This window comes from Nyctereutes procyonoides, unplaced genomic scaffold (genome assembly GCF_905146905.1).
Source record: "Nyctereutes procyonoides isolate TBG_1078 unplaced genomic scaffold, NYPRO_anot_genome, whole genome shotgun sequence".
NCBI classification, from domain to species: Eukaryota; Metazoa; Chordata; class Mammalia; order Carnivora; family Canidae; genus Nyctereutes; species Nyctereutes procyonoides.
The window spans coordinates 11,308,587-11,380,675 of record NW_026575120.1 but is presented as its reverse complement, the minus strand read 5'-3'; positions in this window follow the sequence as shown (position 1 = coordinate 11,380,675).

Below are 72,089 nucleotides of genomic sequence, written 5' to 3'. Positions count from 1 at the left end.
AATATACATTTTATTCTAGTTTAACAATCAAGAAATCCATATCAAAAAAATATCAGCAGTTTGCAGCTGGTGACACACTAGAAGGAGGCTCAACTCTGATTTTGCTGAGATGGCTGCTAATGATAGCATTGTAGGTGGATGAAGCACCTTTCACCCTGTAATGCTTTATAGAAATCACTCCTGCCAGCTGTGACTGCTGCTGCTTAGGCCTTTAGGGACTTAGAAGCAGTGACAGAAATGCCACATGGAGAGGGAATGCAGAGATGAAAAGCACAAGGCTATAGGACAGATATAACCTTATGGCAAGAGACCCATTCAGGAGCAAGGAGAAATTCTTTAGTTACACGGTACTTCTGAAGTTTGAACATGGGGGGATGAAGGTTTACAACCTTGTGATCTGCTATGTTAACCTATCTATAGAAATTTACACTGGCTTCTGATCCCAGCGCCTCAGTGTCCCTGGGTTATAAAGGAGAAAACCAGTAGGTACATATGTAATATTAATATATCTTATATTCTATTTAATTTTTATTGGATTTTCACCACAATTGATGCTGTGAAAACAAAATTTAAGTATTACTTTGAGTTTGGGTACTCAGTCCCTAGCAAATCTGCATAGCATCACTGCGTAAAATGCAACACTTACTTTTAATAATGTATTGCAACTTACAATATTAGATCATCTAGTTTTTTGAGCCCCAAACTATTGTGTGAGATGGGAAGGCCATTGCTATTATTATTATTTTGTCTCTGTGTTACAAAAGTGAAAATTAAGGCTTGTGAGTTTTAATCAACTTGCATGAAACTGTGCAGGCAGCGATGATTGTTTAATACCAGATCTAGAGATGACTTCCTTTAGAAAATGTCACTCAGTGATTGAGGTTCATTCCATTTTTGCTGACATGTGTCACCAAAGTATTTCCCATAGAAAACCTTTCACTCCTATGCCAATGAATCTTAAACTCCTAAGCCACTAAATATCTTCTTTCAAATACACTGACTCTTATTTCAAATACCAGTTTTCTTGGTAATTGGTATCTATGACTATTAGAATGTAACTTGTTTTAGAGTTCACCTTGCATGAGTCGAATGATTCATATTGGCTTTAATAAAGAACCCTATACCAACATTAGTCAGGTAGACTTTTAGAAAAATATACTCCTTAATATATCTATTTTATAGATTACTCAATGAATTTCAGCTTTCTGGTTCCCAGGCCAAAAGTACTGACCATCTTCATTACAGAATTTGATTACTGCTAATTTATTATAAGACAATAATTAGTGTAATTATATTATCCTACTGAATAAATCAGCCACTATCCCCCACCATGACTTTCTGCAGATAAAATACTTGCCACAGTTCTAATATGAGAGTGATCAAGGCTTTTGCTAAGGCAATACATCATATAATCTTGAGCACTGGGAGAAATTGGTTCAGGTAAAAACATCTTACTGACTCCAATAGCTCTATAACTCTCTTATGAAGATTAAATCATAGTCATAAAACAGGGCTGTGTTTTTTTGTGCTTTACCCCTCAGTGGATGCCTCCTGTGTATGGTTGAGCAGGTTGGGCACTGTAAAACCGTTCTTAGAGACCTTGTACCCACAGTGATGACAATCACAGTTAATTTCATTCAAACATTGAGTGCCCACTATGTGATTTTTTTCTAGAACGTAAGGATGTAGTTAAACAAGATGATCTAGGTATTTGTTTTAATAGAGCCAGTATTTGTGTGTGTGTGTGTGTGTGTTTATATGTTGGTGGGGGAGTGGAAAGAAGCAAATAAAATAATCAAGAAAATATATCAGTAGTTATGTGGTATGATTAAAGTAAAATGGGATGATGTGAGAGTGACCTCAGGGCTCTTTTAGATGAAGTATTCATGGAGGGCATCTCTGAAGATGTGCCATTTAAGGTAATATCTGAATGACAAGGAACTATCCAGCCATGCAATGACCTGGAAAAAGCATTTCAATCGAGGGAAAAGGAAATCCAAAGGCTACATGAAGAAAACATGTGCATCTGGAGTGTAATAAGCAAGAGGAAAATGATACTAGATAAACTCAGGAAGTAGAAGGGAAGAGCAGACTATAGATGCTAACTGATGAAAGTAAAGAGTTCACATTTCATTTTATTTTTATTTATTTTTTTAAATTTTTATTTATTTATGATAGTCACACACACACAGAGAGAGAGAGAGGCAGAGACATAGGCAGAGGGAGAAGCAGGCTCCATGCACTGGGAGCCCGACGTGGGATTCGATCCCGGGTCTCCAGGATCGCGCCCTGGGCCAAAGGCAGGCGCCAAACCACTGCGCCACCCAGGGATCCCCACATTTCATTTTAAATTCATGCAGGGACCAGAGTGTTTTGTACCATCACATGGAGATGGATGGCAGCCTAGCTTAGTAAAGGGGTGCAAATTCACCATTCAATTTGAACAAGGTGATGTATTTGGTGAGGCCTTGGATGTTATGCTAAATTCAAATTTTCTTCTAAAGTTGCTGGGAAGCAAGGAAGAATGACCGTATGATTTCCCTTTTAGAAAGATTCCTCAGAGAATAGATTAGAATAGGATAATACTGGAGACTGGTTAACCCTATCAATTTTCTATTAACACATAATAATCACAAATATGGTGGCTTAAACAAAACTCATTTTTTAACTCTCAGGTGAGTAAGTGAGAAGTCTAAGTGGGCTTGTCTTTTTTTTTTATTTTTTTATTTTTTTTTACCGTATCATTATTTTTAATGTCCAACGTTTATAATATGAGGGCCGGGGCTTTCTCCTCAACTCAAGTTTATAAATTTTCAATTGGCTTGTGAGGCCAATATGGATACTTCTTGTCTAATTTGGTTTCTGGGAAGACTTCATTCAGGTCCTCAATGGTCATCTGATCAAATGGAATTATGTTCTTCATCTTCTCCAGCTCTTTTTCATATTCTTCAATCCTGATCTTTGAGAGGGACAAAAACTCAGCACAGCTTTTCACATCTTCTTTTTCCTCAGCATCCACCTGGACAGTGGATTTATCCTCTGGCACAGGAACCTTCAGGGCATTAAACTTCTTCTCGGAGTCATCTACCAAGCCAGCCTTTGCCACATTGGCCTTGTAGTAAGCCCATCGATAGCAGGTGGTTTCTTAGTAAGAGTAGCCAACCTGGAGGTAAGCATCTCATTCCAGGATTTCAGGGAGTTGGCAATGGCCTTCTGGTTTCGGGGTATGATCTCCCTAAAAGCTACCCAGTCAATGGTTTTTAGAGCAAGTTTTCGCCCAGCCATCTTGAGATCCTTCACCGACCCCGGCGACCCACAGTCCACAGCAGCCTTGTCTGGGTTTTTGGCTTAGGCTCTCAAAAGGCTAAAAACAAGGATTGTCCAGGATATGCTTCTATCTGGAAGCTCTGGGACATATCCAAAGCAATGCCTCCTTGAGGAACAGTATCAGAAGTTTAACACTAAGAAAGAAATGTATGTAACTAAAGTAACTAGTACTAGAGATATGAACAAGCAAGTAACAATAACAAGCCTCAGAAGGGGGAGCAGCACTCAGAGTTGCTACAATATCTTATCTAAAGTGTCCAGTTGAGAGACAGACAGAGAGAGAGAGAGAGAGAGAGAGAGAGAGAGAATATGCACAGAAACAGGAAAGTATGATCCATATGCCAGAAAAACAGACAAACAACAAACAAAAATCACGCAACATAAACTGCTTGGAAAAGTGACTAGATGCTATATTTAAGAAAAAAGACTTGAAAGTAGCTGTAATAAACATGTTTAAGGAACAAAAGGAAATAATAATTAAAAGTAAAGAAAGGTATGGTGGGTGAGAGCAAAGTTGAGATAGCAACTGGAATCTGTAAGAAATGTTATAAAAGAAAATGTATCAAAAGTCATAAACATATACTTGCTCTTTTCTCAGCTGGCTTAAAAGACAAAATTGTGTAAAGTTATAATTATCACAGTGTATTATTCAGTTTGTAACATTACTAGATGTAATGCACACAATAATCATCTCATAGAGGGAGGACAAGAAATAGAACTATATGTCAGTAAAGTTTATGTGTCTTACTAAAATTAAGATACTAGAAAACTGAAACTGATTCTGATTAGTTAAGATGTGTAAGGCAAACTGTAGAGTAACCAGTAAAAACCTAAATTTTATAAAAAGTGAAAAAATCATGAAAGAAATTTAATATTAGAAAATCTTTCCTTAATGTAAAAGAAAACAATAGGCAGTAAGAGAGGAACGAATGATGCACAAGACATACACAAAAGAAAAACTGAAACAACAGACATAAATCCAACAATATAAAAAATAATATTAAGTGTGAATGGATTAAACAAAATCCAGTCAAAAATCTGAGTTTGTCTGACTGGATTAAAACAACAACAAAAATCAAAATCCAATTATATGCTGTCTAGAAGAGTCACACTTTAGATTCGAAGATAAAAGTAGATTAAGTGTAAAAGGCTAGAAAAATTATATCATGCAGACAGTAGCCACAGAGAAATAGAGTAGCTATACTAACATGACACAAAGGCTTCAAAACAAAGAATGTAACTAGAATTGGAGGAAAACTTAGTGATAAAAGGATTCATCCACCAGAAAGATAGAACAATTACAATTAGGTAGGCACCTTATAACAAAGCATCAATATATATGACTCCAAAGCCTTATAGAAATGAGAGGAGAAATTGACAATTTACCATTCTAACAGGTGTCAGGTATGATCTCATTGTGCTTTTGATTTGCATTTACCTGATGAGTAGTGATGTTGAACACTTTTCCATATGCCTGTTGGCCACTTATATGTCTTCTTTGAAGAAAGATCTATTCAGATCCTTTGCACATTTTTTATTGGATTTTTTTTAACCTTTGAGTTGTGTGACTTCTTTATATTTTAGATATTAACCCCTTATCAGACATGATTTGCAAATATTTTCTCCCATTATTTATATGGGTGAATTACATGGTATACAAATTACATGTGCATAAAGGTGTTAAAAACAGAAAAAAAACATTTAAAAAAGGGAAGGAATAGTTAATGCTTATTCCATAAATATTTAGCTCTAATATTTAAGATTATATAGAAATGTGTTTTAAAAAATAACAATAAAATAACAATCCTTAGAAACTGCACATAATTTTGGTATAATTTTGTCCAACTATTCCTTCTCATAAGTGTTTCTTTGAACCTCCCTGTTATTCCGATCTATTTTAATTGGCCTCCAAATTATCACTCTAAAAAAGTGGTGCCTAAAGTGAACATAATCATCAGAGTAAACCAAGTCTCTCCCTTCCCTTGTCCTAATTTTCTTTTAAAGATACTATCTATTCTCTCATTAGATCCCTACTTCCTTTCCTAAATGCCCACAAAATACTCTTTTACTAGCTAGTTCTGAACTGTGGACCAGAATGGATATCAAACTCATTTTTAGCAATTTAAATAAATTCACCTCTTCCACTTCTTGAAAATTGCATTACACATCTTTATGCATTCTCAGAGTTCTTTGCTTATATATCAGTGATCTCAGTACTTTGAGCTCATTTAGAACAAAAGGTGTTCTCATTAAAACATTTTATATCTCTCTAAGACTCTAATTCCCTTTTATCAATATGTATTCTATTCTATCTATCCATTCATTCACGTATTCATTTAACTTAAAGTTCATTTTCTTTGTAACTTAAGGATGAGTTGATAATTTGTCTTTATAACTTTTATCCACTGTCATTGTGTAATCAATACCAAGCTAAAGGTCTTTCTTTTATATTTTCCTTTATAAAATGACTTTTTAAGGACTCCTTTGTGTTGAATTTAGCTAAAACTATGAATTCATGTGGTGCTTTGTCTTTTCCATGCCATTTTAGTATATAACCTTATTTCCATCATATTTTTAAAAAATCATGTTTATCAAAAAACTTTCCATATAATTTCCTTATTTGATTATTGCTTGAGTTGTGACCTTTTTAAGGCTAGCTGGCCCCACCACAAGTTATTCTCCCAATCATCTCTTCCTGTATAATGAGTAATGCCAATACTAGGTAACACTTATTTAAGGTATAATATATACTAGCCTCTTTCCTTTACATTTGGTATAGATAATCACATTTAATTATTGCAATAACCATTTGAGGTGGGGGAAATGGGGAGTCATTGTTCAATTGGTATATAGTTTGCTGTACCAGATGAATTCGTTCTAGAGATATGTCATATTCCATAAAACCTATTGTCAACAATACTGTATCATGCACTTATGTTTGTCAAAAGGGCAAATGTCAGGTTAAATATTTCACTATAAAGAAATAAACAAACAAATGACCACAAGAAAGCTTTTGGAGGTGATTGATATGTCCATTATCTTGATTATGGCGATGGTCTTATGGGTGTATGCATATGTTCAACCTTGTCAAATTGTATACATTACATATATACAGTTTGGTGCAGATCAATAAACTTAAAAATAAAGAGGGGGGGAGGAAGGAAGGAAGGAAGGAAGGAAGGAAGGAAGGAAAGATGGAAGGCAGAAAAAGGAAAAGGAGAAGTGGTAGGAGAATGATTGGATGTGGCCATAAGCAGGAGAGAAGAATCAGAAATGACTCCAAGGCTTCTGATGGGGAGGCTGGGCAGATCATGCCCCATTCACAAAACTGAAGATACACAGATACATACAGTCAGACAGAAGAAAGCAATAATTTCAAATGTATTCATACTGAGACTGAGTTACCGGAGAGAGATGCCCAATATTCAGTCCCCACTGAATTGGGTTAAGGGTAAAGGTTGGCATGTATCTTATGTAGCATTTAAATTTTAGATGGTAGCTGAGGATGTAGGAGTGGATGATATGGCCAAGGATGATAGTGTAGAATAAGAAGACGTAAGTGAGCACACATACTTTTGAACTATGACATTTAAGAGGTGGGGAAGAGATAGTTGATTATTTTACAGTAATTGATGAGAAGGTAACTTTTTTTTTTCAATGACTGCGTTGTTCATCTAATGGTGGGATCGGAGACCTTATATTCCCACTCAAACCATCGGGCCTCTGGGGAGGGATCCAGAATCTATTCCCTCGCTTCTTCATTACATGCTGTCTACTCTCTCAGGTAAAGTGTAATACAAATCATGTCCAAAAGTGTCTTTGACTTAGTTGATTGTTTTCTGTACCTTACTTATGGCTGACTTTTGAGATGCGATATTCCTCCTAAATCTGGCTGGCATAAATTCTGATTCTGATTCCAGGATTTCTCTTTTATCCACCTTTCTCTCATTATTTGTCTATTTTCTCTAGTTAAAAACAAAACAAAACAAAATAAATACCTGCCCTCATTTTAATTGTGTTAAACTCCGAATATACTTCTAGTGAATCACAGAAAAAGATTCATCTATTTGAGTCTACTTGCAGTTAGAATCTCTTGATTGCCATATGAAGAGTAGTATGTAACCACCAACTCTGCTACCAGTTGACTATTAACAACAATAACAAAACTGTAACTGAAAATGGGTGTTCTTAATATTTTCAGTCCTTCCAGTTATTCCAGATACAAATTAGATAAGTGGACTTGGATTGTCCTTGAGATTCTCAACCAGTGACCTTCCCACTGAGTGTAAAGCTTCTTGGATGACTGCAGCCACATCAATCTCTCTCTGGCTTAACTCACTTTGTATTTATTGTCAGCCCTGCACAGCTGCCAGTTATTATATGTTGATCCATTCTTTAATTGTTCCAGTAACACAATTGTCTGCTATTGTCTCCTATAATAATTTGTTAATTGTTTTATGTGTATGTACCTTCTTTCACAACAGTGAGTATAAAATCTTCTTTAGGGGAGGAAGCATGTTTCATACTTCTCTTGAATCCTGCGTTTTTGGGAATAATGGTGATGATATAGGGTAGGTATGCAATAAAGCCTTCTGATTTATCAATTTTTGCATTGATTACTTACTACCTTTATTATAAAGTCACAGTAGGTCAAATAGAAGTACTGATGATGCCTTTGCCCACCTCATATGGTGTTGTGAGGATCAAAGCAGGTATTAGAAGGGAAATTACTGTGATGCTATACTACTATTATGAAGATAGATTAGATTATTAGGAGGAATTTAGATGAAGTTGTTCTTCATATTTTATAGAATATGCTTTCTTGCCTCCTGTTTTGGAAATTCATCAAAGCAATGAAAACAAATTTTGAATATGCATTCAATGGTTTGGATCTAATTAGATGACTTTAGAGTTTTGGTCCAGATCTAGATTGACTCCAGACCTGAAGATAACCCTGCAGGCTGGTTAGGAAACTGTTAACTGAAAATATAGAGACAAGAAAATTTCTGTTCATCATACAGTATAATAGAGAAGGTAGCTGGTTTGATTTCATTTTCAGGGTTTAAACTCTTTCCCTTTGTCATCATTAATAAAAATAAATAATCCTGTAATATCAAGGCAAGGACCTTGAACTGTGGATCCCAAACCCAGTGCAAAAGTGGCACAAAGACACCACAGTGAGCTGACAGTGGCATAATGGGATATTTTAGATGTTCAAAGTAAAAATAATAATAGTTGACACTTACTAGACACTGTTTATTAGCTAGAGTTGGTTCATAGTTTCAACCCAAAATCATGCTACTTTCCATTCAAAGGCATATATCATATATCCTTTGTTTTGGCAGGTATGATAAAAATCAAATATGGTGTGAAAACTGGCATGAAAAAGAATGAGGATGGCAATATGCAATCTGATTCCAAGTCTGAGAATTTGTGCAGTGGCCAACATGGGCACACATCCCATTAGTACTGGAGTTAAGAATGAAATAAGTATATCTTTTTGTCATTCATTTCATGTGCATTACTTTTTCAGACAGCTAATAGGTTGTTAAGGAATAAGTACTAGGTTGTTTGAACCTGTCTTTTTTCCTTCTAAATAAACTGAACATCTAGGTGTTTTTGTTTGTTTCGTTTTTGTTTTTAATTTTTTTGTTACTTTTTAGGATTTTTTTTTTTTTGCCCAAGAGTGCCATAAAAAATTAGTGAGACATTAAGGGCACTGAGAATCAAGAAAGACTGGAAGCCCCTGGACCTAATGCAATAAAATATGTTTGACCTTTCCATGTACCTAAGTACTTCACAGCACTTAATTTTTGATGTTAATTTCTTTACTTTCCTATGAAGGTTTAGAGAGATTATTTTTTACACAATCCATCTAAATATAATAACATGTTTTCAATGTGTTCCTTATAAACCACCTGTAGAAAGGGTTCTGATATATTAGAGACACCTTTGGATTAAGATAGTCATATCATCACTATTGACCTTGACTTCTCCATCTGTGAAATAAGAGTATGGCTTCTTTGATACTTCCAGTCTCCTTCTATTCTAACATTCTTTGAGGCTTCAAATCTGGATGATTCTTGAAATATAATGTTGGGCTTATCCAAGGAATGGAATGAGGAGAGCCCCCCCATACATGGTTTAGGTGAGAGAGAGAAGTCTTCTGTCTCAAAGCAACAGCCTGCAGTTTTGATACATATGAAGGCTGCACTGATATAGGTATGTCCAAAATAATGGATGCCAGAAGGAAGAGTAGCTGACACTTAGCAACTTGAGACAGGGACACCTGGACATTGTGGCAGAGGCAATTCTTTTCCTACTTTAGAATGTTGCGTGGGTCTTGAAGTCGGAGGAAGTGTACAGTGCAAGAAAATCACCATGCTATTGACAGCCTTATACTTAGAAGCCAGTCCTGTTCTTCCAAGTGTCCTGAAAGTCATGTCAGATGAATGAAGAAAAAAATGAAAACCATTTCCCCTTGATATTTGAATATAAAATCCCAGGGTACTTCCTTCAGGGAGGTAGATAATGGTTAAATTGTGCATGTAGACAGAGTTGGCTTTCTAGATATTTACAAAGATAAAAAGGTCCCTGACTTTACTTTTCTAATATTGCAATAGCTGCTTTTATGCATGAATAAACTCTTAATTACAAATTTGAAAATACCTTTATCATCCTGTCAATGCTATCTAAGCAATATTGAATGCTTTCTCAGATTTTTTTTTTTTTTGAAAAAAGAAGCTTTGCCTATGTGCAGCATGCATTTCCTGTCATGCCTGTGCCTGTCACCTACCCTGGTTCTTTCCTGCTTTGAATGGTTCTCTCATGCCTTCTGTGTATTGTATTAATATCTGTCACTTACTCGCCTCCTTTATCCTTTATCTCCATCTTCTTGGTTCCTCTGTGGGCTGAACTTTAAATTATTGTTCCTCTCTTATTTTCTTCACTCTGAGGTTTCTCTGCGATGTTTTCCCCTCACAGTACTGTAATGTATTTATTGTTCCATGCAGAACCCTTCTTATTGCATGTTCATTTATTTTCCAGTAATCTTTATTAGATCTTTTAATTTTTAATGTTTCTCAATTCTTTTTAATCCCTTTTTATGCAAATGCTTTTTATTTTATGCTCCTCACTTGCCTCCTCTCTGATCTTCCTTTGATGATTTTATTGCAGTTTCTTCTCATCATTTTTACTTTTTTCTCCCTTGATGTCTCTAAAATATGATCTCCCTACTTTCCCTGATTCTAACTCCCTGTCCCATCCTCCATTCCTGGACTTGTGGTTTTAAATAATTTATTCTCTCAGCTAATTGCTTTGCCTCTCCAACCTTCCTTTGTTTGGAAATGGTCCTTCCAGGACAATTGGTTTCCCTTTCTTAGGTAAAGAAGATCAAACTGATGTCCCTCAGGACCTATAGTAACAAGTAGGGGCAATCCAGGGTCCAAACTGGAGGTCAAGCTGAGTGAGCTGAACAGATTCAAGTTTGGTTAAGCTGCACAATTTTATAGGTCACCTTGTAGTGTGTATATTCAATGATTTTCTCTAGTGGCCCAAGAAAATTCATTTTCCTGGGGGGTGCTTGGCAGTTTTAACATTCCTTCTATCTATCAGAAACTAAAGTCCAAGTTTCTGACTCAGACATAAGGCATATACCTGAAGTGAAAATCTTCGTTTCCCTGACCTTTGTATAGCTAGTTTGGGGTGGAGAAAAACAAGATAGAGGAATGGCCAACTTTTATATTCTATTTTTCTCATTTATGTTTTTAAGGCTTGGCTATTGCTTCTGTGTGGTATAGAGTGAATAGAATGCCAATCCATCCCTTCATGTAACAGAAAATTTCCTGAATAATGCATCACTGTCTAACAGCAGTCAATTAGTGAGTACTCTCTAAGTAAGACATTGACCATTTTCCTCACCACTCTAGGTGCAAAGTATTAATGTTCTTTAGGGTGAGATGCCCAGAAAAGAGTACTACTCCTGGTGTCTGGGGGCCAGGAAGCTGATCCAGCTATTGTTGAATATGAGTGGTGGGTAGGAAGGGCAGGACATGTTTACTGTAGTGGTAAGGTAGTTGCTGCTCAGCAGCACATGGCACTTGAGGCAGAGCAGCTTATGATGAGCCTCATAGCCTGAGTTTCTGCCCGAGTTATGGGCTGGGGGCTGTCAGGTGACACCTGTCATTTCCCTCTCTCTCAGTTTTCTCATCCATAAGATGAATTGGTTGCACTCAGTGAAATCTAAAATCCCTTTCAGCTCCTTCTCCCCTGTCATAATGCTTCAAATTCCACCATTAAACATTGATTTCTTTTGGTTTTTAAGGCTTTTAAGTTTTCAAGGATTGCCATTAAAATGCATACCTTAAGGGAGGAATAACACTTTAGAGTCTTTTTAGTCCATATGTTTGAAGAGTTTGACTGATATCCTAAGAGGCAGGTTATTTGGGAATAAGCCATGGGTTGCGATCAACCAGGAAAAGCAGAGATAGGGGGTGGAGGGGACGGTGGCTACTAGGATCAAGAAGAAGCACAAATGAGGTGATGAAGGAACCAAAGATACACAAAGGGATAATTAAGTGCTGGTTTCTTCTATGTATATTTCTCAATTCTTGCAGAGAAATTGGGTGTAGTCATTATCATACCTACACTTTTTTTCATGAAAGATGAAAGTTCAAAGATCTGAAAGCATGCCCCTACAGCCATATAGGAAAGAAGAATGGGCATAGGCACTGAGATTGTAGGGTACCAGAGTCCTTGCTCAATCTTCCCTCTGGGGTGTTACTTACTGCTTTATTCTTTTTCTTTTTTCTTTTTTCTTTTCTTTTTTAATTTAATTTCAGATATAATATATTCTTTTTAATTTTTAAAAATATTTTTAACTTTATTTACTCAAAGAGTGAGAAAGAAGGGGGGGAGGAGCAGAGGGAGAGGGACAAGGAGACTCTGTGCTGACCCCAGAGCCCAATGCAGAGTTCGATTTCAGAACCCTGACATCATGACCTGAGCTGAAACCAAGAGTCAGATGCTTAAGAGACTGAGCCATTCAGATGTCCTGCTTGTTGCTTATTCTTTACAATGTTAGCTACCTAGAGTGAGTGCTCAGGACATAAGGTGCATCACATGGGTTATCTCATTCATTCCTAACTAATAATCATTATATCCTCCAGTTTTCAGAGAAAGACTCTAAGGTTTAGATATTTAATAATCTGACTAACCACACATAGCCCATATGTATATATAAGGGAGAGATAAAATAGGTATATAATATATGAAGTATGTCTTGGAAGTTATAACAAAGTCTGTATAGCTCAGTAGCATGCCCAGTCACAACTGCCCCAAACTATTCCTTTCCATATCTACTGATTGTCTAAACTCATTTCTAATAATCTACAATTTAATAAATTAAATGTGTTACTTGCTCTTCTTGTGCAGAATAGTATAAAATAATTTCTCTCCTTCCCCATCCTTATTTTTCATCAGCAGAGTCATTCCTTGTGAGCCTCCTTCAATTCAAACTCCCTAGACTTTGATCTGGTAAATCAGGTTAAACATTCTGATTTGTTCATTTTGAATTTTATCAACTCAAAATTAAAGGAGGTGCTTTTTTGAGTGTCACTTATTAACTCTAAGTTCCTCAAATACTTGTTGATGAGTACCTAATCCATCTTTGGAGCCAAATTTTATAGTTTGTTTGCTTTTAATATCGTTGGATGGTATTGGTAAATCATGTAGCCTCTGTGAGACCAATTTTCTATAACTGTACAAGCAGTTGCATGAGACAGTCTTTAAGATGCCTCCAGTTCCAAAGTGGCATACTTTGTACCAAGGAAAAACCTCCATTAGTTATTTAAAAGATATTAATGGAGAACCTAAAGTATGCCAAATATTGTGTAAGGCATTTTAAATACAATAATTAATTAGCTCTTGTGTTACGGAGCTGAGAATCTGCTGGAGAGCCCATTGCAATAGAATTACAAAATAATCTTCTATTTATGTTGGTATGCTGCTTTATATATTTTTAATATACATTACCATGTTCCTACCCTTGCCTCTCACATGGTTCACCCGGAAACAGCATACATTTCTGCAGTTCTTCCTTCCCATCATCAACAGGCCCATCCTAAATCTGTGTAACTTGCAGGATTTACAAGTGCCCCCATTCCATACATGAAATCATACATAGAAGTATACAATCACAAAATGAATAGATGCCTGAGGACTTGGATATAGTTTGAGGGGCTTTCTGCTTGAATTTTATTTTTTATTATTTTTACAATGTTTAAAGAAATATAGAGATAACAGCATTTTTGGTTTTGGGAGTAGATGAGCTAGGGGGAAAGTAATAAGCAATTGCTGCAGTGAGGAATGGAGTGTTCTGGTATGATGGATATACTCATTCATGGTCTTTGGTTTCTTTGCCCAGCACACTTTTTGCACCATTTTAGTCTGATAGTCGTACATTGGGATATAGTTGTCAGCTCACTTAGAAATCTATAAATGCCTTGAGGGATGCCTGGGTGGCTCAGTCAGTTGAGCCTCTGACTCTTGATTTTGGTTCAGGTCATGATCTCAGAGTTGTGGGATAAGGCAATGCTTTGGGCTCTGTGCTGAGCATAGAGCCTGTGTAATTCTCTCTCTCTCTCTCTCTCCCTCTCTCTCTTCCTCTGCTTCCTCCCCCCTGCTCACACCCACTCATGTACACACGCTCTTTAAAAAAAATCTATAAATGCCTTGATATTTGCACCATTTCCATTTCTTCATGAGCCACTTTTTCACTTCACTGTCTTGATGCCCACTCTCCTGGGTCCTCTGCTCACTCTATGCTCCTTACCCCATCATTATTTATTCTAGCAGGAGACAATATAGTATATTTATATTTAAAAAAAAAAACATGAATAAGATTTGGGATTAGAATCCTGAGATTCAAATCCCAGTTCTGCCCCGTGTTGGCAGAATTGATTAACTTTCTTCCTACCCCTCACGCATTTGATAAAGCTAGGAAGAATACCTTTCTCACAGGATAATTGTCAAAATCTAAAAATGGAACACTGGGCAGCCCCAGTGGCTCAGCGGTTTAGCACCTGCCTTCAGCCCGGGGTGGGATCCTGGAGACCCGGGATTGAGTCCCATGTCGGGCTCCCTGCATGGAACCTGCTTCTCCCTCTCCCTATGTCTCTGCTTCTCTCTCTCTCTCTGTCTCTCAAGCATAAATAAATAAAATCATAAAAAAATAAAAATGGTGCACTAACTAGTGAAATACAAAACTCTAGTTACAAGCATTATAGTAACCATCATCTTATAAACACACAAGGTATTGACATCCAATAATCGCCTTATTGCAACTGAAGCTGTTGCTGCCAGAAGGATGTTTAATAGTTTCACACAGAGTGTTTCCCAGCACTCTGAAAATGGAGAATCCAAGCAGGAAGTGATAATACCTGAAAAAAGAGGTTTAAAATGCCACTTATCACCACGGAAGGTGCTGAGAAAGTTGACTCTACAGAAAGAATGGGACTGCCACGGGGAATGCAGAGAGACCTTGACCATTCTGGTATGGATTAGAGAACTACAACATTCCATGCCACTACTAGTATGTCAGTGGTTATGTTGGAAGAAAGTAAGTCCTTACTTACAAATCAAATGAAAAAGAGTTAGATTGTGAGGAATGTATCTTGAACAAGTGCATAGAGCTCATTTGCAGAGGCCTGATACAAGAAATTCACCCCTGGTACAAGCAGTAAGAAATGAACAAAAGGAGAGACCCACAGTAGAGATTCGGACTGTTCAGACTGTCAGGCCCATTCCTGTGGCAAGCCTGGTGCAGTGGCTCTTGGTTTCCTGGTGAGAAGGATCTGGAAAGTGAATGCATACACATAAACACACACATATACACAGGATTACATTCACATTATGTTATTCCTTTCTATATTACCATTGCAGAATGTGGGGTTATTCACTTCTCAAAATATTTAACCAACTTCATAAAATCAACTGGTAAAGAATCCCCTTCAAGAGGAAAAATTAGAGGAACAAGGACCATGTAATGGGAGGGTATAGTTTTACAAGGGTGGTATGGGTACAGGTGTGTATGCATGTAAAAATTAACCATGTTGTACATTTAAACTTTGGATGTTTAATATAACTGGAGAATAACTTTAAAGCAAGATCTCTCTAGATATTAAATGATAGCTAGTTCCTTTGACTTGTCAGAGCCTACTTATAGAGTCCAGACTCTGGTAGTCAAATGTGCTAAACCAAGTGAAACACTTCTCCACTGCAACACTCACTTTGGTGTTACAGGGTTCTTGCTATAGAAGCATCTTCTCTGTATGTGCATGCAACATATTACTCCATGCACATGAAAAAAGCTGTGATACAGCCTTTGAAAGTTTCCTTTCAGTTTGCTTTCACCATTTGTCAAGGGCCACAAGTAGTCTTTTTCAGCATTTCTTTAGGCCTCCTCCTTTTACCAATGGTTGGCTTTCTACTTTTCTGTTGATCTTGGCCGTTACAAGCAGATGCGCACTGGTGCTTGTGGTTTAGTTGCTGCTACTCTCACTTTCAAGTACCAGAAAGCACAGGCAGCCTCTAGGGCCCTTGAGTCCTGGTGCAAAGCCCTTCACATTCCACAATAGGTCTCCCTCTTTCCCAGAAAATCTTTTTCTCTTTCTTTAGCAATGCCGAGGCCACCTCAAGGCCAGTGCATGTGTGTGCTAATGACAGATTGGATGGAGAGAGAGGATGAGAAGGAAGAGTGGTGAGGAAGATGAACAAAGTTCCAAAACAGTGACTTTAATTGCTTTTGCCTGTCAAAATATAGTCTTTTGGCAGGAGAGCCAGGGTAAAAATGAACAAAGCACAGTGTGTTCCTGAAATCAGCCTAGCTGCTTCTTGTAATAGAATCTTTCATGATTTGAATTATTTCAGATTCCTCCATAAACTCCCCAAATTATAACTTTGCATTGCTTAAATGTTTATTGAGGTTTTATCATGATAATGACTAACATTTATCTTGCACCTATAACACCAATGAGTCTCCAGGCAGTTCCAGAATGAAACATAAACTCTAATATATAAACTAATTAGAGAAAACTCTCTGTCCCAACCAGATCTAGAGAAGGAATAAAAATGTACAGTAAATGTGTCAAGTTTAATATAGTTGGGAAAGAAAGGCATAAATACAAAATAATACCAATACTCATAATGGGAGGGAAATTTAAAAAATATATAGTGTCCTTGCTTGGTGGCTCTTAATGGACCATTTAGGAATTATCTGGTGGCAAATGTAGAAGTCACTGCAGAGGAAATGCTTGAGGTGAGGGAGAGCTGGATAGCAAGGTTCTTTCTGGTCCTTTTCCTGGAAGCAGTTACTAAGTGGTGTAAGCACAGTGGGTAAAGCATGGGCTTTGTATTTAGAATGGCCTGGTTGGCTGCTTTTCCCCAGCCTCACTCTTGTCTCGACCACTGCATTTAGAAATGTCTTTGACTTTCAGTTTTCCCATCTCTGAAATGGATTCAACAACCCCCGTTGTTAAAGGTTGTATGGAAGTTATGTTAGTTTCAATAATTAGTTTTATTCTCACTCTGCCCCCTAATGTTTGTGCCAAGTCCCTAGCACCTTGAACACTCTTCCTTATTTTTTTTAAAGATTTTATTTATTTATTCATGAGAGACACACAGAGAGCGAGAAGAAGAGGAAGAAGCAGAGGGAGAAGCAGGCTCCGTGCAAGGAGCCCGATGTGGGATTTGATCCTGGGGCTCCAGGATCACACCCTGGACCAAAGGCAGGCGCTAAACCACTGAGTCACCCAGGGATCCCACACTCTTCCCTTATTTTACTAATCACATGTTTATCTAACTGACTATTTTATGCCTGTCTCTTGTATTATATTGTGAGCTCTTTGAGAAAAGGGCTTTGTTCAATGCATGTTTTCATCCTCTGTGGTGAATGCAGCACCTGCCATGTGCTAAGCAATTTGAAAATGTTGAACCAAGAAAATTATTTAATGCCTAAATTGTTTTAAATAAGTTACTCATTCAGTTAATTAGTCATTTTTCAGAGTCAAAGGAATTAAGATAATAGAATCTTTAAGTTATTAGGTTTTATTATAAGAATTGATGAGAATATAAGTCTGATTAGAAAGCTGTCCCCTTGGATGATGAAATGGTAGAGCCTGAGGGAGAACCAGAATGCTGTTAAGAAGACTGCAAAGCTCTGATGACCAGCCATTATGTCATTCTTTCAGGGTATTCTATTCCCCCTGACTCTGGACAAGGCAGGAACTTTCAGAACCACATCTAGAAATGCTGGCCTTGTGATGTCAAGACCCAGTTATTTTCTAACAACTGGAAAGTGAATAGATCACATCTCAGGTATAGGGCTAAAGACTTCCATTTGTCTCATTTCATGATATCCTCCAGCAAATTCCACGATATGGGTATTATTGCCCACATTTTATACATAGAAAATAGTCAAGGGAATATTTAACAAATTTCATAAGCTCACATGCACAGTAAATTATAAAGCTACAACTCAAATCCAGGTCTGACAGATGCCAAAGCCCATGCATGCTCTTTTCTCAATATCTTATTGCTGCCTCAGGATAAATCTGGGCAGATATAATTTATGAAGGGCAATGCTTTCTATAGAATATAATACTTGTACAATGGGTATAAAATCTCATTCACCAAATAAAGAAATGCAACTTTATTTTTACATAACCTAATTTACATTTACAGAGCTCTGTTACCAAGGTTAGAAAGTAAATCTCAATTATTTCAAAGCCCTACTCATCTCATTACCTCCAACCCCATCTCTGAGGCTACATCTTATAGGTGTAGGGTGGTGTCAAAGAGATTATAGATAAGGCTTGATTTGTGAATGAAGCATATGGTCCTGTGTTACTATATCTCTGTGGTACACACACCATGATGGAGCTCTTCATATTGGTTTCTCAACATCAGTCCATAGAAAGTAATCCTGGGGACTTCCTCATGCCCAACACAAGACTATCTGAATCTCTCTCTCTCTCATTTCCTTTTATGTCTTGAGCTTATGGGACACTTTTGATTCTTGGGTTTTTCTGATGACCAGCCCCCTCCTGAATATATATATGGGGACCCTGACAAGAGTCACCTCATTATATGCATAAACTCTGGTATGATTGAACGGTGCTTGTTGTAAATAGTAAAAGAAGCTTCTATCACTCCTTATTTAACACTCAGGAAATTCCAAAGGTTCTAGGATTAGATACTGTTTGCCAGATACTATTTTCAGATCTTTCAGAATCTGAAACAGATTTCTGGCAAATATATATTTCCCCTTACACCACAGTGGTGAAGGTGGGAACTGAAGCCAAATACTTCTTTCATACTCTTTTTAGGAAATGCCCTGTGGATGTCTGGAAAAAGCATCTTTCACACATAACTATTGTATCATGCCTACTTCAACTACTAAAAACAGATATACAAAATAATTGAAAGAAGCTCATTAATCACTTAAAGCAAGGTCCACACAAGGAGCAAATTACCCCAAAACCTAGTGGCTTAAAACAACATTTATTTTCTCCTAGTTTCTGTGGGTTGGGACTCCAACACAGCTTAGATGGGGTCTATGTTCAGGGACTCCCACAGGCTGTGATCAAGGTTACACGGGGCAGTAGTCATCTCAAGGATCAAGTGGGGAGGAGGATCCTTCATGCTAATTCACATGGCTATTACAGTTGAATTAAAGCTTGGCTTTTGCCTGGAGGTCCACTCTCAGGTCCTGGCCATGTGGGCTTTCCCACAGGGCAGCTCACAACATGGTGGCTTTCTTCATCAGAGCAAGTGAGAAGAACCAGAGAGAATATACACAAATGGAGGTCACAGTCTTTTACATCCAAATCTCAGAAATCACTTTTGGCACTTTTGTTGTACTGTATTTGTTACGAGAAAGTTACCAGGTCTAGCCTACACTCACTATGAGGAAGCAGAGTTCACTGGGGGTCATCCTAGAAGTCTGCCTAAAGCATCATCCAACTTATTACCAATAATTCTGTAAAGCTTGGTCTGCCATTCTAATTTCTGGATAAAAGACAAAGGGTCACTGAGGGTTGTAGGGGAGGATAAGCATCAGCAAGACAGACCTCAGGGTGCATGCTTCCCTACAGACTGCCTACTTAGAGCTGATAATCAGGCAAAAGGTGGCCAGAAATGCTGACCTGACAGACTCCATTTGCATTTTTTTTTTCTCTTCAGCAGAATTCAAGCAAACATCTCCAATAAAACCTTCAGGTAAAAAACAAAATCAAAAACAAAACAAAACAACAACAACAAAACCTTCAGGTATCTTCCAGACCACTTGAATTTCCCTCACAAATCATAGCTTCAACACGCATTCTTTAAGATCATATGTTCTGTATTATATCTAACGTGTACTCACACTATACTGAATTCTGATGTTTTAACAAGAAATTCATCTCAAGTCTTTGTCATTCCACTACTCTTTTCAAGGAGTCTACTGAATTCTCTCCACCACTGCTTGAAGAACAGAAGTATTTTTCAGTATTCGATGGATACCCTCCCACCTTCCCCAGGTTAGAAAAGAAAATATGTTAGAGTTTTCCATTCTATCCACATAATCAAAAATGAATGGTCTTTTAGGAATTACTTTCTTTTTAGATTGTCTTATAAATCTGGTTAGGGACACAAGTTTTTCAAAAATCTTAAGAGACATTTGAGAAACATGTAACAATTAATTAGTAACCCCTCTAGGATTTTGTCCCCCCATCACTTCCTTTTTCTTTATCTCTCAATAGATTTCTAGGTGTAATTACTATACTACATTGCTAAAGGAGAAATGAGCTAGGCTTAGAACTGTGTAGAACTATTTCACAACATACTAGAGCAATGTCTATGTCAGTTTTGTTTTGCTTTCAGATCTTAGGATGGGAATGATAGAGGCAAAGGTCAAAGCCAAGTAGAAATGATATAATTGCATCAGCAGGAAGACATTTGATTATGTGAAGGATCTGTTCTGCTACATGATCTCTCCTCTTTGGTCAGTCGTTGGTCGGCAGATCTGAATATGGCAACAATACAAAAGTCTAAGTAATGTCTCCTGGTGACTGAATCTCATAGCAGCTAGATGCAGGACAGATAGGCAGATGAGTTTCAAAATTACTCTCTGAGTGATGCTGGTAAGGGGATGGGGAATTGAGGGGTGTATCACCTTCTAGTAGTAGTTAAGATGGTTTGAGCAGAATTTGACTTTAGACAAGCAAAACATGCAAAAACTTCCTTTGATACTGCTGTTTCTATAAGAAGTTAGGCCTGAAAGTCAAATAGTAGTCCGGGAGTTCATGGAATCAAATTTATATATCAACTTATTGAATAACAGTATTTGAGAGGTAGAGGAGTTCCTGGTGATCATCTGATCTAATGGTCTTTATTTTTTTAAGTCAGGAAAGAAGCACCATTTTATTTTATTTATTTAAAAAATTTTAGGGGTGCCTGGGTGGCTCAGTCTGTTGAGCTTCTGACTCTTGCTTTGGCTCAGATCATGATCTCATTGATCATGAGATTGAGCCCTGCATTGGACTCCAGACTCAGCAAGGAGTCTACTTAAAGATTCTCCCCCTCTGCCCCTTGCCCCCCTCTCACTCATGTTCTCACTCTCTCTCTCTCTCTCTCAAATAAATAAACACATTTTTTTAAATGCTGCATATGTGTTTATTTGTTTTTTGGTTTCAGGCCTCACATTTAGATCTATACTACAGTTTGAATTTCTTTTTGCATATGGTGTTAAGAAAATGGTCCAGCTTCATCCTTTTATATGTAGTTCTCCAGTTTTCCCAGGACAATTTGATGAAGAGACTCTCTTTTTTTTTGAAAGATTTTATTTATTTATTCATGAGAGACAGACAGAGAGGCAGAGACACAGGCAGAGGGAGAAACAGGCTCCATGCAGGGAGCCTGACATGGGACTTGATCCGGGTCTCCAGGATCAGGCCCTGGGCTGAAGGTGGTGCTAAACCACTGAGCCACCCAGGCTGCCCAAGAGACTGTCTTTTGACCATTGTATATTCTAGGCTCCTTTGTCATAGGTTAATTAACTGTATAAATGTGGGTTTATTTCTGGGCTATCATGTTCCTATCTATGTATCTATGTATCCGTTTTTGTGCCAGTGTTGTACTGCTTTGATTACTACAGCTTTGTAGTACATCTTAATTTTTTTTTTCAAGATTGCTTTGGCTATTTGGGGTCGTTTATGCTTTCATACAAATTTGGGCATAATTTGTTCTAGTTCTGTGAAAAATGTCGATGGTATTCTGATAGGAATTGCATTAAATGTTTAGAATCCTTTGGATAGTGTAAATATTTTAGCAATATTGGTTCTTCCTATCCATTAGCATGAAATATCTTTTTATTTATATCTGTCATCTTCAATGTCTTTCATCATGTTTTATAGTTTTTAATGGATATTTTACCTCCTTGGTTAAGTTTATTTCTAGGAATTTTATTATTTTTGGTGCAACTGTAAGTGGGGTTGTTTTCTTAATTTCTCTTTCTGCTTCTTCATTGTTAGTGTAAAGAAATGCAACAGATTTCTGTACACTAATTTTGTATCCTGCAACTTTACTGAATTCATTTATCCGTTCTATTGTTCTTTTGGTGGAGTCTTTAGGGTTTTCTATATATAGTATCATGTCATCTGCAAATAGTGAAAACTTACTTTTTCCTTACCAATTTGGATATCTTTTATTTCTTTTCCTTGGCTGGTGGCTGTGGCAAGGATTTCTAGTACAATGTTAAATAGAGGTGGTGACAGTGGACATTTATATATAGAGGTGGTGACAGTGGACATCTTTATCTTATTCCTGATCTTAGAGAAAAAGCTCTCAGTTTTTCACCAGAGTATAATGTTACCTGCAAGTTTTTCATAAATGGCCTTTATTATGTTAAAGTATGTTCCCTCTTAACCTGTTTTGCTGAAAGGTTTTTTATTGTGAATGGATGTTGTACTTTGTCAAATCCTTTTTTTACATCTATTGAGATGATCATAGGGTTTTTATTTTTTCTCTTGTTAACATGAGGTATCATGTTGTTAATTAGTGAATACTGAACTACCCTTGCATCCCTAGGATAAATTCTACTCGATTGTGTTGAATGTTTTTTTTTTTTAATGTGTTGTTGGATTTGATTTGCTAATATTCTGTTACTTGTTTTATAGTTGTTTTTGTAGATTTTTTCCTGTTCTTTTTTTATTCTCTTACTCTCTTCCCTTGTGGTCTGATGGCTTTCTTTAGTGATATGCTTGGATTCCTTTCTGTCTCTTTTTTTGTGCATGTATTACAGGTTTTTTTATTTGTTGTTTCTGTTGGACTCATAGCAGTCTACATTAAGCTAATGGTTGCTTAAGTCTGAACCCATTATAAAACCACTACATTTTCTCCCCCATCCATGTTTTAGATATATGATGTCACACTTCACATCATTTTATTTTGTGATTCTCTTGACTGATTTTTATAGATATAATTGATTTTACTGTTTTTATGCTTTAACCTCTATACTGCTTTTGTAGGTAAATAATCTACTACTTTTATAATATGTTTGCATTTATCTACAAAAAATTTTCCTTTCATGATTTTCTTATCCAGATTATGGCATTTTTCTTTCCACTCAAAGAATTCACTTTAACATTTCTTCTAAAGCTAGTTTAGTGGTGATGAAATATTTTAACTTTTGTTTGTCTGGAAAATTCTTTATCTCTCTTCCTATTCTGAATGATAACCTTGTTGGGTAGAGTATACTGGTTGCAGGTTTTGTTTTGTTTTGTTTTTTCTTCTCCTTTCAGACTTTAAATATATCATGCCACTCCCTTTTGGCTTGTAAAGTTTTCTGCTGAAAAATCAGCTGATAGCTTTATGAGGTTTCCTTATATGTAACTTTTCTCTTGCTGCTTTTGAAATTATCTCCTTATCACTACTCTTTGCCATTTTTAATTATTGTGTGTCTTGATGTGGATCTCCTTGGGTTGATTTAAATGGGATCTCTCTGTGCCTCCTGGATCTAGATGTCTGTTTCCTCCTCCAGATTAGGAAAGTTTTTAGTTGTTATTTCTTCAAATAGATTTTCTGCTCCCTTTCCTCTCTCTCACAGATCTGTAGTTCTGCATCCTCTAATATGCTATTGATTTCCTTTAGTGTATTGTTAGTATCGGTTATTGAGTGCTTCATCACTGGTTGGTTCTTTTTAAATATTTTCTATCTCTTTGTTGAAAGTCTCAATTGAGATCCTCCTCTCTTTTCTCAGGTCCAGTGAGTATGACCCACTACTGTGAATTCTTTATCAGGCATATTGCTTATCTCTATTTCATTTAGCTCTTTTGCTATGATTTTTGTCCTGTTCTTTCATTTGGAACATATTCCTCTGTCTCCTCATTTTGTCTAATTTTCTGTGTTTGTTTCTATGTACTAGGAAAGTCACCTATCTCTTCTGATCTTGAAAGCAGTGGCCTTATGAAAAAGAGATCCTGTGGTTCCCTGTGGTGCAGTGTCCCCTGTTCATCAGGAAAGCTTCAGGTATGTCTTTTCTTTGGGTTGCATGTACCCTACTGTTGTTTCTGAGCCCTGTTTGCCTTCAGTCCAGTCAGCTGTAATGGTTCGCTTTGATTGTTGTGAGCACATTGGACAGTGTTTTGTCCCTGTGCTGTTAAGGGGGCCAGTCTGAGGTTACTGCAGGCTTGTGCTTGGGTGGTGTCAGCACTCAGACCAGATGCTTGCCCTCAACCCATCTGCTGGTACTGCAGTCCCAATGAACTGCATGGCACTCACCCTGTATCATTCCCTTAAAGGTTTTTGTTGGTGGGCAGGGCCAGCAGTCAGACCAGGTGCTTGTCTCCAGACCGTCTGTTAAGGCTGAAGGTGCTCTGACCTACAGGGTGTTCTACTTACCTTGTAGTAATAAAGAGATAATTTTAAAAGTAATAAGAGAAAAGCAAAGTTACATATAAGGAAACCTCATAAGGCTATCAGCTGATTTTTTTAGCAGAAAACTTTACAAGCCAAAAGTGTTTGTTGGTGGGCAGTGCTGGCAGTCAGACAAGATACCTGCCCTCAGTCCATCTGTCAGTGCTGCAGTCACACCAGACTGCAGGCCCCCTCCCACCCCGCTTCCCACTGAGAGGTTTTTGTTGGTGAACAGGGCTGACAGTCTGGCCAGAGGCCTGCCCCCTGTCTGTCTGCTTGGGCTGCAATTGCACTAATTAGGAGGGCACAGTCTCTGTGTTGCCAGATATAAAGTTTAGCTGCTGAGACTGCAGCCACACTGGTGTGTGCGGTTATTTCCCCCCTCTCCTCAGGGCAAGAGTCACTTTGTTTTTTTTTTGTTTTTTTTTTTGTTTTTGTTGTTGTTGTTGTTGTTGTTTGTTTGTTTTTAAAGATTTTATTTATTTATTCATGACAGACACAGAGAGAGAAAGAGAGGCAGAGACACCGGCAGAGGAAGAAGCAGGCTCCATGCAGGGAGCCCGACGCGGGACTCGATCCTGGGACTCCAGGATCAGGTCCTGAGCTGACGGTGGCACTAAACCACTGAGCCACCCGGGCTGCCCAGGAGTCACTTTGAAATGATGCTGGTCTCTGCCTGTGCTGCTTGCAGTGTGTATCAGGGCAGGAGCCACACTGAGGGATCCCTGCCATATGGGGCTGGTTGGGTGGGGTGGATCCACAGGAGAATGCAGGGGCAGAGAGCATCATATTAGTAAAATAAGTGGAAAATGTTCCTAGTGGTTCCCACAAGGGTCTGGCTATTGAGGTGAGGAAGAGAGAAATGGTACCCACCAATTCCTTTGTTCTTAGGAAGTCTCCTAAAGATCCCTGCCCTTCCAGTGCATGTTCTGAGATTTGTAAATAAATCTCCTTCATGTAAACCCTAGGCACTTTTCAAACTGCTACTCCTATGTGATATCTAGGCAGGGTTATTTGTTATGCTGGCTCTTTAACTATAGGCACTCAGTTTACTATTGCCCTCTGGTTCTCCCCGAGCTAAGCCTACTGATTTTAAAGGTATCCAGAGGTAGGCCTTGCTGATTATAAAAACTTGTGATGTTAAACCCCACTGGTTTTCAAAATCAAATGTCATGCAGACTTTTCTTAGCAGTGCAAGGCCCCTGTGCCTGAGTTCCCTGGTGTGGTCTGATCCTCTCACTTTTCCATGCTTGTGTCTTTCCCATTTGTAGTTAGTCTGCCCTGGGGTTTGTTTCTCAACCCTTTCCTGACATTTTAGATGTTCCCTTTTCTCTATGATTAACTGTGGAAAGTCTGTTATATCAGTCTTTGGATCATTTTGAGTTAATTGCACTAATGTGGCTGTTATTTGGTGTGTCTATGGAAGAAGGTGAGCATAGATCCTTCCTATGCTGCCGTCTTCCCAGAAGGGAAGGTAATATTTTAGATGCTTAAGATATATTAATAGGAAAATTAGACAGAGAAGCCCTTCATCATTCAGTTTATATCCTATCAAAGGTAGGTGGATAATAAGGAAGAGATAATAAAGTATGTAAAATTTTAAAAATGAAAGATGAATAAAGAAAAAGGTAGTGTTAGATTAGAGGAATAGAACATGCTGGAGCAGATCATGGGTTGAATTTTAAATGAAGTGGTCAAGATACATCTCAGGGAAAAAAGTGAACTGTTAGAAAAATACTTTACTTTTTAAAAAAAGTTGTATAGAATATCTGATGTTGCTATGATACCATAGAAACACCAAGTATCACAACAGCAAAAAAAAAGAAAAGAAAAGAAAAGAAGGAGTAGTACATAATGGTTCCATAATTCTATGAAAGATGTGTTATTTTTATCATTTGATATATGGAGGGACAAGAGAACATCCAACTTGCTGGATGGATGGAACAGGGGGCAAGTATGGCAGGGACTGAGTGATGGAGAAGACAAGTGGAGGAGGCCAAGGTGGAAAGGCCCTCATCCACAGGCCACACAGTCATTAAATGTGTTATCTGTGAATGGTGTTGATTTCATCTTTTATTCTGGGTGTGATGAGGAATCACTGAAGAGTTTGGGTGACAAAATTTTACTCACATTTTATAAGTTTTGGTATGACTGCTGAAACAATGGGCTGTAGAGCTCAAAGGTAAAAGCAGGGCAAGAGGCTATTTCTGTGACCTAGGTGTGGCAGTTTCCAAGTAGAAGATGAGATATGGTGATTCTGGATGTGTTTTAAAGATACAGCCAACACGATATCCTGAGAAATCTGAAAGGGATCAGGATGACTTCTTGGGTCTTTGAATAATTAGATGTAAAGAGTTGTCATCAGTTGGAATACAGGGAGCTGTGGATGGTGCAGATTTGAGATAAAGACTGGAGGTTGGTTTTGGACTTGATTATCACCTAGACACCTATGCAGAGATGTCAAGTACATGGGTTTTTGTTTTTGTTTTCCAAAGAAGTCTTATGGAAACCCAGAAAGTAGGAGATATGAAGTGAAGCTGGTAGGGTTGAAGTGAGAGGAGGAGGAAATGAGGAGGAATAAGAAATGCCCTCCCAATGCATCCTTTCTCTCCCCCACTGCTTTAGAGGTAGCTCTGCACCAGCCCACTGACCTTCATAACAGATCCTGATTTCAACATCCTCATTTATAAATGTAGAAGCATGAGTCCTGCATAGATACACAAAATAATTTAGAGATGAATACATAATACAATTAATAACAGGATCCGGTAAACCCTGGCCTCTTGACTTCCAGTCTCCTGTTCTTTCAGTAGACATTATTGGTTGCACATGGTGTTCTTGAGAATGTTCTTATTCCCAGACTTTGCCTTTTGTAGACCAGTTAAATTTCAAAAATCCTTTCAAGTTCCAAGAGAGTATTACTAGATTCCAATTTTTCCGTGTAAGAAATTTTTAAAAATTATATAGAGTTATATTTCTGAAAAAATTTAAAAGAAAAAACTCATAATAAAAACAAAAAAGTAATAAAAATAAAAACCAAGGAAGAAGGATAGAACAGCCAGCAAATGCACATATAACCACTGTCACTATAATTTCTTATAAACCAGGAAATATTCACAAGAAGAAATCAGAAGGGATTTATTTAATCTCAGAATGAAGGACAGTCCTTCTTAAGAAGGAACAGTTGGCAATTTGACATTGGCTTTTCCAAATACATATCTAAACTTGTGAATTTGTATGGCCCTTATTTTTTAAGTTCCTTGTTTCTGCAATGCCATAAAAATTTCATCACAAAAAAAGTTTTAGCTGCAGGGTTTTCTAAACCATGGTTTTCTACTAAGGGGTATGCAGGAAAAAAAGTAAGATTGATAGGGAATATCTTGCTCAACCCATGAATGCTTCCCTTGTCATCTTACCCATCCACCTTCTTTTTGTAGATCTAGATCATTTTCACTTTGAAGAGGGAGCAGCTGTGTCTGTCTTGACAGCCAACTTGGCTGCAGAGAACAGAATGTTTGCTCTGGAGGCAAGAATGTGTGAAGCTCCATTCCCCTGTGAACTCATAAGGACACATCGCCATCATTCTCTGCTTTAAAATGTCTCCCAATCTTATACACTCAATGGTCATGACTATCTATTATTATTTAGTTCAATTTAATTCATTTGGGTTCAGAAGAATCCAATAACCATGTGTTCCATGCCAATTATAACTCAGATGCTATACAGGACACCAGAGCTCCCGGAAACAACTTCTATTACAGTAAATAGTGCAAGGTGATAAAAGAGACTAGAGAAGTATATATGAAGTATTTGAAGAACACAGAAGGAAACAACTAAAGTTTTGTTGGAGTGATAAGCAGAATAATGTTTGGTGTGGGCAATGGGAAGCATCCTATCAGAGAAGGTTACAGAGGGGAAGACATAGCTGAGTTTAGAGTCTGAAAGATCAGTCAGTGTTTACAAGACAAGAATACCTGACAGGACAAAGCAAGAACACAAGCAAAGGTGAAGAGATATGGAATGGCACATGCGGTAGAAAAGAATAATCTGGTTTGTCATTAAAGTGACCAGAAAGGACACTGGCCCCTGATAGAGAAGGCATGTCTTGCAAAAGAATTTGAGTCTCATCCTTGAGGATTTTTAAGAAGTGTGATGCAACCTGACCATTTTAGAAAATTCACTCTGGTGGTAAAGAGCACGCTTGATTTGGGATGAGACAGACTGGAGGCAGGAAAAATAGCTAGACAGCTGTTAGAATTGTCTAGGCAAGAGATGTGAGAGTTCTGAGCTAGGTAGTGTGGACAGAGAGGAGGATAAAGATTCAAGATGTGTGATCTTCTAATCAGCACAGAGTAGCTGTAAAGGTCCAATCATCTTGCCCCTCTGGCACAAGCTCCATTCACTTGAAAATAGAAGTATTAATTTTGGTAAAGCAAAGCACCCTAGTAAAATGTAAAATATGTGTAACCACCTAAGGCTGCATCCTAGAATCTCTGTGATGGGCAGTAAAAGCCATCCTCAGCCAGGCACTGAGTTGGACTTCACAGAAATTCTTAATAGCAATAATAAAAATAATACAGCCCTCTAGAAAGCTAGAAATGTATTTGAACACACAGGTTTTTATTAGTCCCACAAACTTTCCATCAAGCTTCTCACATTTGATTTGTCAGAATAGGGATGTGATATGTCAATAAGCAAAGAGCATCATTAAGGTGAGAAAGTGGGTCTGAAACTTGGTGATTCACCCTGAGGTTTACTGGCTGAGATTTTCATGTTTATCCACAACATCCTGGCTTTTGTCTTGAAATAGGATTTTTCTCTAGAATATTAGAGCTATATATGTCAGAAATGTGATATAAATCTTTGACTTATTTCCCTGTCCTCATTGTGTCTGTGAACAGGAGATGCCAGGCTTTACCAAAGCCACATGCCAAATCAAGAACAGTGGCAGATGTCCTGATTCTGAATCCAGTGCCTTTTCACCTTAACCCACTGTCTTTCCAAGGGATCCCTTCAAAGAATTTCCTCCCTTTGAAGAATGCAGCTCTTATGTCATCCGCACCACAATGCTTTAGTGCCTGACGTGCTATTTCCATTTTATCCTTCACCTAGTACTGTCCTCTGCATGTTCTTGCTTTAGTTTAGTTACACTCCCTTAGGTTGGCATGGCCTTGTCCTCTCCATGTCCTGTTTTGCTATTTTGTTTGATATTTTGGTTAGGAGGACCAGCTTTTTGTATCTATCTCAGAAACACATCTACTGCATAGTGCTTACTACTTAGAAGCACATGTTAGAGAAAGCCCTCCATGTTCTGCTACTTTAACAAGTCAAACCTTGATGAGCTCTCTCGCCAGCCCTGGTATTATCCAAAGGTTTTATCCTACATCTGCCATTCTCTGTTCCCCTCTTCTTCAGATTTTTCATAATCAGAGGTTCTGGTCCCAGTAAAACAACCTGGACAGATTCATATTTCACTTTCTCTGTAATTGGAGAATAGGTCTCATTCACTGGTTGGACAAATCATTTGAGTGTGTACTGTGTGTTAGGCATTGATCTAAGTTAAAGGGATATATAGCTGAATAGGATAGATGTAAATTTTATTTGCTAGTGGGAGAGATAAGAATTAAACATGTAATAACACAAATATATAATTACAAAGCGAGAAAACTATTATGAAATGTAATCAACATATATAGGATAACTAACATGTTTATAGTATTGGATCCAGGACAGAGAGTAAAGTTTAAAAGAAGGTTTATGAGAAAGCAGTATTCCAGCAGACAGCAAAGGAATGATCCAGGTTCAGGCCAAGGGAACAAGGTGTGTGAAGACACTGCCCAGGGCATAGTCTGGTTGTGTCTGAAGGACCTAAATGCCAGAGTGTCTAGAACCTCCCACAAAGTGATATCAGAAAAATACATAGGTCTTGGCTCATACAAGGCCTTAGTTGACATGGTGAGGCCTTTGGATTTTTCCAAGTTCAGTAGAATATACACTAACGGTTTTAACCAGGAAAACAACTAGATAAATCTTTCATTTTTATGCAAATTACTTTTAACTTCTTCATGGAGAATGGATAAGAGGATGAGAGAGTTAAGTAAAATAGTGAGGAGAACAGGTAAAAAGATACTGCTCAAGTTCTAATAAGAGATCATGATTTCTGCCAAGGAAGAGCCTCTTCATTGCAGAATAGGAGAGATACTCTGTGTAAAGAGAGGGTGCCTAGGAGAGTTTTGCAAAAAGATAGTCTACTTATTTATTCCCTTTCCCTTTCTTCTTCTACTTCTTCCTCTCCTCCCTCCTCTTCCTCTTTCCTTTTCCTCCTCTCTCTTCCTGCTTCTTCTCCTCCTTTTCCTCTTCCTATCCTCTTGCTCTCTTCCCTCCTCCTCCGTATCAGTACTGTAAACTGATTCCTTTTAGACTTTGAACCTATTCTAATTCTACAACCTGAAACAATACATATGATATTTAACCAATACTCTGAATACAACATGGTTTTCAACAATCGTGATAGCAGCACCCTCCTTCGGCATAAGTGTTTATTCAGTGTCATGTGTTACTCTAATTTTCATTCAATCTACAATTCAAATTTTGTTTCCAAACTAGTTTTTTTTTTAATTTACCATTAAGACTGCATGCTTTTCTTCACAAAAAACAGTAAGATAAAAAAACACATTAAAACAAAACAAACAGACAAATCCACCAAATATTGTGGGTTTCCTGGAAGGAAACTGAGATGTCAGTGCTAAAGTGAATGTTAGTTTAGAAATATTTCTAAGACTGAAATAGTTTAGAGCTAGAAGAAAGTTTACAGATCATATATACAACGTCTTATTTTTAAAGATGAGGAGACTAATGTAGAGAGAAGAGTGACTTGCCTCAAATCCCACAATCAGAAATAGCAAATTATGGATAAATATAAATATAGGTGTCCTGACTCCTGGGCTAGTATTTCTGTAACTATAATTCATTTATCTTTTGTTTTATTTGCTTCCTTCCTTTTTTTTTCTTTCAAACTCTATCATTTCCACAAACTGTCTTTCAACCTTTGTGATTTCCACTGCAAAAATCCAATCAGATAAGCAGTGCTATCTAACTAGTTGGCTAATGTTCCAGACTAATAACTTTTCCCATTATCAATTGAATTGAAATAATAATTTTCCTACACGAAGCCCAGCATTGTATTTTTACAGCCATATTTGAACATAAAGAAGGTTCATTCAGCTGATTAAGATCAGCTTATAAATTCTCCTGCCGTCTGCTATTATTTACACTAAAGGGAAAGCATCCCTTGCTTCTTGTTCACCCCTCTTATTGCACACGCTGATAGAAATATCATTCTTTTAGTCAATGGGAATTCAATTATACCAATTTAAAGACTTGTATTAAGAACTTAATGGACTGTTTTCTGCCTTTTATCCTGGAAACTCAGCTCATTTCCCACAGAAAATATCATGAGCTTTGTTGTTATTTGACAAGTGGCCTTTGTTTTAACCTTTCAACTTTATCCTTTCCCCATGCCTTCTTCATTTACACTTTCCTATTTCATCATAGAAATGCTTCAAGGCAAATTTTTTCTTTATTTTTTAAGCCATAATTGCTACTTTTCTTTTTATTAGCAATGTGCCAAAAATATATGCTACAAAGATACATATATTGGTGATCTGGGGTCCTTGTTGCTTAGAAACAGGGGGCCTAAATTGCCAGAGGCATCAGTTAGGATTGTGCGTATTTTTCTGTAGTATGAGCCAACTGACTGTAGAAGTAAAAAGCTCACATCTTGCTGCTACACATAGGCTGGAAAGAGGAAGCAAAGAGTCTTGCATGCTGTGCACTCTTAGTGGTCTTTTGAGTTGTCTGTGACAGCCATTGAGTCAAAAACATTATACAGGTAGTTTTTGGTTAGTTGTGCCAGGCAGCCTAAGCTACAGCTGAGCTACAAGGCTCTCAGCAAATGAATCGTCTCCATATATTCATACTGCTGCTGGCTCAGGTTTTGATTTAAAAGCATGCAATACAATCATCGTGAGAGATAGGAAATCTTTTCCTGAGAAAATACATATAATTGGTAGGCCATCAAACGGCCATCAGAAATTTCAGAAGGTTTAATTGGGAATTAGGACTGAAGGTGTTAAGGTCTTCATGAAAATAATGAACTAGATCACAAATAGCCCCCTTACCTCACACCTAGTCTTGGTTCCCAGATGGCATCTGCCACCAAACTAGAGAGGAAATCCAAGCACAAATCATGCTGATTAGCAACAAGGTGGCCTCATTGGGTCTGGTCCTTATCTGACCTGACTTGATCATCAGGGCCAGTTCCCTGCAGATAATAGTAGAGGAGAGAGGGCAGGCTTGTATGGTGAAAAATTTGTGTATATGGAGGTATGCATGTGGGAATACACTGAAATGAGGAAGAGTAATTGCTTTCTTATGTATATAGACATGTGTATGGGCTGTGGTTATTCTTTTAAGTTATAACTGAGTAAGCTGATTTCCTCATTGGTTATTCTTCAAGCATTTTTAAGCTCCCAAAGTTTCCACTCCTCCAGAATTGTAACTCTGACAGAATTACACCCTGAGGATATACCTGGTGATTTCCTGGTGATATACTACTGGTGATTTCCTACTTATGTTCTCCTCTAGTTTTGTTTGTTTTTTTGTTTGTTTTGTGTTTTTTGTTTTTTGGTTTTTTTTTTTTTTTTTTTTTTTTTTACGTTTCTCAGATTAAGGTCTGCACATATGTCTTTTGATAATTTGCATTTTTTAAAGAAATTAAATTTCTGAATTTCAGAAATTAATATGATATAGCTATTCTTCCCATCTCCTTTTAAAATATGAAATATTTGTATTTTTAAAAAATGAAATGCTGTAACTTTAAAAAGTGGAATCTAAATAGGAACATACAATTTTTTTATTCTTTCAATTTGATTCTTTTTTTATCTATAAATTTATTTTTTTATTGGTGTTCAATTTGCCAACATATATAATAACACCCAGGGCTCATCCTGTCAAGTGCCCACCTCGGTGCCCATCACCCAGTCACCTCCCACCCCCCGCCCACCTCCCTTTCCACCACCCCTAGTTCGTTTCCCAGAGTTAGGAATCTTTCATGTTCTGTCTCCCTTTCTGATATTTCCCACTCATTTTTTCTCCTTTCCCCTTTATTCCCTTTCACTATTTTTTATATTCCCCAAATGAATGAGACCATATACTGTCTGTCCTTCTCCGATTGACTTCTTTCACTCAGCATAATACCCTCTAGTTCCATCCATGTCGAAGCAAATGGTGGGTATTTGTCGTTTCTAATGGCTGAGTAATATTCCATTGTATACATAGACCATATCTTCTTTATCCATTCATCTTTCAATGGGACACGGAGGCTCCTTCCACAGTTTGGCTATTGTGGACATTGCTGCTATAAACATCGGGGTGTAGGTGTCCCGGCATTTCATTGCATCTGTATCTTTGGGGTAAATCCCCAGCAGTGCAATTGGGCAGATCTATTTTTAACTCTTTGAGGAACCTCCACACAGTTTTCCAGAGTGGCTGCACCAGTTCACATTCCCATCAACCAAAGCTAAGTCCTCAGAAGGACCCTATGAATGGAGACAAATTCCATCCATTTGATTTCAGAGTCAAATATAAAATTATATATATCCTTTATCTAAATTAATATAGATTATTTACAATTTGCTCAAGTCTTAAGAAGTTCTTAGCATACAAGACCAATGAGGCTACTTTCCCTAAGGGGTAAATCTTTACTTAATGTGATCTTGATCTCTATTGTGATTGATTTCTGCATTTCTGAGATTGATATTAATCTGAAGCATCTGAAAAAAAAGAAGGCAAAGTATTATTTTCATCCTTGCTTTATCATAAAATACCACCTGCTGAGTAGATAAATAGAAGAATCAGATCTAGATATCACAGGCTTGGGTAAGCAGCAGTGTTTTAGGAGTTGTTTATCTCTTTTCCTTTCCTTCCTTGTGAGAAATACACTCATTGTTAGTAATTCCTCAGGTATCCTATATCCAGGACTAAGAAATTGGAAAAAACTGTGTACTACAACAATACCTTAAGTTTCCCATCTATAAATGTTGACTTTCCATGAGTAATGGGTCCCTGAGGCAATATCTATGCAGCAACTCAATATCACTTTGAAAGTTCAAAGAATTAAATAATGGAATTGATCAAAGAGATGCTGGCACCTCTCACTTTCAGTCCTAGCACTTGTTTTCACTTGATTTTCACATCAACCACTTAGTTCTACCATTTTTCATCCTATGTAATTCTGAAAGCAGTAAACCATGTGTAAGATTGCTTTTTCAATCATTTGAGATTTCCTTGAGACAAGGCTTTTGCTAATTTTGGAGCATTTCACTGACAGGATCCAGCCTTTGTGGTCAATTTAAAAGTATACTAACATTTAATTCTAACATTTAATTAGTCCTACTATGTACCCATTTTTGTGCTAAATGAAGTTTAGTAGCTCATTTAGCCTTCATAGCAATTTTAAGATGCAAATGAATATATTATTTACACTCTAAAGGTTAGAAAACAGATGGAAAAAGAAATTTGCTGTCTGCCCAAAGTCACCCAATAATTAAGTGGAGGACTGTGGATTTAAAGTTAGGCCTTCTAGATATGGAATTACACAGTTTTTGTTACTGTTGCTTGTTTTCTTATTTTTTGTGGTTTAAAGTTTCTAAGATGAGCATACTCTAAATTAGATATAAACCACACTCACATATGTTATTTTTTTAAATGGCACCTATTTTACTGTTTCTTAGTAGAGATGATGTAAGAAACTAGAGATCAGTTGTCTTTAAGGATCCAGTGAAAACACAGTGAATTTGCACTTGGAAATGTACCAATGAGAACATTATTATTGTGAGCAACTCCCTTTCTCCTCCCTTCTGCTCTTCCTCCTCACTCCCCCTTCTCCCTCCTTCCCTCCCTTCCTCCCTTCCTTCCTTTCCTTTCTCTCTTTCTTTTCTTTCTTCTCTCTGTTTCTCTCTTCTTCCTGTCCTTCTTCCTTCCATTCTTCATTTCTTCCTTTCTTTGGATGGCACCAAGAATCTCACCATTGCCAAGACTTAAACTCTGATTCAGATTGGGTAATTTCAGCAGGGAAATAACCAACAGTAATGGCTAGCTTATTTTGCTGAGAATTTCCAAGAAGTTCTCAACTCAGAATATTATTACAATAATGTATGTAAATAAGAATACAAATCACATTAATGGGCCTGTGTATGCACACAAGTATAGAATGGAAGGGCAGTACTGTTTGCCATGCAACACTATTGAGATGCAATACTTAATTACCCATAGGTCAAGAGTAAAGAGAATATTATTGAAATAAACAACAATTTGATATCATTGTTTAAATATTTTATTAACTATTTAATAGAGTTTGGAGAGTAAGGATAGATGATTTTGCTGCATAATTACCAAATAATACTGAAGATTAAATGTGAGAAAAAACTTGCAAGACTCTCAGAGGGATTCTTGCTTGTATAGGGGGAAATAACTTTATTATTTGTACTATTATGTGCTTTCCTTTAAAAAGTGAAGTAATTTCTTTTAATTTTTCTCCAGATGATATTGCCTAAAAGGACTGAGAGAAATAATTTACAGGTATAAACCTTTCTGCTGAGATTATTAACATAACTTTAACCACACCACAGTTAATGTGATTCCAATTATCTTAACTATTCTATATTACCTTCTTTTTTATATTTTGAAAAAATGTTTAGAATTCTCAATTAAACATCCAATTACTCTTGATTAATACAGTAGCAGGAACCATTGCATTAAGTTCAATTTGTTTATTTACTTTTGATAAATTAAGTCTTTCAATATTGGATGAGTTTTTCTAGAGTCCTTGGGACACATTCAGTCAAAGGTATGAATATATCGTGTACTCTTTTTCATATTTAGGAAAATGAGGATTTCTAAGGTACCCTGCAAGTTTCTTTTGTCTGATAGACTCTCATTGAAAGATAACACTTTTTTAAAAAAAGAAAGATAAAAAATAAAAACTTTATGCTAATCTATTGGTTCACTTTTCCAAAGTAATATCTTCACTTCACTAACATTTTCTAGCACCAATCACATTTCTGTATCAGAAGGTCACAAAGTCTTAGATTAGGACCCACAAAGAATTTCCATGGAACTCTAAAATCAAACTAAGTATGCTAGTTGGAAAATCAAATCTGGTTCCATTGTTTCATGCTATGGTTAGGAAGGCAGAATCTTGCCACGTCTTACAAAATGTCACACTCTTACTTAAAGGTGAAGCTGAGCTTAGAAAATCTCTTCTCTTAAGCTGTGTCTTCTGTCTTTCCTTTTTTGGCTTCCTTTGTCCTGTTCATTATCCATCAGCAATCAGTTCCTTTTCTTATCCTGTAAAAGGTCCCATTTTATTCTATCTCCAGTCCTGCTTTGGCTAACAGATATGTCAAAAGGGTTAGCCTTCAGATAGACTGACTTGCCTGTTCTTTGCTTTTTATCTGAGACTGGTGGCAGTTAAAATCCTGTTATAGTTCCCAGTGGGTCCCTTGAAGGAATATTGCATGCTGTACTAGAATAGTTAGCTCAATTACTTCTGTGATCACCTAGAATGGAGTATTCATTGAGGGCAAGACTCATGGCAGGGGTAGAGGATAAATGTACTTTCTTTTGTCAGTTAGGGCCTGCCTTTTGACACAACCACCTACCTAATTGCTACCAGCAGTGACCAATCATGAGCCTTCATGTGGTACCATAACTTTCAGGGAACAGTTAGGGCATTTATGGCACGGTGCTTAAATTGACACCTTCCATCACAGGGAGGGCACCATATGTTTTCACAGAACAGACATCAATTCTTGATTTTCATTTTCTTTTTCTATCATTCTTCTTCCAGTACTAATCATATAAGAGAAACTTTTCTGAATGCTGATGGAATCTTACATTAGCTACCAAATGTCCTACCAAATGACTTAATTTATAGTGAAGGAAGCTGGACAACGAAGGGTTGCCTGTGGGATTTGTAGATCTGACCTAGTATGTCATCACCCAGAGCAGTTGGTCTTATAGATTGGTGGAATAGCCTATTAAAGACACTGTTATGATACCAGTTGGAAGACAATAGCCATGAGTTTGTGGTGTTAGCTTTAGCATGTGGCAAAATATCTGAAAATGCTACAACATACACTGCTGTTTTTTTTCCCCCATAGCCCATATGCAAGATCAGAGATAAAGGCACAGAAATAGGGTAGCATCTTTCACAATCACACCTACAATAGGGAAAATTTGCTTCCCGACTCAGTGACCTTGGGCTAATGAATGGAATTTTTAGTACCCATTGGAGGATGATTGACATCAACCCATGTCAATGATTCCAATGAAATAGGAAACTGCTCTGCAATTTAGGTCCCTTTGTACCACTGGTGGAAAGACAAACAAAAACATCACACTGTGGGTTGCATAGATCTGACATGATAATTGGGAGGAAATAATGTAGTACCATTCAATAAAGGCAGAGAGGAGCATGAATAGAAACCATTAGAATCACCTGCAATACTTCATATTATTTTACTTTATATTATTTTATGTGAGGATAAACGTGCATGGTGCTATGCTGTCACCGCAACCAGACAGAACACCAAGGTTCAGATTCCTTCAAGAATAAAAATTGGGGCCACTTCACTGCGCAAACAGCCCTAGTCATCTGAGACACCAACTGAAGACACATATTTAATAGAGCAGGGATGGAATGGATGTCATCAACTTCCTGGATCCAGTCGCAGCACTGAGGAATGTGGTCACTTTCTATGGAGTCCCTCATAGTGACAGAGGAAGCAACACTGTATGGCAGGCTGCCTGGATTGTACCCTGGTTTACTAATCTTTCTGTGCTTTAGTTTTACTCACTTTAAATTAGTGGATAACAATGATACCTACCTCCTGTACTTACTGTTGGTATTACATGGGATAGTGTAGAAACAAGCACACAATTTAGTGCATAATAAATGTCACTTATTAACTGATAATAGTAAGTATTAGTGTTGATCGCTATTGTTTCTCTTTTGTTCCTTGCAATATCATCATTTATTTATGTACTTTAACAAAGTACTCTTTTTTCTTTTTTCTTTTCCTTTTCTCTAATATTCAAAAGAGGGTTTGTTGGTATTAATTAGTCAAGAATGCTGAATATTGATGAGGCAATAGCAAAATTAGTAGAGGAATGGACATCTAGGGATTCCAGACTTGAAGCTATACACAGTAGATGGTGAGATCTTAGGCAGTCTCCCGTCACGGGGTGTGTGGGGGTATTATCAATAATAGGAGAGTAGTTGTATTTGAGAACTGTTTGTTTTTTTATACACTAAAATATTTTTAAAAGTGTAAGTGTAGCAACAAGGGATACATGTAGATTTTTGGCAGTCCACGTATTGGATTGTAGTGAATATCTGCCTTTTTATTTGATCTTTCTATTTGATCCATTCAGTGCCTTTAGAAGCATTTCCTCTGTGATTGTGATTTGGGTGGGGCACATGGAACCTTCAGTGATCAGAGTCCTCATTGTCTGCAGGGAGGCATGCATCTGTGACTGAGTCTTCGAGAACTGGTTACTCTGACCTGGAACTTCAACTCTTCTGAGTGCAATGCAGATATGGGGTTTGTCATCTTACACTGGCTGGAGCAGCTGCCCTCCCCCCATGGTTTGCTTCTTCTCACCAGACTTTTATTTCAGGTTATTGGGGGAAGGCCATGGAGACAACATTGGAGGAATTAAGCTAGTGGAAGATATCACCCTCCAGTGACTAAAGGCTCAATACATCAGTATGCCCAGAAACTCCATAAGTCAATGGGTAAATTAGTACCCTGTCAGGAGGAATAAATGATTGGCGATGAATAGGAGAGGGCACGAGGGAGGAGCAAGGAGAAAGGAAAATCTTCCTTCATAAAACAAAACAAAACAAAACCCCTGTCAACCTTTCACAATATCTAAAAAAAAAAAAAAAAAAAAAAAAGACTATTATCTAAGGAAACATGAAAATGAAAAGAAATGATTTTTTTAAAGGAAACATTTAAAGGCCACTAGGGGAGGGGAAGTCAACTTCAGGAACACTAGCAATGAGAAGAGATGAAAACCTCATGTATGAAAAGCCTTCACCTCTCCCTGTAGTAACTTCAGAAAATACATGGGTCCATTAGGGAGTTAGGTGGTGAAAAACATTTGACTCTCTTGGAAAGAACTGCCCCCATGGCAGATATTTCTAGAGGTAAAAGAGAACAGAGGGAATCTGAGAAGATCAGAAGAGGTCAAGTATTTTTTGTTGAAATTAAACTTGCAGGTAAATGATTCCATGTTGAATGGCTTATTTTGGGATCAGCTTTTAACAAAGCATCAGACACTATGAACAAAGCACTGACTGAATGTCAGAAAGCATATGAGCAATTGGGTTTTGGTTTCCCTGCTAGGTTGTTTGTTTTCTCTTGTCCTCAATTTTCTAATACATAAAAGGAGTAGAAAACCTGTACCCTACCTAGATTACAGGATTGATTTATATATATATATATATATATATATATATATATATATATATATATATTGCTTTGACAGTTTGAAGAGTTTTCTTTGGCTTTTATTTATTTTTATATGTATATGTTTTTTAAAAAAGATTTTATTTACTCGGGAAACAGAGAGAGAGGCAGAGACACAGGCAGAGGGAGAAGCAGGCTCCATGCCAGAAGCCCGAGGTGGGACTTGATCCCGGGACTCCAGGATCATGCCCTGAGCTGAAGCACTAAACCGCTGAGCGACCCGGGCTGTCCTATTTGTATATTTTTTTATTGGAGTTCGATGTGCCAACATATAATATAACACCCAGTGCTCAGCCCATCAACTGCCCCTCTCAGTGCCCATCACTCAGTCACCCCATCCCCCCACCCACCTCCCGTTCCACTACACCTTGTTTGTTTCCCAGAGTCAGGAGTCTCTCATGTTCCATTACCCTCTCTAATTTTTCCCACACGTTTTCTCTCTTTTCCCCTTTAATCCCTTTCACTATTTTTTATATTCCCCGTATGAGTGAAACCATATAATAATTGTCCTTCAATTGACTTACTTCACTTAATATAATACCCTCCAGTTCCATCCACGTGGACGCAAATGGTTGGTATCTGTCATTTCTAATGGCTGAGTAATATTCCATTGTATACATAGACCACATCTTCTTTATCCATTCATCTTTCAATGGGACACAGAGGCTCCTTCCACAGTTTGGCTATTGTGGACATTGCTGCTATAAACATTGGAGTGCAGGTGTCCTGCCATTTCACTGCATCTGTATCTTTGGGGTAAAGCCCCAACAGTGCAATTGCTGGGTCATAGGGCAGTTCTGTTTTTAACTCTTTGAGGAACCTCCACACAGTTTTCCAGAGTGGCTGCACCAGTTCACATTCCCACCAACAGTGCAAGAGGGTTCCCCTTTCTCCACATCCTCTCCAACATTTTTGGTTTCCTGCCTTGTTAATTTTCCCCATTCTCACTGGTGTGAAGTGGTATCTCATTTTGATTTGTATTTCCCTGATGGCAGGTGATACGGAAATTTTTTCATGTGCGTGTTGGCCATGTCTATGTCTTCTTCTGTGACATTTCTGTTCATGTCTTTTGCCTGTTTCATGATTGGATTGTTTGTTTCTTTGCTGTTGAGTTTAATAAGTTCTTTATAGATCTTGGATACTAGCCCTTTATCTGATAGGTCATTTGCAAATATCTTCTCCCATTCTGTAGGTTGTCTTATAGTTTTGTGGACTGTTTCTTTTGCTGTGCAGAAGCTTCTTATCTTGATTAAGTCCCAATAGTTCATTTTTGCTTTTGTTTCCCTTGCCTTCATGGATGTATCTTTCAAGAAGTTGCTGTGGCCAAGTTCAAAAAGGGTGTTGCCTGTGTTCTCCTCTAGGATATTGATGGATTCTTTTCTCACATTTAGATCTTTCATCCATTTTGAGTTTATCTTTGTGTATGGTGCAAGAGAGTGGTCTAGCTTCATTCTTCTGCATGTGGATGTCCAATTTTCCCAGCACCATTTATTGAAGAGACTGTCTTTTTCCAGTGGATAGTCTTTCCTCCTTTGTCAAATATTAGTTGACCATAAAGTTGAGGGTCCACTTCTGGATTCTCTATTCTGTTCCACTGATCTATGTGTCTGTTTTTGTGCCAGTACTACACTGTCTTGATGACCACAGCTTTGTAGTACAACCTGAAATCTGGCATTGTGATGCCCCCAGATATGGTTTTCTTTTTTAATATTCCCCTGGCTATTCAGGGTCTTTTCTGATTCCACACGAATCTTAAGATGATTTGTTCCAACTCTCTGAAGAAAGTCCATGGTATTTTGATAGGGATTGCACTGAATGTGTAAATTGCCCTGGGTAACATTGACATTTTCACAATGTTAATTCTGCCAATCCACGAGCATGGAATATTTTTCCATCTCTTTGTGTCTTCCTCAATTTCTTTCAGAAGTGTTCTGTAGTTTTTTGGGTATAGATCCTGTACCTCTTTGGTTAGGTTGATTCCTAGGTATCTTATGCTTTTAGGTGCATTGTAAATGGGATTGACTCCTTAATTTCTCTTTCTTCAGTCTCATTGTTAGTGTATAGAAACATCACTGACTTGTGGGCATTGGTTTTGTATCCTGCCACACTGCAGAATTGCTGTATGAGTTCTAGCAATCTTGGGGTGGAGGCTTTTGGGTTTTCTATGTAGAGTATCATGTCATCTGCAAAGAGGGAGAGTTTGAATTCTTCTTTGCCAATTTGAATGCCTTTTATTTCCTTTTTGTTGCCTGATTGCTGAGGCTAAGATTTCTAATTCTATGTTGAATAGCAGTGGTGAGAGTGGACATCCCTGTCTCGTTCCTGATCTTAGGGGAAAGGCTCTCAGTGTTTCCCCATTGAGAATGATATTTGCTGTGGGCTTTTCATAGATGGCTTTTAAGATGCTGAGGAGTGTTCCCTCTATCCCTACACTCTGAAGAGTTTTGATCAGGAATGGATGCTGTATTTTGTCAAATACTTTCTCTGCATCTATTGAGAGGATCATATGGTTCTTGTTTTTATTCTTGCTGATCTTATCAATCACATTGATTGCTTTACCAGTGTTGAACCAGCCTTGCATCCTGGGGATAAATCCCACCTGGTCATGGTGAATAATCTTCTTAATGTATTGTTGGATCCTATTGGCTAGTATCTTGTTGAGAATGTTTGCATCCATGTTCATCAGGGATATTGGTCTCTAATTCTCCTTTTTGGTGGGGTCTTTGTCTGGTTTTGGAATTAAGGTGATGCTGGCCTCATAGAATGAGTTTGGAGGTACTCCATCTCTTTCTATCTTTTGGAACAGCTTTAGTAGAATAGGTATGGTTTCTTCTTTAATCATTTGATAGAATTCCCCTGGGAAGCCATCTGGCCCTGGACTCTTGTGTCTTGGGAGGTTTTTGATGACTGCTTCAATTTCCTCCCTGGTTATCGGCCTGTTCAGGTTTTCTATTTCTTCCTGTTCCAGTTTTGGTAGTTTGTGGTTTTCCAGAAATGCGTCCATTTCTTCTAGATTGCCTAATTTATTGTAGTATAGCTGCTCATAATATGTTTTTAAAATGGTTTGTGTTTCCTTGGTGTTGGTGGTGAGAAAGATGAGGAGATGAGGAGAGGTCTCTCCTTTCTCATTCATGATTTTATTAATTTGAGTCTTTTCTCTCTTTTAAGGCTGGCTAATGGTTTGTCTATCTTATTAATTCTTTCAAAGAACCAACTCCTGGTTTCGTTGATCTGTTCCTCAGTTCTTCTGGTCTCCATTTCACTGAGTCCTGCTTGAATCTTTATTAATTCTCTTCTTCTGCTGGGTGTCAGATCTATTTGCTGTTTTGTCTCCAGCTCCTTTAGGTGCAAGGTGAGCTTTTATATTTGGGTTCTTTCCAGTTTTTGGATGGATGCTTGTATTGCGATGTATTTCCCCTTCAGGACTGCTTTTGCTGTATCCCAAAGATTTTGAATGGTTGCATCTTCATTCTCATTAGTTTCCATGAATCTTTTTCATTATTCTCTGATTTCCTGGTTAACCCTTCCATCTTTTAGCAGGATTGTCCTTAACCCCCACGTGTTTGAAATCTTTCCAAACTTCTTCTTGTGATTTAGTTCTAGTTTCAAAGCATTATGGTCTGAAAATATGCAGGGTACGATCCCAATCTTTTGGTATCAGTTCAGACCTGATTTGTGACCCAGTATGTGGTCTATTCTGGAGAAAGTTCCATGTGAACTTGAAGAATGTGTATTCAGTTGCATTTGGATGTAAAGTTCTGTAACTATCTGTGAAATCCATCTGGTCCAGTGTATCATTTAAAGCTCTTGTTTCTTTGGAGATGTTGTGCTTAGAAGACCTGTCAATTGTAGAAAGCACTATATTCAAGTCACCAAGTATAAGTGTATTATTATCTAAGTATGTCTTAACTTTGGTTATTAATTGATTGATATACTTGGCGGCTCCTGCATTTGGGACATAAATATTCATGATTGTTAGGTCCTCTTGTTGGATAGATTCTTTAAGTATGATACAGTGTCCCTCTTCATCTCTTATACAGTCCTTTTGAGGAACATTTGAATGGTACATGGTTCTCCAACCTTTTATTTCCAGGCTTAGGTGTCCTTATGTCTAAAATGTGTCTCTTGAAGACAGCAAATAGATGAGTCTTGCTTTTTTATCCAGTCTGAAACCCTGTGCCTTCTGATGGGGTCATTAAGCCCATTCACATTCATACTTACTATAGAAAGATATGGATTTAGTGTCATCATGATACCTATTCAGTCTCTGTTTATGTGGATTGTTTCCTTGGACTTCCTCTTTCTTTTACAGGGTCCCCCTTAATTTTTCTTGCAGAGCCAGCTTGGTGGTCACATATTCTTTCAGTTTCTGCCTATCTTGGAAGCTCTTTATCTCTCCTTCTATTCTGAATGAGAGCCTTGCTGGATAAAGTATTCTTGGCTGCAGGTTCTTCTTAGTTAGAACTCTGAATATATCCAGCCAGCTCTTTCTGGCCTGCCAGGTCTCCGTGGAGAGATCTGCTGTTGTCCTAATGCTTCTACCCATAAAAGTTAGTGATTTCTTGTCTCTTGCTGCTTTAAGGATCTTCTCTTTATCTTTGGAATTTGCAAATTCCAAAAAACTAATTCCAATAGTTTCACTATTAAATGTCGGGGTGTTGAACAGGTTTTATTGATTTTAGGGGGGATATCTCTATCTCTATCTCCTGGACCTGAATGCCTATTTCCCTTCCCAAGTTAGGGAAGTTCTCAGCTATGATTAGTTCAAATACAGTTTCTGGACCTCTGTCCCTTTCGGCGCCCTTGGGAACCCCAGTTAAACGTAGATTTTTCCTTCTGAGGCTGTCATTTATTTCCCTTAACCTATCCTCATGGTCTTTTTTTTCTTTTTTCCTCAGTTTCTGTCCTTGCCATCAACTTGTCTTCTATGTCATCACTCGTTCTTCTACCTCGTTAACCCTCATTGTTAGGACTTCCAATTTGGATTGCATCTCATTTAATTGATTTTTAATTTCTGCCTGATTAGATCTAAATTCTGCAGTCATGAAGTCTCTTGAATACTTTATGCTTTTTTCTAGAGCCACCAGTAGCTTTATAATTGTGCTTCTGAATTGGCTTTCTGACATTGAATTGTAATCCAAATTTTGTAACTCTGTGGGAGAGAAGACTGTTTCTAATTTTTTCTTTCTTTCTTTCTTTCTTTCTTTCTTTCTTTCTTTCTTTCTATTTATTTATTTATTTATTTATTTATGATAGTCACAGAGAGAGAGAGAGAGAGAGAGAGAGAGAGAGAGAGGCAGAGACACAGGCAGAGGGAGAAGCAGGCTCCATGCACCAGGAGCTCGACGTGGGATTCCATCCCGGGTCTCCAGGATCACGCCCTGGGCCAAAGGCAGGCGCCAAACCGCTGTGCCACCCAGGGATCCCTAATTCTTTCTTATGAGGTGAGTTTTTCCTTCTAGTCATTTTGCTCAGTGTGGAGGGGCCAAAAACAAGTAGTACTGGAAAAAGGAGAAAAAAGAGAAAAAAAAAGAAGAAAAAATAATTAAAAAGGGGGTGGGGAAACAACAGAAACAAACAGAAAAGAAAAACATAAGGGGAAGTATCCTTTGATTCTATAACCTGTAAATCCCTCGACTTCCCCTGGAACTTTCCAGTGCTGCTTGGTCAATAACTTGCTTTTCCCCTGACCTTCTAGGTAGTCTTCTGGGGGTAGGGGCCTGCTGTGCTGATTCTCAGGTGTGTGCACCTGGGGGAGCTGCTCAGCCCCCTGCCAGGTACAGGGCTCAGTGGGAGTTGTTTATCCTGTGAGACCCTTGCTCAGTCCCAGGTACAGGGTGACACCAGGAGGGACAACAACAGTGGCAGCGGCAAGCTGTCCAGCCCTGGAGTCAGCTCCTGCAGTAACTACAGCAGCTCCCAGTCCACAGGGGCCTGGATGCTCCGGGGGCAGGGGCCACTGATCTGCACAGTTCAGAGTTGCCTGGTGGCAGGAGCGTCCTTGCTGTCCTGTGTCCTCCCGGCCTCTGCCTGTCCCTGGGGAACACCAGATCTTGGGATGTGTCCCCCGGCTCCCTGGGCTCCAGGGCCTGCGACACTGTGAATGGACCTAAAGTACCACGATGTATAATTTAAAAGCACCAGAGTAGGGGATCCCTGGGTGGCGCAGCGGTTTAGTGCCTGCCTTTGGCCCAGGGCATGATCCTAGAGACCTGGGATCGAATCCCACGTCAGGCTCCCGGTGCATGGAGCCTGCTTCTCCTTCTCCCTATGTCTCTGCCCCTCTCTCTCTCTCTGTGTGACTATCATAAAAAAAAAAAAAAAAAAAAGGATTTAAAAGCACCAGAGTAAATTTTCTGTGAAGTTAACTTATCCTTTATTACAAATAAAACTCATAAGCCATTATACAGGTTTATGAAACAGAAAATATAGATACAGCACAATGACAGGGGAGAGCAAGCCTCCATTGGGCTTCAGCCATCACGAGCCCCACGGTAGGAGCTGGGGCGGGCTCCCGAGGTGGTTCAGAGTGTTGTTGCTCAGGGGTCAAAGCCAGTTGCTCCAGAGGCAGGTGGCAGCTCTGGCACTTTGGGGACCCCAATTGCAGGCGCCAGGGCCTTCTCCTCCTCTGGGGTGGCCAAGGGTGCAGGTGGCTCCTCCTCATTGGGGCAGGGAATCATAGGTGCGACCATCACGTGCACTGACTTGGACTCAGGAGCCAGCATCTCTGCTGGGGCCAAGCCCTCAGCTCCAGCAGCCAGGACCAGCTCGATCACCTCAGGCCCTGAAGCTTCAGCAGGCCCCACAGTTGGAGCTCGGGCGGGCTCTTGAGGTGGTTTTGGGTATTGTTCTCAGGCCGAAGCTGTAGCTCCAAGAAGACAAAGTATCATCACCAGGATGGACTTTCCATGTCTCTCCCAAATCAAGAACACTCTTCCCACCGCTCAACATGTGTGAGTGCAAGAACCCTGGGAGGTCTTCCCAGACTGCAGCACGTGGGGATGGGGGTGTGAGCCTACCCACTGCTCCCGGCCCAGCTTGATCTGTGGGGCCCACCCTGTCCCCAACTCAGCCACCCCCAGTCTTCCTCACCCCCAGCCTCTGGCTCTGCTGCACGGAGGCATCTGAATTGTTTGAGGTAATGCCGGGCACGGTGCTCCAGGTCTGAGCCTGGCATGCACTGCCTCATGAATTCTAGCAGCTTTGTCAGGGAGGGAAATTCTGTGAGCTGACAAAAATCCTCCCAATAGTAGTCCAGCCATTCAGGAGATGGCCCTGGGGAGGCACAGGCATCAGAAGACAGGGCTCCCTCACACACAGGTGTCCTGGGGAAGCCCTGCAGGAACCAGGGCCCCAGGCCTCCCACTTGGGGCTGTCGGAGGCCAGTCCTGCTCCTTGTCCACCTGCCACCTGGTGGTCCTGCCTGCCACAGGCCTGCTCACTGAAGAGGGGCTGGCATGAAGCCTCTGTGCCTGGGAGCCCACGACCAGTGGTGTGACCATCACTGTCTTTCCTGGGGAAGCAGGACTCCCTCCTCAGCCTGGCTCCTTGCCCACTTGCCCCTTGAATCCACCGGCAGGTGTCCAGGGAGGGGGGGCATCTGGCCTGTCATTGCCCTCACTGCACACACTGTCACTCTGGGAATGTCCAAGCAAGGAGGGCTCGGGCTCTGTGTCCTGCCAGACCTTGCCAGGAGCTGCCTGGTAAAGCCACCTTCCCTCCTGTGGCTCTGCACTGCCTCACTCACGAGGGGCCCACAGACGGTGTCTTTCTACTGACTCTAATCTCCCATCTCCCATGGAGTGAGGGCCAGCTGGTCCGTGAGCCCTCACTGGCCCTCCTGAGCACCTGCTGTGCACCCTGGTCCAGGTGCTACCAGATTGGTGAGTGAGATGCTCCCCACACCCTCTGCTCTGGGTCCCAGGTGTGGGGTAGATGGAGGGTTGGGAGGGGGTGGGCATGGAGAAGGTCTCCTTTAGGGGTCCCAGTGCTCTCCCACAAAGCCCGCACACCATCCATGGTTCTCCTTTGCTCTTTTCCTGAAGGGCCCTTAGACCTTTACCCTGTCACAGGCATTGCAGATGTGTGGGGTGAGGGTACAGAAGCTCCTCCAACCCACAGTCCCCTCGCTGCCCTCCTGGAGAGGGAAGGCCCTCCTGCATGAGCCAGAGCTCACTCACATTTTCCACTGCTGCAGGACCGTGTCGTTGTCACCACAGGAAGCTAACAATGCATCCATATCTAGAGGGTGGGGAGCATCACATGAATTGTCCTGTGGATGTGACCTCTCATCATGGGGGCTGTCACCCTCTGACCCCTGACTAGTCCGGAGCCCTGGGGGCCATTAGCTCTGTGCATGGGGCCACGGGCAACTCCTGGAGAAGCGCCTGAACCTGATGGGACTTCCTGAATGCTTGAGGAATGAACGGGCTCCGGTCAGGCCCATGGCCGACATCCGAGTGGGCCTGGGGCACTCCGGGGTCCCCAGGGTCCCCCAGTCTGGTTGCCCCAGGACACAGACCCCCAATGGACTCTCAAACCTCCCTTTCAATGGGAAAACAGGCCAGCTCAAGACCCTGGTGACGGTGGGGGAGGAGGCACAGGTGTTGTCATGGGGAGAGAATGTCGGCTCATGAGCACAAGCCCAGCCCCACTAGCTGACCTGCCACAGGCCAGGTCCCGGGGGCTTCCCTACAAGACCCGACTAGGCCCTGTGTGACTCTACTCCAGTCGGAGTCAGCAGCCCAAGGGGTTGGGAAGCTCAGAAACATTCCCCAGACTCCCAACCAGTAGGTGGCCCATCCCACTGGGCTGTGGAGGGTCAGGTGCTCACTTGGTAAACAGGTCCAGCACCTCTTCGGTGCTGCCAAATTCATTATAGTCGTCTAAGAAACTGAAAATAGAGATGATGTCCCTGCGCAGCAAGGTGGGCAGCAGTTGTTGGACTTCGTGCTCCAGCAGCTCGGTCCGGCTGGGCTTTGTTGGGGAGATCAGATTCCACTTCCCGGCCGAGGCCCTTTCAGCCTGAGGTGAGACAGAGGGGACATGCAGCCTGCATGTAGCCACCGGGAGGCCTGGGCGTTGGAGCACAGACCAAAGCCCGAGCTCTCGGTGGCTGCAGGGGGTGGGAGTGGGGGGGGGGGAGGCAGGAGTGCCCACAGCAGAAACACGGGGCTTGATGCCTGTGGCTCAGTCACTTAGCATCTGACTCTTGGTTGTGGCTCAGGTCATGGTCTCAGCATCCTGAGATCGTGCCCCTGGCAGGCTCTGTGCTTGGGGCAGAGTGTGCTTGAGGAGCCTGTGTCTCCCTCTCCCGCTCCCTGCTCTCTGCCTGTCTCTCTCTTTTTTTTTTTTTCTCTGCCTGTCTCTTAAACAAACAAACTATCCAATAAAGAAATAACCTTAGAGCATAAATTTTCAAAAAAATTTGGATCAATACAAGGACCTCAAGTGGGAGGGGTCAGTATCCCAGGTCCGCTTGTCAGCTGAGTTTTGACAGCACCTCCCTGCATTAACGGCTTCACCCCTTGAATTTGACCACACGTCCCTCTCTCGAGGTGCCCATATGGAGAACTTTCCTTGGGTGGGAGGGCCCAGGGCGTGAGGGCTGCAGGATGTTCAGCGCCACCCTGTGATTTGGCAACAGAAGGGAATCGCATCGAAGTCCTGCATCAGTGAAGGGCTCAGTGGCTGTGGGAACCAACTGGCCTTCTGACACATTGTGCAGCACACGAGGCCCCTGTGCCTGACCCTGGGGGGGGGGCGGGCAGGGATGCGCTCCTTCAAAACCTCACTGCAGAGTGATAGACATAGTACAGTGAGCCCCGTGTTCCTTTGGGGAAAAGTCTCCCAACTCACCAGGACCATGCTCAAGCCTTGGAGAAGGTGGGGAAGGACATCAGGCCAACGGGGCCTCCTGGGAGCACCAGTTAGGGGAAAGCATAGCACAGTGCAATCTACTGGAGACTGCATGCAATGAGACATAGTATGTCTCTTTTTTAAAGGTTTTTATTTTTTTTATTCATGAGAGACACAGAGAGACAGAGACAGAAAGAAACAGACACACAGACAGAGGTAGAAGCAGTCCCCATGCACAGAGCCCGAGGCCGGACTCGATCCCGGGTCTCCAGCATCAGGGCCTGGGCGGAAGGCAGGCGCTAAACCACTGGGCGACCAGGCATCCCCTGAAGGCTCTACTCTGACATTCCTACACATCTGTGCACAGGGACTCTGCATCTGGCCCAGGCAGGGGCAGGGCCATGGGGGCAAGTGTGGGGAGGAGGGGAATCCAGACTCATGTGGGAGCAGAAATCTAGGGGGAGCCCAGGGGAGTAACAGGCTGGCTTCTGGGACCCAGGGCCCTTCGTGCCGCATCGGGGCCCTGGGTGTCGGGGGGGCCCCAGGCCCTGCACTCACCTTGAGCCCGTGCTCACCTCTGTTAGCCGTGCAGGGCAATTCCCAGTTCCTCGAGGCGGTGGGGGAGACGACCTCTTCCTCCCGCTCCCGCCCCATGTCCCGTGTGGATCTCTGTGAAGACAGCGCCCGGCAGCCAGGCAGGAGGCCTCAGTGCCCGGTCTGACCGCCTCGGCCGGGCCGCACCCCCAGCTACTCCCATCCAGACACACCACAGCGCATGCGGCACCCACCTCCCCCAAGGAGAGCAAAGGGGTGCGGCTGCAGGGCCTCGGGGTAACGCTGGGTCGGGTAAGAGGCTCCTCAGGAACCCTGTTTCCACCCTGTCCACCGTGACATCAGGGTGACCCTGAAGGGATCACCGGGGAACCTGCTGCCCTGCAACCTCCTCCAGCCTGGATGCGACCTGCCCACACATCCCTGATTCCCTGAAACTGAAGAGGAAGGGATGGGGCTGCCCAGGATGGTGGCACAGGGGGCCTGGCCTGGACTGCTCTGTATGACCTTATGGCGCCTCCTGATAAATGCCCTGAGGTGTTGGTTTTTATGGTGGAGCCAAAACCTACAGCATTTGAACAAGCGACACCCCTGGGGTTCCCGGAAGCCAGAGTCCCCAGAGGTGGGAAAGCAGCAAGAGAACATCTTCCAGGAGCGGATGCCTCCAGCCAAGTGAGCCTGAGGTGGGGCTGCACTAGAATGTGGGTGCCTGGTTACAGGGGTTCCAAGTTCTGTTGGGCTCTGTGTCAAGGAAGTGACCTCACTGCCTGGGACCCCCTCCCTGAGTCCACTCCTGGAGGAAGCTTCAGGAGCAGCGCTCGGGGCTGCCAACATCTCCCCGTTCCCTGCGGGCAATGGCCTGTGTGCACACAGTGACACACCCGCACCCCTGTCCACAGGCCCCAGGGAAGGACTGTGTGCAGCCAGGGCCCCAGCCTGGAAACACACCTGGGTTCAGACAGAACTTTCCATTCTTCCCTGGTTTTCACCCCGGAGAAGCCGTTGTGCCCGTCAGGGATGGTCTGCCTCTTGCCTGTGGGATAGGGATTATCCTAGCAGGCGCTTCCTCCAGACGTTCCCAGGCCACTGTGGCATCATATCTATGACATTGGAGGCGGGTGTCACATGCAGGAAATACCTCCAACCACATGTTCTTCCTTGGTGTGTACACGCGTCCAGGCCCACAAGGTCCTGTGTGCACACACGTGGGCATTGGTACCCTCATTCTGGAGGCCCAGAAGATGACAGTCCCATTGGGGGAGGGATGGGCAATAGCTTCCCACGATCCTAGGCTCCTGAATCCAAGGCAAACCCTACAGTAGGTGTCCGAGTCTTGGCCTAGAAGGTGTGAGGCCGTCCTTATCCTGAACCCCTGCCTGTCGTGTGTTATGGGCCATTCGCTCGTTTCCACTGGGTGAGATTTGGACAGCGGTGCACCCAGTGGGTCGCCCTGACCTGGGCTCTTCCCCAGACTGGAACGTGCTGGAATGCCTCCCGTTTGGGCTGTCCATGCCCACCCCCACCCCGTCACATCTCCATGTCTGTAGCCAGTTCCATCCAGGCAATCTTTTCCCAGATTCTTCAGGAAGGGGAGGGGCAGCCCTGGCCCCCAACGGAGGACACAGAGCTGGCTTCATGCCCCCTTCTGCCTCCTTCCCAGGCTGTGATCCTGGTGAGGCAGTGGCCCTGCTGGGGTCTTCACCTCCTCCCCTCAATGGCTCCCTGGAGCCCCAGCTGCTGCGTTTGTCAAAGCCTCACAGTTTGTCACAGCCTCACCTGTAGAGCTCAGGACCCAGAGGTAGGACCAGGCTGTTTTTCTAGGGAGCAATTGCTCTTTTCATTCCTGATGTTTGTCCGTATTTTATCCATCTTCCCCCCTGGAGCATGAGCTCCAAGAGGGAGGATCTGGTCTGTTTATCAGCTCTGGCACCATCTGTGCTCAGGGCTCAGCGGCTGAAGGAGCAGGTGGGAAGACCCATCCCACCACGGGCCAGCTCAGCGGTGGGAGCCTTATTGATTTGGGGCATTTTTAAAGACTTGTGGGCTTTTCTTTTTTTAAAAGGAAACTGTGCCTGATGTGGGACTCAAACTCAGGACCCTGAGATCAATAACCACATGCCCTTCAGACTGAGTCAGGCAGGCGTCCACTGGTCATTTTAAAACTAGTAGACTGATAACTATTTCAGTTAATTTGGTGATCCACATTTTGTAGGTCTATCCCATTATGCTGAATTACCAAGTGACTCCCCCAATGTCAGTACCGCGTCAGCACAGATTGCCTCACCTGACAGCACTGAGTGGCTGTTCAGATTGGAGACTGAACTCACTCACGGGGTTGTTCAGGAGCCAGGGTGGCTCCTCCATGGGCCTCCTCCCTCCCCGGGAGGTCATGCACCTCTGCAGCCAGCAGCACAAGGGGAAGACGACAAACACAGGCATGAGGGAGGGGGTCTCCAGTCAGGTCTAGCAGGCCTGCATGCCCACATTTATGCTCACTCTTTGTGTTATTTATTAGAAGTAGTATTAATTTTTAGGATTTTATTTATTTATTTATTTAAGAGAGAGAGTGAGAGAGAGAGCGTGATTGGTGGAGACAGGCAGAGGGAGAGAGAGAAGCCGGCATCCCCCTGAGCGGGGAGGCACAATTCCAGAACTCTGAATCATATCCCACAAAACAGAGAAAACACAAACCAGATCTACTCCACAAAACAAATAAAAGGCATCTCCTCAAGCTGAAGGAAAATTTTCTGCTTGAAGTACAGACCGTCTGAGTGAAATGAGAGCAAGATTTGTATGTGTGTGTGTGTGTGTGTGTGTGTGAGTATATACTCACACACACATATATGGAAATAATGCTGCCTATTTGAATATGGATATAAAAATGAACATGACCGGGATCCCTGGGTGGCACAGCGGTTTGGCGCCTGCCTTTGGCCCAGGGCGCGATCCTGGAGACCCGGGATCGAATCCCACGTCGGGCTCCCGGTGCATGGAGCCTGCTTCTCCCTCTGCCTGTGTCTCTGCCTCTCTCTCTCTCTCTCTGTGTGTGACTATCATAAATAAATTTAAAAAAATTAAAAAAAAAGGATAGAGAAGCCTCCACTTATTTTTTTAAAAAATGAACATGACCATTTATGAATATACATGGACATAAAAAAGGGGAATGAACATTGACTGTTAAAAATAAGAATTTTAAAAAAATAAGAATTAGTGCGTTTGCAGGCATGTAGAATTGAAACATGTGAGGGTGATCATAAAAAGGCAGCGTGATCAATCAACCTAGTGAGTCTTCAGACTGTTTACAAGTAGGAAACCTGCTGTCAGCCACAGAACTGAAAGTAGACAGGAGGCACTGACTCTCTAGCTTGACCACCAACTGAACTGAAATCATGTGTATCCATGCACACTGACAGAGAAACAGAGAAATGGATATAAATGTAGACACATGCAGAACTAGGAAGTTAGCAGAGGAGAAGTAACATCATTGAAGATCATTAAATAAAAAAAGAAATAAAGCTGAATCTTGAATGGAGAAAATGGAGTAATTAAAATAGAATCATGAAAAATAATTCATCAAACCAAAATGCAGAAAGAGGGATAAAGAAGCAGGAGCACATTGGTGACACAAAGAAAGCGGCAAGCCTCAAATGTAAGTATGATCGTGCCTCACGGATTCCATGGAACGTAAGCCAAGCAACAAGCAGCACCTTCCAGCAAAGGCCTAAGTGAATTATTTTGTTTTGTTTGTTTTTATTTAAGAATTTTTATTTATTTATTCATGGGAGTGACAGAGAATGAGAGAGGCAGAGACATAGGCAGAGGGAGAAGCAGGCTCCCTGCAGGAAGCCTGATGGGGGAATCCATCCCGGATCCCCGGATCAGGCCCAGGGCTGAAGGCAGATGCTCAACCCCTGAGTCACCTGGAGGTCCTAGACTAAGCTAATTAAAATGTACAAGTGATTGTGTCATACTCTGTTTGTAATGTGGTAAAATTTCTCTTTACTAGGAAAGAGAGGGCAGCCCGGGTGCCTCAGCGGTTTAGCGCCGCCTTCTGCCTAGGGCCTGATCCTTGGGTCCCGGGTTCGAGTCCCACATCAGGCTCCCTGCATGGAGCCTGCTTCTCCCTCTGCCTGTGTCTCTGCCTCTCTCTCTCTCTCTCTGTGTCTCTCATAAATAAATAAAAATCAGCATATACCACATTTTCTTTATCCACTTATCTTTGATGGACATTTGAGTTGCTCCCACCCCTTGGCTATGACACAGAATGCTTCTATGAAGATGGAGGTCTCTTGGAGACCCTGCTTTCAATTCTTTTGACTACACACCCAGAAGTAGGATTGTTGGATTATATGGTAGTTCTATTTTTAATTTTTTTGAGAAACTCTCATACTGTTTACATAGTGGTTGCACCATTTTACATTCCTATCAGCAATGCACAAGTGTCCTAATTTCTCCATATCCTTGCCAACAATTTTTTTTATAGTGGTCATCCTAATGGGTGTGAGGTGAACCTCTTCGTGGTTGTGATTTGCATTTTTCAGTGATGTTGAGCATCATTTCATAGGTTTATTGACCATTTATACATCTTCTTTCAAGGAATGTCTATACAAGTTCTTCGTCCTTTTTTTCATTGGGTTACTTGTTGCCTTGCTACAAAGTTCATAGGAGTTATTTGTATATTAACTTATTGTCAAATACATGATTTGCAAGTATTTTCCCATTCTATTTGTTGTCTCTTCACTCTCTGGATTGTATCCTTTGATGCACTTTGAAGTTTTATATACCCCATTTGTCTATGTTTACTTGTTTGCTGGTGCTTTGGTATCATAGTCAGGAAATCATTGCCAGGTCCATGGATGCCTGGGTGGCTCAGTCAGTAAGCATATGACTCAGCTCAGGTCTTGATCTCAGGGTTGTGAATTCAGGCCCCATATTAGGCTCCACACAGGGTATGGAGCCTATTTAAAAAAGAAAGAAATCATTAGCAGATCTAATATTGTGAATCTTTTCCCTATGTTTTCTTTCAAGAGTTTTATAATTTTAACTTTTACGTTTAGTTCTTTGCTACATTTTGAGTTAAGTCTTTGTAGATGATGTCAGGCAAGAGCCCACTTTATTGTTTTGCATGTAGATACTCAGTTTTTTTCAACAGCATTTGTTAAAGAGACTATCTTTTCCCTATTGAGTAGTTTTTACGTCCTTTTTGAAGATTACCTGACCATATACATGAGGGTTTATTTCTGGTTCTGTTACACTTCACTGGTCTGTGTATATCTATCTTTATACCAAGGACATGCTATTTTGACTTCTTTAGCTGGGCAATGTATTGAAATAAGGACATGTGAATTCTCCAACTTTGTTCTTTTTTTCCAAAGCTATCTGGGCTATTTGGCTTCCCTTGATTCCAAATAATTTTAGGATGGATTTTTTGATTTCTGGGAAAAAAAATGGTATCGGGATTTTGATAGAGATTGTCTTGAACCTGTGAAGTACTTTGGGCAGCATTGGCATTTTAGCAATATTAAGTCTATCATCGGGATGCCTGGGTGGTTCAGTGGTTAAGCGTCTGCCTTTGGTTCAGGGCATGATCCTGGAGATCCAGAATTGAGTCCCATATCGGGCTCCCTGCACGGGGCCTGCTTCTCTCTCTACCTGTGTCTCTGCCTCTCTCTGTGTGTGTCTCTCGTGAATAAATAAATAAAATCTTAAAGAAATATATTAAGTCTATCAACTTATGAACGAAGATATCTATTTTTTGTGTTTTTTAAAATATTACTCTGACATATATTTTCTCATTTTCAGTGTATGATTCTTTCACTTCTTTTGTTAGTCTTATTCCTGAATATCTTACTTTTTTCAGTGTTGTGGTAAATGGAGTTGTGTTCTTAATTTCCACTTCAAATTCTCCTTTAATCAAAGCTAAAAGATATTGATTATTTCTTTTATCTGGCACCAAATTAATTATAAAAGCTATATGTTAATATTAATATTGCTTCACTGTAGATCAATAGCTTGTATTACCTTTGAATCAAACATTTCCATTTTATAATAAAACTTCACAGTGCTATTCAGAAAATCCAAGCATACAAATTTATGTAAAGATTTAAATGGAATTGTTTTATCTTTTAATCATTCAACCAAGCTCCAGTTCAGCAGCATAATCTGCTTAAACTGCACACATTCTCACATCCACAGGAATCAGATGAAAGCAAGGTTTATGACATTTTTCTGTCATTTTCACCTGTAATTCCCCTTGATGGATTGCTGGAACTCACAGGGCTGGGGGGAATTACTGCGTCCCAACCAGTCAGCCAAACCTAGAATGCTTTAGTGCAATTCCAGTATTACCTCTTCCTTCATGGCTGCATGACAGCAAGGACCAGGATGTTCCTGAGAATTCATCATCCTGTTCTCCCAGAAAGAGGAGGAAAAAAACACTACTTTAAATAAGTGCAATCTGATATGCAACTTTACCCCTTTTCAAGAAGAGCAATATTTGATGTAATAGTCTGAGGTGGAATTTTTTTTTTTTTGCATATTTGTAGTTTGTTAGTGAAAGCATGACTGTGCTGAGGGTACTTCCTTTGCTGGCACCAAACCCTCAGAACAGGGATGGACTCAGATCCTAGATTTCTAGACTTTGTCCCTGACAGAAGTTTCTCAGAGGAGAGCAGCAGAAGAGCTCTGGAGGTTGCCTCTGTGGTGGAACCACTTCTTCTTTGGTCTACTGCTTTTTATGGGCAGGTCTGCAAGCAGTGGGTAAATGATCTTACAAGAGGATCCTCATTATATATCCTCATTTCTCTATATAAGCCCCTCACAGTGCTAACAGCTTCAGCTGCAAAGCATATTTCCAAACTATTACCTCTTGAGAATCAATTAAACAAAGTTTTGGGTATAGACATGGCTTGGGGTTTTAGGTGGGTCAGTCAATGGTCAGTGGGTATGGAAGGTCTGTGGGTGATGAAAACATGAAGGGAAGGACTAACCTATCCTTTTTTATCCTCTTTACTTTTGTTTTTGTTTTGTTTGCTTTTCCCTCCTTGTATTTATCCTTTTTCTTGTTTGTCTTGTATCTAGTTTAGTTTTCCTTTTATTTTCTTCATCCTTTTTAGCTACCACATTGGGGTTTTATCAAACATTCTTTTTCACGATAATGCTACACATATATTTTTGTTTCTTTTGATGGTGGCAAAGAGTGCAGGTAGTACAAAGAGTTTTTGTACTCTAGCAGATCATCTGGCTAGAATCTAATTTTTTTAAAGGAAAATTTGAGATTTTCTACCTTTGTCTTAGTATTTGAAACCCCTTTCTTTAGACTTGTTCCTAAAAGCTTAGGTTTGAAGACTGAGCAAATAAGTTACAGTGTTTTCATTGTGACTCTGTCACTTTAAACAACAAAACAACAACAATGGGTTCACAGGTGACAGCATACAAAGATCACTTTGGTTGCCAAAGGTGCTATGACCCTTGACTGAGCCTCTTTAGTGGGATTGCATTTGGATTTTTACATGCAAATGATATTTTGATCAATGAGTCCCTCTTCATAGGTCTCACTTCCTTCCCATGAAACTGATATTTGGGACTATTCTGTGAAAAAATAAATGAAGAAATAAAAGAATATGTACTCTGAGCAATAGACATTTCACTATTCTGTGAAAAGAATATGAGGCAGGAAATACATTCTTAACATGCCAGACTGAACATCCAACTGCCATTTATAAACTATTTTGTTGGTTTAAGTGACAGATTCACCATTAACTAATTTGGGGAAAGACAATTCATCCTTTTTAGGCCTCAATTCTCTTATCCACAAAAGGCAGTGATCGGAATAAGTCATCACTTAAATCCCCTCTAGCTCTAACATTCTGCCTCTAGGAGCAAAACTGCGGTGTACCCCAGACACTTCTAACTTCACTACTCTCTTAAGGCACTAGGTGGCATAGGCTTTGAGTACTCAAACTCCTTTCTCTAATGTTTTGACTATTCATCAATGCCACTGTTAAGGATAGTTTTTACTCAGTTACTTTCCATCTATACTTGGCACATGTTCTTGGTCTGGGCTTACAGGAAAAAAAGGGAGTTACCACAAAAGAAGAAAAATAATAATTTTTTAATGTTTCCCCTGAGCTTTACCCTGGCTAGAGAAGTACACATTCCACAATGATTTGTGAGTAGAGCATTACTGAATTGAGCATATCCATGAGGAAATTGGGTCAAAGATCACCTAACTCAAGATCGTAACATAACTGAGTAGTACAGCCAAGATTTGTGACAAAGCTCAACACCCAGGCTACACTAACACCCCTTGTAAGGTCATTAGCTAGCTCTCCTGCTGCCTATGGTGTCCTGATACACTTGGTTGTTTTACATATCTTCATATGTGGGTTGTTTTACATATCTTCAGAGAAACAGAATGAAGAGCTAAGCCCTATGTAAAGGAATGCCCTTCTTTCTTTTGAAAGGCAAATTGCAAAAATGGAATCAGAAACGTGCCACATCTCTCCTGTTCCAACTGACACACTTGTCACTTCTATTCATATTCTATTGGTCAAAGTCAAGTCACAAGTGAAGCCGAAAGTCAGTGGGACCTGGATATCTACTATATTTCTTGGGAAACTATGGCAAAGGGAGTAGATAAAGAAAGCTACTGCAGGCAGGGAATAGCTGGAAATGACAATTTATCTATTTTATGAAACTATGGAATAAGTTGGTGAAGAAGTTTTAGAACGTCTTAGAGATTATCAAGAAGAGGGGGAATGAACAGATTAATTTCTATTTTGTGAAATTCTAACTAAAAACAAGAGTATATAACTGCTATACCATGATCATAAAGTGCATATCATTTTCTGTACTTTCTAAAAAGGAAATATTAAGTACATATTCATACTCTTCCCAAACTGTATCCATAATTCTCTTTTAATCTATTCATTTTCCAATGGGTAGCCACTATTTCTAAAATAAATACATTCTTTTAATGATCACATCCTGGATTCTGTGTTGAATGCAGTTTATCCTCACAAAAGGTAAAATAATGTGGATGCTAGAGAAGAACAAGTTCTAACTGCTCATAACTGTCACCATGAGAAAATTTCGTTTTTAAAATGAGACATTCTGGGATCCCTGGGTGGCGCAGCGGTTTGGCGCCTGCCTTTGGCCCAGAGCGCGATCCTGGAGACCCAGGATCGAATCCCACATCGGGCTCCCGGTGCATGGAGCCTGCTTTTCCCTCTGCCTGTGTCTCTGCCTCTCTCTCTCTCTCTATGTGACTATCATAAATAAATAAAAAAAAATGAAAATTAAAATGAGACATTCTACATCCAAACCATATCTTATTTTCTACTAAACTCTTCCAGAATATTATTCTCTCTCTCTCTCTCTCTCTCTCTCTCTCTCTCTCTCTCTCTCTCTCATTCTGTGTGTGTGTGTTTAAAGGAAGTATGGTGGAATCTTGACTGCTGATTTCTGGCAAAAGCAAACTCCTAATGTAACTTTGCATGTTAACAACAAAGTCAAACTTTAAGCTTCTCATTCTTGCACTTTGGCTTCTACTTCCTCTCATCTAACTGCAAAGACACCAAAAGACATAGCCTAGCCTCCAGGGAGACAGTGCACATTAAGGGTCTGCAGAGCTGAACTTGTTTATGTGTCACACAAAAGCATTCGTTTCTCAGCAACAAAGGAAGCCACCATATTAAGGTCACTCTAATTACTCATCTGTATGCAAGAAATAGTCCTCTAAATGAACCTTTTCCACCCCTCCTTTAATGATGATTTGTTATCTAACCCTTACAAGATTAGATTGAATGTGCCAAATCAAGGTAGAGAAATGACAGCTTTAATGTGTGGTGAGCCAGTGTTTAAGGAAATGATGCTGATAGTTTATTTTTCACCATGACTAAGCTAAGAATTGAGGTATGAATTTAAAGAGATACTATTTTTACTATTTTATTTTTTATTTGTTTTAAAGATTTTATTTATTTATTTGACAGAGAGAGAGAGAGAGAGAGAGAGAGAGAGAGAGAGCATAAGCAGGGGGAGTGCCAGGGAGAGGGAGAAGCAAGCTCCCTGCTGAGCAGGGAGCCCAATGTGGGGCTCCATGTGGGGCTGAATGTCGGGCTCAATCCCAGGACCCTGGGGTTATGACCTGAGCTAAAGGCAGATGCTTGGCAGACTGAGCCACCCATGTGCCCCTTGTTCCTACTATTTTAGAGGTTGGTTTAAAATCATAGCTGCTTCTTATGCCACCAAGTATACCAGAGATGAAACAGACTTCTATGACTTATGAAGGACAACTTAAGTTACAGAGAGGTGGTAAAATTTTTTCAGTGATATACAGTAAGTTTTAAAGAGACTGGTATTCCCAAAAACAAGCTACCATTGTGAAATATCAATAATTATTATCAACAATAATTTCAATAATTATTCTTACTAGTAAAAAAGCTTATTCACACATACAGTTTTATGATTATAAAGCTTCTTAAATTGCATCATTTCATATGATCCTTTTTGCAACTCTGGAAGACAGAACTATCATGTTTTTTTCTAAATAAAGGAATTAGTAGCTCTTTTCACACATGACTTAACTTCTAATATTTAATACCTTTAAGACTCTGTAACAAGTTCATAGATCATTTAAGATTTGTGGCAGTTTGAACTGCTTTGTTTAAAGTTTTTTTTTTTCTTCTTTTATAAATAGATGTTTTCCCTCCTAAGGAAATGAGTTGTACAAACAAGACTGTTAATAAAATGGTTAAATTACCTAATAGAATACTATTTAACAAGTGTCATAAAGTACTTGAAAACATTCATTGACTATGCCAAAATTCATGGACCAATGAAAAATTACACTAATTAATTGATAAGGTGAGTTTTTGTATGTTTATTTTTTAGATTTCCATTAAGATATAAGCTGTGTGAATGTTCTAACTATTAGGACTTTTTAGGAGTTCTATTTATAGTGTTATTTGCTTAGATATCAGGGATAGTTTTGCACACATAATATTATGACAAAATTATCTCCTTGATTACCAACAGCTCAAAGAAAAATAAAAATTAAGCAACATGTGTCTGTACTTCCTACCCTTTGTTTAAGACACCTCTAACTCTAACCATCAGATTATTTGCCTTTTCTTTGATTGACTGAGTGATATTTTTAGTGTATCTTTATAACAAAATTCCATTTTGTTTGCAACCTTCTTTTCCTTTTTTTTTTTTAATTTGTACAGAGATTTCCCATATACCCCTTGCTCCACACATGCCCTCTCTCATTATCAACATCTGTCACCATATTGGTACATTTGTTACAATTGATGAGCCTACACTGACACATCATTATTATCAAAAATCCACAGTTTATGTGAGAGATAACTCTTCATGTTGTACATTCTATGGGTTTGGACAAATGTATAAAGACATGGATCCATCATTATTATATTGTCACCCTTACAAGTTATAGTTATTCTACCAGCAAAACTTTTCCCCCCAGGAATAACACAGGTGATTTAATTTTAGTCATTCCAACTTGAATTTAAGATATATTCCTGTACTTTTAATTAACATTTGCTTAATAACTAATGATGTAGAAAATCATTCTATGTGCTTATTCCCATATTGATGTCCTCTGTGGAGATATATGTGTTTTGCTCTTGTAACTATATGGTTTTTATTTTATCTATTTATGTATTATATTGAGTTTTAATTATATATATATAACATATATATGCATACTTAAATGAATATATACACATTCTAGGTACTAGTGCTTTGTCAGCTATATGGTCTACAAATGCTTCCTCTTACTCTATAGTTGGTCCTGTCATACTCCTAACACAGAAGCTTTCACAGAACATTTTTTTTCTAACAGGAAAATATTTTAATGATATTTTTGTAGCACAAAAATTTAAACTGGGGTTAAGAAGAATGTAAGGGAATATAAAAGCATTACATTATGTGGCTTAAATTCTTGATATAGCCTGGATATTGAAAATGAACAGGTGTCCTTGCATTTTTCCTCTCAGAGGCAGAGTTTCATGACATATTAATTATGATGAAGTTCAACTTATCTTTTTTCTTTTATAAATCTTGCTTTTGGTATTAAGTCAAAGTATTCCTTGCCTTACTGTAGGTGCTGAAGACATTCTCCACTTTATTTTCCTAAAAGTTTTGTAGAGTTACATTTTATAGTTATGTCTATGAACCACTTCTAATTAATTTCTATAAAAAGTGTGAGATTTAGGTCAAGGTTTTGTTTGTTCATTGTTGGCTTATGGGTGTCTAATTGTTATAGCATCATTTGTTGATCATTCAGCAAATTACTTTTCCTCCAGTAAATTACTTTTATATCTTGGTCAAAAACCAGTGGGGTGTACTTGTTTGGGTCTCTTTGTAGATTCTCTATTGTATTTCATTAATGCATATGTCTATCCCTCCACCAATACCAAACAGTCTTGATTATAGTAGCTGCATAAGTTAAATTGGTAGTCTGATTCATCCCAATATATTCTTATTTTCAAAATTGTCTTAGCTATTTTAATTATTTTACCTTCCCATTTAAATTTTAGAGCTATCTTGTCTATTAATAGAAAAAATAAAAACAAAAAAATAAAACTTTTCTAGGGTTTTGAAAAGAACTTGTCAATCGATTTGGGTAAGGTTGACATCTTTACTACCTGATATTTTCTGATCCATGGACATGGTATATATATCTCCATTTAGATCTACTTTGATTCTTCTGTCAGTATTATATAGTTTTTAGCATTCAAGTCTTGAATATGTTTTGTTAGATTCACACTATGTATTTCATATTTTTATTAATTGTAAATAACATTGTATTTTTAATTTTAGTCCCCATGTGTTTTTTACTAATAAATAAAAATATAACTTTTCTATGTTCATCTTGTAACCTATCTGGCTTAACTCAATTCTAGGTGATTTTTGTTGTTGTTGTTGCTTTCTAATTCTTGTGAAGTTTTTACCAAGACAATTATGTTATCTGCCAATATGAACAGTTTAATTTCTTCCTTCCCAATCTATATTCCTTTTATTTGCTCTTCTTGCCTATGGTACAGCCAGACTTCTAGCACTTTGTTGAACAAAAGTGGTGAGAGTAGATATTCATGTCTTCTTCCTGATCTTAGGAGGAAAGACTTCAGTTTTTCATAATTAACTATGATGTTAACTGTAGGGTTTTTTGTAGATACTTTTAACCAAGTTGAGGACATTCATCTCTATTACTATCCTTATCATGAATATGTCTTAAATTATGTCAATGCATTTCTGTATTAATTGATATAATCAATCAGTAAAAAAATAAATATGATTTTTTTCTCTTTAGCCAATCAATATGTTGAATTAATTGATTAGGTTTTTATTTTTAAATTTATTTTTATTATTATTTTTTAAGATTTTATTTATTTATTCATGAGAGACACAGAGAGAGAGGCAGAGACATAGGCAGAGGGAGAAGTAGGCTCCCTGAGGGGAGCCCGATGTGGGACTCGATCTGAGGACTTCAGGATCAGGCCCTGAGCCAAAAGGCAACCACTGAGCCACTCAGGTGTCCCAATTGATTCATTTTAAATACTGAGCCAGCCTTGCATTTGTGAAAAAAATCTACTTAGTCATGGTATATAATTCTCTTTCTATGTTTATACATTCGGTTTGTTACCATTTTGTTAAGAGTTTTTTGTTTAAAGCTGTAGTAATCAAAATAGTATGGTACTGGCACAAAAATACACACATCGATCAATAGAATCAAACAAAAAATGCAGAAATAAACCCACAATTATATGGTCAACTAATCTTTAGCAAAGGAAGCAAGAATATCCAATGGGAAAAAAGACAGTCTCTTCAACAAATGGTGTTGGGAAAATTAGACAGCTACATGGAAAAGAATGAATCTGGATGACTTTCTACTACCATATACAACAATAAACTCAGAAAGGGCTAAAGACTTAAATGTGAGACCTAGAGCCATAAAAACTCTAGAAGAGAACACAGGCAGTAAGTAATTTCTTTGACATCAGCTGTAGCAACTCCTCTCTAGATGTTTTCTGAGGTGAAGAAAACCAAAGCAAAAATAAACTACTGGGACTACATCAAAATAAAAGGCTTCACAGTAAAGGAAATAGTCAACAAACCTAAAAGGCAACCTATGAAATGAAAGAGGATATTTGCAAATGACATTTCTGATAAAGGGTTAATATCCAAAATATGTAAAGAACTTATACATTCAACACCAAAAAACCCCAAAAATTCCAATTAAAAAATGGATGGAAGACATGAACAGAATTTTGTCCAAGAAGACATCCAGATAGCCAGTAGACACATGAAAATATGCTCAATATCACTAATCATCAGGGGAATACAAATCTAAACCACAATGAGCTATCACCTCGTGCCTGTCAGAATGGCTCAAATCAACAATACAAGAAACAACAGCGTTGGCAAGGTTATGGAGAAAAAAGATCCCTTTTGCACTCTTGGTAGGAAGACAAACTGGTGTAGCCACTGTGGAAAACAGTATGGAGAGTTCTCAAAAAGTTAAATACGACTACCTTTTAATCCAACAATCACACTACTGGATATTTACCCAAAGAATACAAGAACACTAATTCAAAGGGATACATGAACCCCTATGTTTATAGCAGCATTATTTACAATACCCATGATATGGAAGCGGCCCAAATGTCCATAGATTGATGAATGGATAAAGAAGAGGTGGTATGTATATATGATGGAATATTATTTAGCCATTAAAAATAATGGAATTTTGCATGTGCAAAGACATGGATGAAGCTAGAGGATTTAGTGCTAAGCAAAATAAATAAATCAGAGAAAGAAAAATACCATATTTCACTCATATGTGGAATTTTAAAAACAAATGACAAAGGAAAATGAAAAGACAAAAAAATCAATCCTTAAATATGGAGAATTGATGGTTACTAGAGGGGAAATTTATACTACTAAATGCATACATTTAAGAAAAAAATTGGAAGTCTCAAATCAAATCAATAATCTAAGCTCCCACCTTGAGATCATAGAAAAAGAAGAGCAAAATAAGCCTAACATATGGGAGGATAAAAATCAGAACACAAAATAATGAAACTGAGAACCTAAAAATGATAAAGAAAAATCAATGAATGAAAGAACACATTCTTTGAAAATTAATTGTACTTTATCTTGGTGTGACTTTCTTTAGGTTTTATCCTATTAAGTGTTTGCTCAGCTTCTGTAGGGATTATGTCTTCTACCAAATTGGAAGGTTTCCAGCCAATATTTTTTTAATTGCTTTCTCAGTAATATCTTCTTTCTACTCTCCTTCAGATGCTAATGACATGAATGCTAGATTTTTTTGTTGTTGTTGTTATAGTATCACAGGTCTTAAAGCTTTGTTCATTTGTTTTTCCAATATATATTCTTTCTGTTGTTCATGTTGGATATTTTCATTGTCACTGATTGTTTCCTCTGGTTCTACCACTCTAGTTTTGAACTCATCAACTGAATTGTTGTTGTTATTATTTTGCTTTTGCTTTTTTGACTATTGCCTTTTGAGCTCTAATATTTCTATTTTTTCTTCTTTATTTGCTAAGAATTTTTATTTCTTTGCTGAGATACTTCAATTTGTTTGTTTCAAGTATATCCAAAATTGCTTGTTGCAGCATTTTCATCATGGCTGCTTTAAAATCTTTGGTAGATCATTCTAATATGTTTGTTATCTCAATGTTGGCATTTATTGATTGTTTTTTTTCATTCAGTTTCATATCCTTCTCATTCTTGGCATGATGAATGATATTCAGTTGAAATCTGGTCACTTTTCATTATGTATGAAACTCTGGATCTTATTTAAATCTCTTTAAACTGGACTTTTGGGACACTATTCTGTTAGGACAAAGTGGGGAGAGGGGACTTTTTGTTATAAAATGGAGATAGAAGTCTAGATTTCTCAATCAGCTACTGTTTATAGCCAAGAGGAGGCAAGGCTTTTCATTACTGCTGGATGTGAGTGAGAGTTCAGGGTCCCCATGTGGCCTCCACTGATGCTACCATGGGGATGGTCTCATTACTGCTGGTTAGGGATGAACATACTCTCTGCTAGGCCTCCTCTACTATTAAACAAGAAAACTTATGGAACTCAACACCACGTGGTTCCTCATGTCTTGAGGTCCCTAGCAGTTATGATCTCTCCCCACTTTTCAAAGTATTCTTATGCTTGTGGTCATAATTTTCAGCAGTATTTAGCAGAAAAGGGGGAAGGTTATGTCCATCTTCTTAAAGTCTTATCCATCATTTAAAAAAAATTAAAGGTTTTACTTATTCCTTTGAGAGGGAGAGAGACAGAGAGAGAGCATGAGCAGGGGGGAGAGCATAGGGAGAAGCAGATTCCACATTGAACAGGAAGCCCCACTTGAAGCTCAATCCCAGGACCCCAAGGTCATGACCTAAGCCAAAGGTAGACATTTAACACACTAAGCCACCCAGGCACCCCCATTTTTCATTTTTGATTGAATATTTTGAACATATATGGAACCTTGCTTTTAGTTGTCTTTTTGTTTTTTAACATCTGATTACTGTCATTTTTAGTGAAATATTTCTGCATTTTCCAGGAACTAGCTAGTAGTTTCCAGCAAGTGCTTTTATAGCTTTTTTAATTATTATTTTGTGTTATATTCAAAAGCATATTTTTGATGTTTTGTTGTTATGAAGTGTTCAAATAAAAATGCAACACATAAACATTTTTATTTCTCTACCTAGATAAACTTGTGTGATATGAAATGGTTTCAATATTAGATTTTCTTGTTTTGTTTTTGGAAAGCCAGCTCTACAGCACAACAAAGGCTATTACTGTTTGAATTAAATATAAGTCATGGAAGCCAAAGTGAGAGACTATTTAAGGTGCACATACTTGTAATAAGATGTTAAGTACTTTTAATATGCTCTAAAACATTATAGTTAATTAATTCAAAAACTTATTTTCTCTAAGTGTTGACAATATATGTGAGCTTAAGTGGTGCTTTTTAAGCCTCTTTGGTTTTACATAACAAGTATATTCCTAAAATGTTAGGATTATTGACTCACAAACTATTAGAGTTGGAAAGTCACCCACAAATTTTGGTACATGTCTATGGGCACATGGCAGACAGTATATGTGGGTTACATAAAGTCAAAATATTGTCAAAGCATAGTTTATATAGAATAAATAATGTTAAGAAATATGGAGAAAGATACTTTGAACATTCATGTTCATGCTATTATGTATGAACAATATCATGAGATAGTATTTTCCTATTTTGCCTTGTCTGTAAGTATTGCTGTTAATCTTCCTTTTAAAAAAAAGCTGAGAAAATTGAACTACTGTATGTAACTTCAGCTCTGGTGATAATTTGATATTTTGTTATTTTGATGCTTGTTAATAGAATCCAGTGTTGCTAGTACTTCAGTCTGTTCCAAGCAAATAGGGTTGATACTGAAGTTAAGTATGGTCATGTCATTTAAAAATAGTACTTAAAAAAATAAAAATAGTACTTATTTGTGATCTTATATAGGAGGTCTTACAGCATATATTTTTCAAAAATGTGACTTCTTATGAACCAGTATTTACTGACTTCGAGTTACTTAAAAAATATCTTACTCAAATTATTATACCATGTGCACTCAATCACATCTTTTTATTTGTTCAAATGTGCATTTACTCCTTCAAAAATATTTAATGTCTATTTTGTATCAGTGTAGTGCTAGGCAGAGGAATAGAGCGGTGAGCAAGAATTATATGACTCTGCTCTTACTAGACCTACTGTCCAAAAGGAAAGACAAATATATAAACAGAAATATAAAGTAGGATATGTTATGGGAATTTACAGTAAAAAGTTGGCTTCCTAACATGGAAGTATTAAAAAATTTTGTTAAGTGATTATTGATGAAATCTTTGTGTATGCTTAATTACAGTTTGTATTTTTCATCATTTACAAGTTTCAAATGTATCAAATTTAAACTATATTTTTGATAAGAAACATATATTTTATATATAAATATAAAATTTAAAATCCAAAAATTTAAACCAGCAAGAATCATAATGAAAAAAATTTAGAACAATATGAAGTCAATTAGTGGAACCAGAAGGATTTTCCCTTAAAAATCTAGGCAATAAATCTTCTTGTTTATTATATGACCCTTATATGACCCTATTCACAGTTATAGGAAAATAGCTGCAGGTAATCTAATAATTGCAGATTGTACTTAAGTTTGTACTTAAATATTTATATGAGAAAGTATTTTTTGTTATTAATATGAAAATGAACCTAGGCTTCTTTTGTGAATAAACCCTAAGTAACAACTCCATGAGACTATGCCACTTGTGGAGATATTCAAAAACTAAAATGAGGGATCCCTGGGTGGCGCAGCGGTTTAGCGCCTGCCTTTGGCCCAGGGCGCGATCCTGGAGACCCGGGATCGAATCCCACGTCGGGCTCCCGGTGCATGGAGCCTGCTTCTCCCTCTGCCTGTGTCTCTGCCTCTCTCTCCCTCTCTCTCTGTGTGACTATCATAAATAAATAAAAATTAAAAAAAAAAAACTAAAATGAAAATGATGAAAGAAAATTAGCAGTGTTTTTCAAATAGAAATAAAAAGCCATGTCCATATGAAATATAAAGAAATGCAAAATTAAATAAGCAAGTGAAACATGTTTGAATGTTCTTCAAGGTTTTTCAGGTTTGCCCTGGGAGGTGAAACTTAGGCAACTGGAGAAAATTTGGTGATGCTTTTGACTATAGATACTCAAATCTACTATAGATTAAGAGAGAAAACAAGAGAGTAAGAGAGAAAAAGAGAGAGCTTCAAGTATCATATCCCCACTCCTAAAATGTACTTTTAAAAGTTTTTATTTATTTATTTATTTATTTATTTATTTATTTATTTATTTATTTAATTTATTTGAGAGAGAGAGAGAGAAAGTATGAACAGAAAGAGGGGCAGAGGGAGAAGCAGGCTCCCCATAGAGCAGGGAGCCTGATGCAGGGCTTGATTCCAGGACCCTGGGATCATGACCTCAGTCCAAGGCAGACACTTAACCAACTGAGCCACCTCTAAAATGTACTTTTATAGAGTTAGAGGTAATATAAACTATTTTAATGATCCTAAAAGGGTTGTTTAGATGGATTATTTTGATACTTAGGCAGTAATAATTAGCCAGGATACTTAGAAATTACCACTGAATATGTTATTATTGGGTAATTTTACTGCTTATTTCTATTCTGTTTCTAAATATGTTGTTATTTTTTCATGGAAATGTATTAATTGCAAAATATTTTATAGAAAGCTACTAGCATATATATATATATACGTGTGTGTGTATGTATATCTGTGTGTGTTTGTGTGTATATATGTATATTTTTTTTTCAGAAGAAGCAAATGAACTTGTGCAGAGGTGAAGCCAAATCTATAACAGATATGTCACTAAGTGTGGTACCATTGCATCATGGAAATAGTAAATCCTGAATGCATGAACAACCAACCCCTGCATTCTCCAAGAATAACAGTGACAGTAAGTGCACAAGATGGCCATCAAAATGGTAAGTTTCTTAATGTGACCCATTTGCCAAACGTCCATTTAGTCTCTGTGTAGAAAAGTCACTATATTGGTTTTTCTCCATTTGTCACCCCAGATGCACTCTCCATATTCCCCTTCCTTGCTCTAAACCTAGGTAACTGTTCCTGGAATCTTCCCAGCTACCTCATGACTCATGTTTTGGGGGAATTTAGCCAGTAATGGGCAATCAGATATGTTTTCATACTGCTTCCTCTTTGCTTTGTATACTGACACTCTGGCACTGGTGGTGTTCTTCTGCACTCAGAGCTTCTACCAAATAGTCCCTCTTGTATGGCTCCAGCTCACATTGGGCTTCAGCAGTACTATTTCTTCACTTGCTCCTATAGTCTTAGAAGTGATTAAGGCTTCCTGCTAGTGCTAGTCTCTGAGTAACTCAACATCCCTTTTTCTTTCTCCTAAAATACTCCCTTTATGCAAGTCTCAACACTCTGAGTAGAAATGTTTCTTGCTGGATTAATGACAAATATTGAACTTTCTCAATTATACTTGGAGGAAACTGTTCACTGAAAACAGTTGAATTTTTAGCCTTCCCTACAGTTTAACTATCCCTCACAATACTATAGTTACAAAGAAAAAGAATATGATCAAAGAATCAGTGACCACACAATGATCAACATTCATTGAATGTTTACTGTGTATGAGGGACCACTCTAAGTACTTCATATATATGAATTCTTTTTTTTAATAAAATTGCCATATATGGTGTATGCTATTATAATTCTTCATTTACAAGCAAGAGAAGTGAAGGGTACAATGTTTTAATGAAAAGAGTGGTAAACTTAGTGAGTGCCAGAGTCAGGCAGTTTTAATCAGGCTCTTAATTTTTGTGCTACACTACTTCCAATATAAGTTAGCTAAAGTCTTAGCAAGAAGATTTACTAACCTAAATTTCTACCAACAGATGTTTATTTTTTTTAAGATTTTATTTATTTATTCATAAGAGACATGCAGAGAGAGAGAGAGAGAGAGAGAGAGAGAGAAGCAGAGACACAGGCAGAGGGAGAAGCAGGCTCCATGCAGGGAGTCTGACGCAGGCCTTGATCCCGAGTCTCCAGGATCAGGATCATGCCCTAGGCTGAAGGTGGCGCTAAACCACTGAGCCACCCAGGCTGCCCCCAACAGATTTTTTTAAATATTTTATTTATTTATTCATGAGAGACACAGACTGAGAGAGAGAGAGAGAGAGAGAGGCAGAGAGACACAGGCAGAGGGAGAAGCAGGCTCCATGCAGGGAGCCTGATGTGGGACTTGATCCGGGACTCCAGGATCACACCCTGGACTAAAGGCAGGTGCTAAACTGCTGAGCCACCCAGGGATACCCCCAACAGATGTTTAAAAGTATTGTACCCTTTACTGCTGAACTAGTTCATTGGCTGCACTAAATTTGTCGTTAATGATGGAAATAAAACTGTTATTTGAACTGATACATGTCCTGTAATATTCTTCACTAGTATTGTGAACTTTGGCTACAAGAACACATAATTCAATTATTACATTTACACATTTGCATTTCTATTGCTCCCTCCTGCACTATAGCTATACTCTTAAGGGGACAGGGATTATCTCTGATTGTTCACTGTTGTATTCTTAATGCTTTGCAAAGTTCCTGGTGCATTTTAGACACAAAATAGATTTTTACTAAGTAAATGAGTAGACAAATAAATTTGTATATCACTGGGTTCTCACAATAGAATAATTACAGAAAAAGAAAAGCAAATTGCAGGGTTGCTAAACCTAATAATTCAACTTTTAGAATTTAGCACAATTTCCCAAAATTGATAGATACTAATGCAAGAGTTTTTCTCATTAACCCATGTGATAGGTAGAAAACTTTCTTCATCTATCACAGTTAATAATTTTAAACATTTGATATATTTTGAACAGACAAATATAGATTAGAATGAAAAAACTTTCTTGAACCTTTTGTAACAAAGGAAAATTTTCAAGTATATAAAAAGCTCAAAGAATTAAACAGGAAATTGATATACTAACAACTTGATTTTACAATGAACATTTTGTTATGTTTTGTTATCCTTGTCACAAAACTCTCCCTCTAGTCCCTCCCCAATTGTCTCTTTTTAGTATATATAATAGTAGATTGTTGATATCAATAAATGGTACTCCTAACTAATTTGGGTACTTATCATTAACTAGAGTTTAATATATTTTCATTTTTTAGCTCCACAGGTGAATTCTA